Here is a 72089-nt window from a genome sequence, read left to right on the forward strand (position 1 = left end):
TGGAAGGCAAGACAAAGAAGTGAAATGAAAGGAAAGTGAGCAGCCATTGTTTTGTTGTTTGGCAAAGGAGCTTCCCTTCTGAAATAACAAAAACATTTCCATCCTAAAGTGGACAGAATTGAGGGAAAAACATACTTTTGTTGGATCAGGGTAACAAAATCCTTTCCACCAAAAGTAGGATACTCAAATGTATGATGAAATTTTGGCATTGGAGATTGGATCGGCCATTGGATTTAAAGCAAAATGACAGCTCCAATACCCCCATGTCCTTGAAAACCAATTTCACTGCTCACAGCCTATAGTTCACCTTAATAAACACGAAGCACATAAAATATCGTTGGAGTATGGGGGCAAAAACAACCCTAAGAGCATAAGTAGTGTATGCATCAAGATTGCTGTAGGTAGAAGAAACTTAGCTCCCATGCTATGATACCTAAAGAAATCCAAATGATGCATCATTAGCATAGGCCATAGTAAAACCAAGACTAAATATTTACCTCAGGCATTTCTCTCAAAACAGCTTCCTCTCCAGCAGCCTTAGCTCTTAGCAGTCGTGATGGTGATGATGCAGATGCTCCTAAACAAGAAACTTGAATAAATCTCATTATACCTCCATGTTCTTTAGAAATCTGCAGAATTCGAGAAAGATAATGCAGTAAATGAGTGAAAGGAAAAAAGAAACTTCTGACTTGAATTTGTCAGAGAACAGGGTCACAAATGATGAAGACCTAAGATAGTACGACAACATAGGACATATGTTGCTTCCTCAAAATCCACAGCCAGGAGAATCAGAACACCTGCAGTATCATAACCCAACAGCATTATCAGGATTTAACGAGAAGTGCTGAACATACCATAGCAAGTTGTCCGGCCATGGCATGATTCAATTCCTCAAAACTGTAGTTTCTTGTCTCATAATCCCTTCCTGCCAAAGATAGCGCATAATTGAATGAGTAGACTTGCAAACTCTAAGAATTAAAAAGCTCAAAGATATCACAAGTGAAGAGGTTACCAATAAGATTAATAACAACGTTGGCCTTTGCCATTACAGCCTTAATGGAATTCTCATCTCTCGGGTTGTACTTCATTGGTACTATCTGAACAAGTAAAACGAGAAAGTATCAACATTATCAGGAATACCATACACATAATAAACAACATCCTAGAACATGCAACAATAAAACCCATGCTTCAGTCCAGACAGACTTTACATGATGAAAAGCTCTATATTAATTCACCACTCTACCTGACCCAAATCACCCATCAACTTGAGGTGGCGAGGATCATCATCAGAACCTCTGAACGGAACTAAAACTTGAGAGCCCATTTTTGCTGGAGCACAAATCAAGCAGGGAATAAGAATTGCAGACAAAAACTAAAAACACTTCAAGCGAAGAAGTTTTTGATAATAAACTAACACTACAAGCAACTCACCAAGCTGTTGCACAACATATCGACCAAGGAACCCTGTAGCTCCAAACACCGTAGCAACAATTCCACTGCAAAAAATAAAAATTTAATTAACTCTAAAACATCTGCAAAAATTAAACAAACAATGCAGTCTTCTGCAAATAAAACTCATTCTATTTTATGTTTCCTCAGAGATACCGCATTCAATAAGAACGAATACAATTAACAAGAAAACATCTTTCACTGAGATTGTAGAGATGAAAGATACAGAATTACCTGACAGAGGATCTTCCACCAGTGCCCTTGCGAATAAGGTGGCCTACACCTCTGGTTGCCAGAGTAGATCCGTATCGTGGGTGATCAGCTCCATAAACTGCAAATTAATAATAAAATGAAAAATGTCGTCGTAACTTGAAATTAAGAAAGAAAAAACCTAGAAATGCGGAGGATTACGGTGATCGGAAAGCGGGTAAATTGATTTGAAAGAAGATATCGGGGATCGGTGACCTAATCGCCTCGATATGGCCTGCATCCTTCTTCGTTCGAGGGACAGGGAATGGAGTCTGGAAGTTCTGCTAGAGAGAGATGCAGTGGATTGAGGGATTTGGATTTAGGATCTGGATCTGGATTTGCGACCCGGTCCACTTAGATTTACTGTAGCAGTTTGTACTCTTGTAATTGATTGGTATTTTTGTTTCTTTTTCTTTTATTTTAAGGCAATAATACTGTATTCTTACAACAAAAATACGGAATAATTACGTAAGTTGACATTAATTCTTATAGTATAGCCCTACCTCAAAAGCATATTACAAAATATATCTTCTAATACATTAAAAAAAAAAAAAAGTATTCTTCTTTCCTCTTCCAAGGCTTGCATACAAGTGTGTATTTTATTTTCAACGTATAAAAATTCTTCTTCTCTTTCAAGTTGTATGTATAGAGGTTTCGGTTTGTGTATTTTAATTAATAAAAAATAATATTTTACGTGTTTATTCTATTTTTCAGGTTGAAATAAAGTGATTTGGTTATTTTAAGTTTGTTTAAGCTGGTTGTTAAAGAAGCGCATTAATTAAAATAAATATTTTTATGTGTTTGTTTTATTTTTCAAGTGTGTTTAGTATTGTAATAATTTTTGTAGTTGTAATTTAAAAAAATTATTTTATAAAAAATATTTTTAGTTGAGGTTGGTTTAGTATTTATATATATTTGGTTAAAACTGTGGTTAAAACTGAGGTTGAATAAAAAGTAGTTTAATGTATTTGGTTAAAAATACTTTTCAAATTTAGGTTATAAAATAACTAATATATATATATATATATATATATATATTGATGATTTTTAATTTAAATATTATAGATTTAACTACCACTATTACATCATTAAATAAATAATATTTTTTATCAAATATTTTTTATTATTCCATTAACTTATCTACAATTTCATCACATATGAAATTCATCCGATAAGAACTATAGTTTTTATGGTATTTTGAGCATGCAACAAAATCAGGTAAAATATCATCATAAACATAATTGAAATTGTGATCAAATTCCGTAAATGTTACGTCATCATGCGATATCCTTCTAATTTATATAGTGTTATTAAATAATATTAAATACAAGTTTTTTGAGTAAAAAACAATTTAAAAAAAAATTACCAAGTCGGATGTGATCCAATAAACAGTTGAGACATTTTTCACCTGAACGGTGCCAAGTGAGGTTCACCTGGGCACTGTTCACTTCAAGAAGTGAACAGTGCCCTGGTGAATTAATTCACCTGGCATAGACGTAGTCGTGTGAGAAGCAGCTGAGAGTTGCTTTTGACGAACCGGTGGTTTCAACGGGCCCCACATACACAATAATTTAAGTTTTAATGTTACCAAATGCATTGATTACATGGTTTGCTTTAAAAGCTGCTGCAACCGCTTTAAAAGATGACATATATTCCCAGCAAAAACAGATGTACTTACATGATTTAAGATCCGTCCAGCTGGAGTAGAGTCAAAAAAAGACATTGGTGCTCGAAACACACTTGAAAGCATCTTTAAAAACAATTTCTGTGCTGCAGCTAGACCAAATGTAGCAACCAGAACAGCCCTGACAAATATAAACCACGAACTCCCAAAAGCAAGGGCCATATAAACACCAAGAAGGACCATAGGACTCACCCTAGGCTGGCCTCCTTCCATTTGGGGATTTGCCCAGGCCATCCACCAACTGCTAGCTATTTGAAGAAATTGAAATAAACTTTGTGCAAGGATTATGAGTGGAATCAATAAGCCTTTATATGCTGCAGCCATATAGGACAAGTAAACCTTCATGCTGACTCTTCCTCTCACCCTTTCCTCTTCCTGAACAAGCTGCTTTTTCCTTGAACGTTTAGCTTTTTTTTTCTCTGTAATTGCTTTCTGATCTGAAGCCGACGCACTGTCTTGCACTTCTTTCGCCAAACTTTCAACACTACATTCCGACGCATCACATTTTTTATTAAGTATGGCAGACCCATCCAAAGACAAGCTTTCATCTGATAAGTGATTTGGAATATCCATAGCCCCAATTGCTTCATGGTGAGCTGAGACTAAGGTGTTAAAATCAGTTCCTGCTTGCAAAAGATCATCATATTTTCCTGCCTGTATTATGCAGCCTTCCTTGAGAACCTGAGGCAATGATGACAGGCATGAGAGATGAATTTTCTTTGGAATAGAGAACAAAGAAAAAGACCAAAGCATCAAATACTCAGTCTCTGATTTACCTTCTTTAAGGCCCCCCCTCCCCCCAAAAAATGTTAAGCGGGGGTCCTACAAAATGAAGCGAAGCACAAACATGATCTAATATTTTTTTTGAAATGTGCTGTAACATTTTTAGGCAAATAAATGCTAATATTCTACAAAGCGAAGATGCCTGGTTGTAGATGCTTATAAGCTGAAAAGAAAGAATTTATAAAAAAAAAAAAAAAAAAAAAACAAAGAGACTTCCAAAAAAGTAGTCAAGTTCAAAAGGTGAGATGACTATGCGCCAAGGTTAGAATGTCTATCCATTACTCTAATTAAACACAGCCTAATAATATTTAACCCAAGCTTAAATAAAAATTAAGAAAAAAAAATACATTGATCAAGGCAACAAAAGAGGGGCGCCACCTCCTATGCAGTGGGAAATATTCGACTCTCTGGGTTATTACAAGTGATACCTAACTTCACAAGAGTATGTAAAGCAGAAAATCAAGGTAAGGGTTGCCCCTTTACCTTTTTAATTATTTAAAATGATTTGTAATTGTTAGTTTGCATTGAAATTCATATGTGTTGTGTATAATTGCTATCATAAGAAATTATGCTGATAAGGCAACACACACACACACACAACCGCAATGACAGGACCAATAATATATCTTCCTAGGTTAATTATTGCATGAAAAAACATCAAATTAATGTTTTTTTATTTTTTTTATCATTTTGATGTATTGATATCATAATAAAAAAATTATTTTGATACATTTTCAATTGAAAAACACTTCACATCACATTACCAAACACGAGTGTTTGTTTTTACATGTGATCTCTAAAAAGCATCTATATATTAGTTTTAGGTATCCTTCATACCATAACTTATAAGAACAATTGTTTCATTTCATAACAGAAATAATATAATATGTATTGATTTTAACAACTTTCATTAATGTCAAGTCTTAATAAAGCATCAACCGATGTTATAGGAATCTTATAATTATAATCATTTTATAATTTCTTTTCAAGAATTTTGTCCTAACAACTTTATTTTTACTCTATATGTATTAATCAAACATAAAATAATATTAAAGATAAAAGATACTTTTATTAATAATAAATATATTTTGCATGGACAAAATCAGTGTCACACATAACAAATTAATTGGACAAGGGCATATACATTAACAACACACACACAATACATTGAAACCTAAGGAAATGTAGTGTTTTCAATATAGATGCAGACTCTTATCATTAATTTACCTTTACATTTGCTTATAAGATATATGGACAACTCTTTTGCTTTTAGGGTTTATTATAGGGAGTTGGTGAAAGAGAAGATATGCTCTTTTATGGATAGGCTATGCCAACCATTAACTATCAAAATTAAACTTGCGTGCTTTATCATGGCTAGGTCATCCTAACCATTGACTTCCAAAATTAAACCCATTATAAAAAAAAAATATTTTGTTTTTCTCATAATCTCATTAAAAAACTCCATGAAAAGAGAGGATAAAAAATAAATGCTTCAACTCATTGCACATAACCAAGACAACCACCAATACATCATACAAAGTACTTAAACTACACAAGTTTACCTTACAAAAAAAATTCCTAGCACTAGATCCACTTCATATGGTGTATAGTGTAGGAGCCTAATAAATCAGTAAAAAACAATTATTGTAATAGTCTAACAAAAAAACTCAACTATCAAATCAAAGGAAAATTTGTTTAATAAAATTAAGGATCCCCTTACTAATAACTGACTAAGAAGATGGAATGGATGGTCATCCCCTAAAGAAGGACCTAGTTTAAAAGGATGGATTTTGTCTTAAATCATGATCGGATGAGGATTGATTTGTGAAATACTGGTTTTGTTTGATAATGTGGTTTGATTTGCCTTTTAAAATGCTTTTTGCTTGAAAAAACATCAAATTAATGTTTTTATGATCATTTTGATGTGCTGATATGAAAATTAAAAAAATAAAAAAAAATCACTTTAATGTATTTTCAATTGAAAAACACTCCACACCACATTACTAAACACGAGTGTTTGTTTTTGTGTTATACCTAGTTTTCAAAGTGCTTTTTAAATTATTTTTAATTTGAAAAGGTATCAAATTGATGCTTATTGGCTTTTTTTTAATTATTTTGATATGTTGATTTTAAAAATAAAAATATAAAAAATATCATTTTAATATATTTTTATCTAAAATTTTTTTTAAAAAAAATATTCTACACCACATTAATGAACATACTTAATAAATTGAGTTAGGGGTGAGTAAAAAAACCAACAAACCGAGAAAATTGAATCATGAAAAAAATTGATTAAGCCGATTAGAATATTTTTTTAAAAAATAGGTTTGATTCGGTTTCATGAGCTTAAAATAAAAAAACCAAACCGAACTAGTTTAGTTAAAAACAAACAAAATCGAACCAAACCGAAAAGAATCCATTAGAAAGTAAAAAAAAACCCAAAATACAATATAATTTTCAATATTTAATATTAAATTAACCAAACTGAACCAAAATCAAATCGAATCGAACCAAATTGAATCAAAACCTGGTTGATTGGAACTGGTTTTAGTTTTTTATATATATTTTATAAAATTTTAATTTGATTGTTTTTATAGGTAAAAGCTCAACTGAAATAAAAATAATTATTTCTAATTTAGGTCATATATAAAAGTTTATTTTATTTTATTATACCGGCCCCCCCCCCCCCCCCCCCCGCCCGCGTATATATGTGTGTGTATCGCCACCGGCACGACATCTTGCGTTTTAACCAAACCCTATAAATCATCCACGAAACCGGAAAAAAGAAATCTCCGGAGAAACCACGACTATAGTATTAAAGAAAAGAGATGGAAGAGGAGGAAGCAGAAATATACGACGGAGTTAGAGCACAGTTCCCTCTAACATTCGGCAAACAATCAAAATCTCAAACACCTCTCGAACAAATCCATAACACCACTATCCGAAAAGCACCACCCACCTCCGCCGCCAACGCCGAAACCCAATCCTCCTCTTCTAAAGCCTGGCCCGATTCTCTCCGTCCCACACCTAAATCATCCTCCAAACCCACCCCTTCACTTGGACCGCCACCACCGCGGCCTACTGGTTCCAATTCATTCGTCGCCCATGTTTCGATTGGACCTCCTCGACCACAAGCTCGGGGTGTAGACGACGAAGATGATGGGGAAGTTATGGTGGGGCCTCCGAGGCCTCCGCCGGGACTGGCTGCTGCTGCTGCTGATGATGATGATGATGATGAGGAGGAGGAGGAGGAGGAGGATGGTGTGATGATTGGACCACTTCGTCCGCCGGAACCAGCGGATTCGGATGAGGAGGATTTTCTGTATCGGATTCCAACGAGTAATGAGATTGTACTTGGAGGCCACTCTAAGGTAACTCTAGTTATGTTTTGATAAAAAAATGGTGAAATTTTGCTCTTGGGATTTTAATTTGAGTGACTGTTTGTCTGTCAGGTTGTTTCAGCTCTTGCTGTAGATCATACCGGGTCTAGAGTTCTGTCTGGTAGTTATGACTATACAGTTAGAATGTACGATTTTCAAGGGATGAATTCGCGTTTACAATCATTTAGGCAGCTTGAACCATCTGAAGGCCATCAAGTTCGTAATTTGAGCTGGAGTCCTTCCGCAGACCGGTTTTTATGCGTCACTGGTTCTGCTCAAGCTAAGGTATGATTTGTTTATTTCTTCATGTGGGTATCTTTGGTTATTACCATTTGATCGGAACCACGGCAAGGATTGTGGAACTCTCGTTTGTATTTGTTTGTGTCTCAGATATTTGACCGTGATGGGCTTACACTAGGTGAGTTTGTCAAGGGGGATATGTACATTCGTGACTTGAAGAATACAAAGGGTCACATTTCTGGATTGACTTGCGGGGAGTGGCATCCTCAAGCCAAGGAGACAATTCTAACATCATCAGAGGACGGTTCACTACGTATATGGGATGTGAATGATTTCAAAAGTCAAAAGCAGGTTTGCTGTTTTTTCAAGTTGCTCAATTCTGCTACTTGAAATTATGATGAGTTCCATACAACCATTATGTTTTGGGGAACTTGGTTGCACTTCATTTGACAGTCAACGAAGCTGTTTTAGTGGCTCCTAGGATGCTTTTTTGCATGTGCAATGGAGGGTTATAGTGTTTCTGTTTCCATGTGTGCTTATGGGTTACATTAATTGTGATATATTTGAAAGTGTTATTCTCATTCAACTAGGAAATATATGAAAGAAGGTAAACTAACATTGCAGTTGTTCATTTTAACTAGGTCATTAAACCAAAGCTTGCTCGGCCTGGAAGAGTTCCAGTTACCACATGTGCTTGGGATCGTGAAGGAAAGCGCATTGCCGGCGGCATTGGAGATGGTTCTATACAGGTTTGTGTTTCTGAATTGTGGTTGTTGTCTTCTTTTTTTCATTGAACCCTCTTTCACTACAGTTATTTCATTTTCTTGACACACATGTTGCTTAATTTGTATTCACAGATATGGAGCCTTAAGCCTGGATGGGGAAGCAGGCCAGATGTTTTTGTTGAGAAGGGTCATTCAGATGACATCACTTGCCTCAAATTTTCAAGTGATGGACAAATTTTACTCTCAAGAAGCTCTGATTGTTCACTGAAGGTGGTGATGAAATATTCATTTAGAGAGTATTGTGTTTTCACTTCACTAATATATGTTTATTCTCGATACTTATCACACCCTTCTTCATATCTATATTTTCATGTGTTAGGTTTGGGATTTGCGGCAAATGAAAGAGGCCCTTAAAGTCTTTGAGAATCTTCCAAATAACTATGCTCAAACAAATATTGCATTTAGTCCTGATGAGCAGCTTTTCTTGACTGGAACATCTTTTGAAAGGGAGAGCAAAACTGGAGGTGTATTGTGCTTTTACAACCGGGCAAAACTTGAACTTGTTTCAAGAGTTGGTATTTCTCTGACTAGCAGTGTTGTGCAGTGTGCTTGGCATCCAAAGCTAAATCAGGTAACACCAAATGATATATGCTGCTTTATTCTTATTGTCAATATAGGTGGGGGCTTGGATGCACCAAGATATGATATATGCTGCTTTATTCTTATTGTCACTATAAGGTGGTCTTGGATGCACCAAGACATTGCCTGTATGTTTATTTATTTATTTATTCTTGTGAAAATGAGGGATACATTAGTTTTCCTCAACCTAGGAGCATTTGTTTCGTGTAAAATATTTTACAAATGGTATTCTGGTTAAACATTTTACATGGAAAAGATTTTATGATGTTTGGTAGCAATGAAATGAAAAATATGGTGGTGATGGAATTGTGAAAAGAGGATGGTGGTGATGAGTTAGTAGTGTAGAAAGTGACGACAAAAAGAGTGGTGGTGGTATTGGTGTGGTGAAATAGTTGGACAATTGTGAATTGATTGATGTGCGTAAAGAACTTTATGAACTTAAAATATTTTTCAACAAATGAACAAAATTTATAACAAACACAGGAAAATTTAGTAAAATATTTTACGCAAAACACATACCCCCTCAGTAGCACTTTTTTTAATACACATGCCCATCCATACAAACTGAAGCCTTGCCTACTTTGTTTGTTTAAAGATCTTTGCAACAGCTGGAGATAAAAGCCGAGGAGGAACCCACGTACTATATGATCCAACCTTCAGTGAGAGAGGAGCTCTTGTATGTGTTGCATCCGCACCTCGGAAAAAATCTTTGGATGATTTTGAGGTGCAGCCCGTCATTCACAACCCCCATGCACTACCCTTGTTTAGAGATCAGCCAAGCCGAAAGCGTCAGCGAGAGAAAACATTGAAGGATCCCCTTAAGTCCCACAAACCTGAACTTCCAATGACAGGACCAGGTTTTGGTGGAAGAGTTGGTGCTAGTAAAGGAAGCTTATTGACTCAATATCTTCTTAAGGTCATGTTTCCCGTCTAACCATTTTCTCATCGTTATTTAATTCTTAATGAAGCCAGCGGGAAAAACTGACATTTGGATTTCATTACAGCAAGGGGGAATGATCAAGGAGACATGGATGGAGGAAGACCCACGAGAAGCTATATTGAAGTATGCTGATGCTGCGGAAAAAGATCCCAAATACATTGCTCCAGCATATGCGCAAACCCAGCCTGACCCAGTTTTCGCAAAGTCGGATTCCGAGGATGAAGAAAAATGATGCAGAGTATGATGATGTGTTTCATTTGCTACTCATTTCCCTGTAATGGGATTTATAATATTTTTCCTTAGTTGTGACAATGTAATTGATTGGCATGTCTAAGGAAATTCTTTGCGCAGCTTCCATCATTCTATTGATTTTCAATGATTTTTATTTGCATGCAAGGTCAGGTCGGTCTGCCTCTACATCAACCTGAATTTTATTTCAGAAGCTGAAACACTGAAGTGAACATCAATGAATATGCAGAGGTATCGTAATTTCTCTCATGCAATGCTCATGGAAGTGATTCCATGAAATCACAACCTGGCTTCTACAAAATAGGTTTTTCATGGCTTCTACAAGTTTCTAACATAAAAATAGAGACGAAAATGGTGAGAATCCGGAAGAGGATCTGCTTTCTTTGCCCATGGTTATGTATTTTTAGGCTATTTTTGTAGCTTTTGTATCGAATGTTCAAAATATTAGGAATTGGGTGCTTGTGGAGGCATCTGCAAAATCTAAGGCAGTCAAATATGGTTTCAACTAAGGTGATTGAACTTGTAGAGTACTCTGATTCTTGAGCAGTTTATTCGTGTCTACAAGTGACCAATCAGTCTTGTATATTTGCCATAATAGATATTTTTGTAGCCTTTGTATCATATTGCATGTGTCTTCAACCGATACTACAAACAATATCAAGATGTTTCTATATTAAGAAGTTCATTTTTCTGTTTTCCTTGCAACTCTCAGCTAAACATCACCAATTCACGGTTGATGGCTCCAAAAGCCTTCTGTCAGTAACAGCAGTAACCGAGGCCATCATCCTGCATTGCTTAGATTATCATTGTTACCATCTGGAAAGATTGCTCCGGGACTTGGAAATGATCAAGTTAGGAGCTCTCATGCTCAAAGCTCGACAAGCGAGAGCCTGACAGCACGGCAAACAGTTGTGTGTCTACAAAATGCTGCAAAACCCAAAAACCATTGAAAGCCAATTCGAAAATCAAGTCTGCAAATCAGCTTGTGAAAACAAGAATGAACGGAAGTGGACTTTTAAGGGAATGAAAGTCTCCTGAATAAATGATCGGTCCCTGAAGGGAGAGAGAGAGGAAACAGTAAGAACATATGGAAAGTACCATGCTTAAAGAAGTACATGCTCTCAGATCACGTGAGAAAGTCTTAATGGAGGAAGTGATGCGTGGACAAGATTAGAGGTTTTTATCTTCGAGTCAGCAGGTTTGTGCTGTATACCAACCTGCAAGAGAAAAAAGCAGTATCAAAACGTTCTGGATAATTCTATTTTATGGATGGTACTTGTCGTAGCTAGCCCCCAATATCCTATTTTATTTGACTGATTAACTCGAGTTACTACAACGAAGGATTAGATAAAGCACGTTTCACACAAAATGTTCATAGTGGAGGCCACCCCAAGTCCTAACACAAACCATTCCGACCCAATCACACCTATATACATGGAGGCCAGATCAACAGCTCCAAAACAGAGAAGTTGCCGTAAGGTCTTGTCACACCACCTGATTGATTCTTCCTTTGACCGAACCCCTTATTCAATGGCTCCCAGTAAACTAGCATATGATACATCCCAGTCAATGGCCATTGACCGGCAAGTATTTATTCCCAGTAATTTGAAGTTTGTGAGCTCTTCAACTACAAACTGACAAGGATGTCGTTGCATGGAACAAGATTTTTGTGAAGATGGAAGAAAACTCCCTTCAGATTTATCCAAAACTGGCACCGGCCACCAACCACCAGCCCAATGCTTGGCCAACAATAGAACTTTCCACCATCACTTGATACCAGTCTCTATCTTTCAAAAAACTGAAAGGGATATCAAATATGTCCTTTACTCATTTTCATTGAGATCAATTAAATCTAATAAACCTTGTCTACATCCAGCATAATGATTTGGATTTGTAGCAAGTCCATGACAAGCGAATTTACTATCAACTATTATTCATGCATATAAAATATAGCTCCAAGACATAATTTTGAGTGGTAGTTTTTTCATTTTCATGTTTTTGAATTGTTTGGTCATCTCTTTCAAGGCAAATTGCTTAGAACATGATTCCAAACAAATCACTGATTTATTTCCTTGAAATCACAAACAAAAAGGTAATTGGTTATGAATTTCTTCAATTTAACCATTAATTAATTCTAAACTTTGATTTTCTTGCAATTTTATCTCTGATTTCAATCAATTGACTTTGTAAAAATTGAGTTTGGTCCTCTAAAATGTAAATCTTCTTGATTAAGCATAAATTAGACTCCCAAACTTAATTTTTACCAAATAAATCCCTAAAGAAATTAATTTGATCCATTAAAAGTATAATTAAGTCCTTACACCAAATTAATTCTTAAACATAATTTAACTTATAATTCGACCCATGATTAAATCAAATTGACCTATTAAAAATCTAATTAAATCCCTGGATTTAATTTTTTTATACAAATTCATCCAATAATCATTTAATTTAACCTTGAATTTACATTGTCTCTTCAGCCTTAGGTACAATAGGGTATGATTAGTATCCCAATTTTATCCAAAACTCCACCTTGATTCATTTACATATTTGAAACCTTTTCTAGTTTGTTTTTGCCTAGTTGTCGGTCTTTTTGTTATTATTACTTTTATTTTTTATTTTTGAAAAGGAAAAAAAGTAAATTTGGGGGAAGAACCCAAAAATAGGTTATAACACTAACGTTTCTCTAGTAGAAAAAAATTAAATCGTGTGGGGGTTGACTTGATCAACTTAAAAGGTCCAAAGGCAACCTAAAAGATCGCTAAGAACATAGTTTGACTAAAAAAAATCAAAATATCTTTTTTTTTAAAAAAATATTGCGATGACAATTTATTATAGATCGATCTGGGTTAACTTGTTAAATCCATGACTTGGGTCATCATAATAATCTCATATAAAACAAATCAAAATAAATTATGATGCTTAATTCCCAAGCAACCTAATGTTAAAGGATGAAATTAAATAAAAAAAATAACCCAAGTAAACTCGGGTTAACATGCCAAACTTGTGACTTGAGCCATGAGATTGGGATAACTCTATACAAATCAAATCGAAAAAAATTATAAAGTCTTGATTCCCAATAAATTTATTTTAAAAAGATGAAATTAGAAAACAAATCAATTTTAAAAAAGGACACACTAAAACTGTTGAAGTCTTTCGAGGTTAACCAACAAAATGTATGACTCAGGTTATGAGACTGAAATAACCTTATGGAAAACAAACTGAATAAATCATAAATATTAATTTCTAATCAACCAAATGTTGAAGGATGAAATTGAAAAAAAATATCAATTAAAACAAAAAACTTGAGTCAATCAGGTTGACTCGCTAAACTAGCGACATAAGTCATGAGACTAAGATAACCATATAGAAAGTAAGCCGCAACTAATCATGAAACCCAATCTCTAATAAACCACATATTAAATGATAAAATTAGAGGAAAAAACATAGTTTTAATAAAAAAAATCAAAGGCAAAAAATATATTTATTGCAAAAAATAGTGTTTTTTGAGGTGATGCATAGTAAAAGCATAGTTATGAAACCCGGTCCGGGAGTTGACCAGGCTAAGGGGCCGAGTCCCAGGTCACATAAATTGACTTGAGTTAACCCAGGAAAATTAAAAAAAAAAATGTTTGAGGTTTTAATATCCCATATGAAAAAGTTAAGAAATAATCCATGTGGATGTAGATTATATATGTTGTAAATAATGAAGTTTAAAAGATTATTTCAGAAGGTTTTTTAATCCCACTTTTTATGTTCTTTTTTTAAGTTGAAGTATTTAAACCAAAAATATTTCTTATGTCACATTGAAAAAAAAAAACACAAACATAAAGTATATATACCAGTGGGCTTCCAATCCCACACTGAAAAAATAAAAGTCTCGTCTAATATCTATGTAATGAACTTTGATATATATTAGTAACCAGTAAGGAAAGGGTGGCAGGCTCATGTGTATAAGGTTAGGCCGAGCGTTATAAAAACATTTGATTGCCCCCTATGTGAGTGAGGCAATGTCTATGCTCTCTCGACCTTGTCTTTTGCCTTTATTTATAATTTGTTTTTGTCCCTCTTTTAACTAAAACTACAATTTTTTTGTAAATTGTTTTTGTCCTCTCTTTAACTAAAACCACTATTTTGTTTCTCTTTTTTATCCCTCCTTTTGTTACACATAAAGAGATTCATACACAGTTTTAAAAAATGTGATTGATTTAATTTTTCAGAATGTTAAAAAATGTAATTTTTTTTTTCACATGGAAATGTTCATGGACATGCTATAGAAGTTTTTATAAGAAAAATAAAATGTCAATTAGATCAAAGATTAACTTTTTTAGTTTGTTATAAAAATATTGACATAAAAAAATACGGGTCTTTGCTGGGTTTTTTCGAGTCGCAGGTTGGCCAGGCAGGTCAAGTAGAATTCACCGGGCTAATTGCATGCCCGATATTTACCTTCTTCATACCCAGCTAGGACCCCGAGTCACTCGAGTCCTAGGTCAATCCATCAGATTAGGCCGGGTCTGATAACTATGAGTAAAAGTACTCTTTTAGTTTTGTAATAATAATAATAATAATAATAATAATAATTAGTATAAATAAAAATAGAGAAAAAAAAAATAACTAAGTGCAAAATTAAAAGTTCAAAAACCTTTTAACACAAACAAACTAAGCGGCTAAAAACCTGAAACTCTTTTTTCTGATTTGAATGAACAATGATGCTAGCTGTTATTGCTTCTACTTGAAAGTAGTCAATAGTTTCTCCTTTGTCTGAGTGTCTTTAGGATATTGTTTGACTACTGTTCTAAGATAGAAGAGACATAAACAGTGGAGACAAGACAAAAAATAAGACTAAGACAATTATGTTTGGTAGTGATGTATAAAATAAAGTGATTGTCTCTGTATCCTGTTTGTTTATGGTGGACAAAACATAATAAAATATGAAAAAATTTATTTTTCCTTTAATATGTATTGTTACCAAACTTATATATTTTAAAAAATTTGATATTTTTTTACTTTAGTTTATATCAAATGTTGAAATTAATAATTTATAATAATCCTAGTAATAAAACCAGGACTAATTTGACGATTTGATCTAGGGCTTCAATAAGCCCAAGTTTAAGAAAAAATAGAAGAATGATTGACTTACCTTATCTCAATAAAAAACTCAAGTGAACTCAGGTTAAAACATGGGCCAAAAACCCATTAATTGTTTTGAAATAAAAAATAAAAATTTTAGGCTAGCTGAGTTGACCCTCTTGACCCATGACCTGAAACCTTGCCTTGGGTCGATTTCAGAGTCAGATTTTAAAACTAAGATAATAATTATTTTTATCTATATGTTGACTTTAGTTAACTCGTGTTAATCCTCCCAACCTATTACCTGAATCTTGCCTCATTTAACCTCTAAGTCAGGTTTTAAAACTACAATAATAACAACTTTTATTCTTATATTGACCTGGGTCAGCCCGAGTTGACCCACCTGATCCATGGCTAGGTCCCTATCCCGGGTTGACCCCCAAATAAAGTTTTAAAACTATGATAACAATCACTTTTATTTTATGTTGACCCAGGTCAACTCAAGTTGATTCTCCTAACATGTGACCTGGATCGACCATCGAGTTGAGTTTTAAAACTATGATAATAACCACTTTTGTTTTTATGTTAACTCGGGTCAATGGTCAATCCCACTCGTGACCCGGACCTTGCCCCAGATCAACTCCCAAATCGAATTTTAAAATTATTATAATAATTATTTTATTTTTATGTTGATTTGGGTCAACCCAACCCGTGACCCGGGCCTTGACAAGTGACCTGATATTTGCTCTGGATTGACTCCCTAGTTGTGTTTTAAAACTATAATAATAATCATTTTTATTCTTACATGTTTTCGTTAGATAATTTTGAAATTGAGAGTTTTTTACAAGGATATTTTATGAATGAAAAATAATAAATATTGTTTCTAGAGACTTGTCATTTTTGTAACTCATGTTTTAAAAATACAGATATTCACTTTAAAACTGTCTCGGAGACAAATTTATTGTCTTTATTTTTGTCACTTCAGCAAAACACATTTCTGTCTCTATTATCTTTATTTTTTTTAATTCCAAGATAATACTTGTCATCTTTGTAACTCATGTTTTGAAAGTATAGAAATTTATTTCAAAACTGTTTCAAAAACAAATTTATTTTTATATCTTTATTTATGTTTTTTCAATGAAACACATTTATGTATTTAATGTCTTTATTATTTTTTCCCAAGATAATAACCATACACAATTTAAAAGTGGCCAACAAAAAAAAAAAAGGAAAAAAGAAACGAAGAGAGGAATGGAGCGATGGATGGAAGCCGAAACAGAGAGCTAGATTGCTGACCTTGAAGCTACCCATCTCCTCTCAACACTCCACTGTTCTTGAACTTAAAGTACCATTAATTAATATTTTGCTATTGCTATCAGTCCCATCATTGCAATTTCTTAGTGATTCTGAGAGCTCAATCATTTATTCTAATAGAGCTAAAGCCCATGTGAATCTCCTTCTTGGGAAATTACAGTCTAGCTCTTACAGATGGTCAGGAGGGAATTAAGCTCTGGCAAACCAATGTTAAGACACTGTATCGAGCTGCCAAGGCATCTCTGTCATTGAATTTGTTGGTGGAGGCAAAATCTTATAGTGAAAATGGACTGAAGCAAGACCCAAATAACGAAGCACTAAATTTGCCCAGGCAGAAAAATTTACTGAAGATGGAACAGGATAAGCGTGAGGCTGAAGTTTCAGAGGCTAACCTTGGATATTCTTGGGTTTTAGAATGGAAAAAAGCTGCATTTGATACGGATTTATGTAGAGGCTAGCTACCTGACAATATTCTTCTTTACTTCAACTGTTTTCAGGGCCTACTCTACTTTCTTCAACTGAAGGTTGGGAAGGCAATGTTCCAAGAACTTGCTGTGTTGAGGAAACCAGTACTTGATATAAATAAAATTCTTCACTGGCCACTTCTCTTTCTGTTCGTAGAGGTTATGTCCACTCTTCATTGAAGACTTTGTTTGTGAAACTGACGTGTTTTCAGCTCATCTTGCTACTGTTCTTTCTGTATGCAGTGTTCTATCGAAGACTTATAAATCATGACTCTCTTGCTACTGTCCTGTCTGCAGCATAATCCCATGTAACAAGCCTCTACTAATGTGGGTATCCAGGTTCATTTCTCAACATCTTGAAACCCTGTAAATAATAAAATATCAATTTAATTCCTTAATAATATATATATATATATATATATATATATATATATATATTATTTGATGATAATTTAATAAATTTATTCAATTAAGTTCTAACTTAATTTTTCTATCTCTAAAATTATAATTTTATGTTTGAATTACATTCTAACTCTTAATTTTTAAAACTTACTTACAATCAAGTCATACTTGATTAATTATTCCATTTTAATATCCGACCAATGATTTTTATGTGTGTGACTCATTAGATTCTCTAATAAGTTGATCCAAATATAAATCACAATCCTAAATAAAATAAGATTAAATAAATAAATTTAATTAATTTATTATCAATTCAACAATTAATTGATTTACATTTGAAGATCAAGTATAATATCTAGTAACCAGTTATGATCCCTAAATATTAGAAAAATCATAAGTGATTTGACTTAATCTTTTAGTGACTTGTTTCTCAGTATAATTATTATCCATTCATCAACAATGTTTCGATTTAGATATTATAACATAGAGTGTGTTTGCTCTGCTAATTTATATTTGTTCTTAACACAATAGTCATTGATTTTTTTTAATAAAACTCTTTTCAAATCATCTTATATAGTGATTTACATTCAAAATTATTTGAGAACAGATTGAATGTTTTTTTAATTCACCAAGGGTAATTAATTCTCTATTGATTACTCAAACAATTTCACATAGTCATGTAGTTCTAGTTATATTCAATAATTTTCTTTACAGAGCATTTTTATCCCAAAAACTTTTTCTTTACTCTACATTCATTAACAAAATATTTAATGAATATTAAAAATAATTAAACCTTCATTAATAAATTAAATATATTTACATTAACAAAACGAACATCCTATGTAACCAATCCAACAGTAACCACTCTCTTTGGTAAACACATGCTTGCTGGACACTAGAATGTCACTGATGTTTTCAGTGGTTGCTCGGTTGCAGACACATGGGCAGCCATGGTTTGCGGATTTGCTGTAGCTTGGATCCTAATTGGCCTTGACAAGTTGGCTGAGAAATTCCAATATGATGATCCTATGGATGGAGCACAACTTTATAGAGGGTGCGGGGCATGGGGTATCATCTTCACTGCATTGTTTGCAAAGGAAACATATGTCAATGAAATTTACAGTGGGAAACCTGGGAGGCCATATGAACTGCTGATGAGAGCAAGGTGGAAGGCTCTTGGCGGCACACATGGCTCAGATTTTGGTGATCACAGTATGGGTGAGCTGGACAACGGGGACATTGTTCTGGATTCTGCACAAATTCAAGCTTCTGAGGATCGTAGTGGGACGAGGAGATGGCAGGAATGGATTTGACAAGCCATGGTGGATTAGCATGTGCATATTATGATGAACATGACACACAAGGCAAAAAGAAAAAAAAAAAGAAAATCCTTTATGATGATAAAGGTATGTTCTTCGGTTGCTTGATTTAGTTTCAGGAACAGCATTTGTCTTAATTTGTTTGCCTGTGGCATTTTCTCAGCCTTGTACGGTTTAGACTAGAAACCAATGAAATAACTCAAGAAATTTGGATGGACGATGAATTCCTTTGAGAAGATGAGTGCATTGCAATCTAAAATCTGAATTTCATTGTTTAAAATCATTTATTTTCCAGGATATCTCATGTTTGAAATTGTGGAAGTCCCTGGAAATCATCACTGATAAATTTGATAATTTCTGGTGATTGAACACCATCAAGATCCACTCCTCACTCGATCAGCACAAGGCATCAACAGGATGGTTTTAGCAAAGGATCTCAAGAACGGTCACTTTTCTCATCATTGATGTCGCTTGGGATTTTTCCCACAGCAAGTATAGAATAGCAATCCCCCGAAGACATGGCACGGTGGCGCCTACCGATTGCAACAGCTACTTGAACCATTGTACGGAGGAATTGGAATGCTAGTCAGGCTTTCAAGTTTTAACAGCCTAATATTGTTCATCTGCCCAGAGACACAACTAGCCCCGTCAAACCAATGCATGATCAGTGACTTTCCAGCTCCCGCTGCTCGGCTCCATCTTCCTCAGGCAACACCTAGCTGCTGCTTTTTTTATTTATTTTTCTTCGTGATCAGTATGCACATAAGCAAGCCCACCATGGCTTGTCATGTCCTTTCCTGCCATCTCTTCTTCTGCTGCGATCCTCAAAAGCTTCAACTTGTGCAGAATAAAAAGCAGAGCCCCCATTGTGATACACACCCAAGCCACGATCACCAAAATCTGCGCATTATGTGCAGCTAAGAGCCTTGACAGAGGAAGCGAAGAGGAGAATCTGATTTTAATTGTCGTTTTCGGTATCGGAATCAATCAGCCATAAATTAGCTTCCCACCCTAAAAATCTAGATGAACATATACTCCTCTAAACGTGCAAACCCCACTTATCTGTGAGATCGGACAAAAGGCTTCGAGCTGCCCTAAAATGATATGAATCAACATTAATTTTTCATACTTCTCTGAGCGGTGGGAAGCGTTAAAAAATATTTGATACACCGTGTGGTGTTTTCACTGTATTGATCACAAAATAAAAAATTTAAAACTTGAATTTAATAGATTTTTCGTCATTCACATGATTTTGTGATAAATACAGTGGTAATTTCGCATTTTTAAAAGAGATTAATATTTTAGAAATAAATACATAATAAATTTATTTAGTTACCCTTGTAATCATAAAACTCTACACTTGGGTTAAAGGATTTATTTGTCTTTTCATTATGTTTTTTTTTATATAAAATATTATAAGGTTTAGACCAGGACAATTCCATATTATATAAAAATTAATTAATTTTTTTACAGCTAAGTTGTTGGTGAGTGCATAGCTTGGGACATGTTTGCACAATTAATTAAAGCGGTGTGTGCAACAACTTTAAGGGACGAGAATTTTGCAATCACGATGATGTCAAAAGCTCAAGGCATCCCCGTCTAGATAAGGTGGCTTGTGTAGTGTTTTGTGTGGCAGTTTGGTTTCGACAACATTTTTTTCTCTTTTTTGTCATGAAAAATGTGTTGACCAAGAATTTATTATTATTATTATTGTTGTTGTTTTAGGATATCTAATTCAATCCTCTTTTTAATTTTTTTATATGATTTTTATCTTGATATCTTTTGTAAACTTCAAATTTGATTTCGATTTAACCCTTGACTGAAATGTTATTTGCCCTCTTATTTTGTTTTAGTTTTAGATTTGAGCCGTTTTCTTTTCATTTTGGGTTTTTATTTTGATTTCTTTTGTAAATTGTTTTAATATTTTTAATTTCACCCTTGAATCAATGACCCCTTTATTTTTTTTGGGGGTGGGGGGTGGGGGTTGATATGTTAGTTTTCCTATTATTTTGTTTTAGTTTTAAATTTGATTATTTTTCTTTTGATTTTGGTTTTTTTTTTATTTCTTTTATAAAATGTTTGATTTTTTAAAAAATTCACCCTTAAATCAATTAATATTATTTCCCCCCTTATTTTTTTCTCGACATTTGGTCCTCATTATTGTATGTTACTAAGTGTTTTTTTTAGGGGGGGTTGCTTTTGTTAATTTTTTTTAAAATTTTATCCTCTAATATTGAATTAATTAAGAATTGAAGGTCGTGGTTTTCTCCAGTTAGGTTACATTGAACTCATAACCGAGGTAACGGGTTCGAAAGGTTAACCCGGGTATATTAACCTTGTTTCTTTTTTTAATTATTTTTTTTTAATTTTATCTTTCAATACTTTACGTTCTATTTTTTTTCTAGTTTCTTGAAAACTATCACGACCTCATGCATGAGTTGCATGTCAATAAGTGCGTTCAGGTTCACTTGGGTCATTTCTTCCCCTTTTATTTTTGAATTTCTCTGTGACACTCTTAATTGAATTGAAATGTACCTTTGTTGATTTTTTTAACAAATGTATTTTTTTTTATCATAATCACTTTTTTTTCCTTGGTTCGATGCAACTGATGTCGTTATATAAGATCAGCTTATTTGACATGTAACATCCTTTTATCCGGGATAAAACACTAATCACATATCAAATGGAAAACATGATAATTTGTTTTTATAAGTTTTCATATAAAAGTCTATTGAAATTTCTACCAAAATTTCGGCAGAGTCTCCCCTATACCGGGAGGTCCCAAGTTATCGACATTTAACCTGTTTACACTTCTAATATCCCACATCTTATAACTCAATCACGACCCAATCATCCTAGGTCTCAATCGCACGAACATCATCATCATCACAACTACAATATTTATAACATACATTGAACAACAAATATCATTATAGAGGAATAAATGAGATAAACACACATACATGAAACATGATTATATGAATTTTAGAGTTAAGTTCATCTATTCTAGTTTAAATATTAATTATACAAATCAAGTTATATAAATGTTTTAATATTACAAAATACAAGGATATACTTTCTAGAACTAGATAACAAAAAGTGAACAAAAGTTAGGAACTACTCCTGTCGTGCATACGATGGTCCTGAAACAAAATTCATCTTATTAAAACATGAATATCATAATAAATATAGTAACACAAATATCCAATAATTTAATAAGGTAAACATGTATTCATATTCTATCCACTTCTTCCTTTTTGTTTCTATTGGAACTTTTTCTCATGCAACTACTAAAACTGTTTCATCTTCCATTTTTAACTTCCATTCAAGATTCTATGAAATCAACCACAACTATTTTTGCTTAACACATTGTTGATACTAATATCACCGGTATCATCATCACCCCGTGGACGTCGATGCATGACGATCTCCTTACCCGAGATCCTAACATATATTAAATATATGCTAGTCGATGCATGGTAATCCCATTACCCAGGATTCTAACATATACTAAATGTATGCTAGTCCATGCTCCATAGGCATCGATGCATGATGATTCTCTTACCTAGAATCCTAACATATATTAAATGTATGTTAGCCCATGCCACATATCACACTTCTCATATTCTCTATGTCAGTTACTTCCATCACTTAACAATTCACACGAAAGATCATTCACCTTAAAACACACACACACACACACACACACACACACACACACACATATATATATATATATATATATATATATATATATATATATATATATATATATTCAGGATACTATCCGAAATAATAATATCATTAATGTTGATGGAAAAATGATAGGCTCTTAAAAGACTTTTATACATTATCTCTTACACAACATTAATGTTAATGGAAATATGGTAGGTCTTTAGAGGACTTTTATACACCTAAAGGTGTAGAGAGAATAGGAACCAAGATGTAGTTAAGCCCACAATGGTTGAGCTCTTCTCCTAAGCTAAGCCCATGACATTGGGTTTTTCCCTAAGGCTAAGCTCATGAGGGTTGAGCTCTTTCCCAAGGTCGAGCCTAGGCACGTTGCCTGAGATCATGGATTTCTAGGCCTTTGGAGGGGCCGGGGGAGGGGGGGGTAGGCCCATTAAATGTATGTTTATCAGTAGTCCTCCATGTCTTTATGATATTTATATGCAAAGGCTTTTTTTTAAATGCCCGATATGACGAGTTTCCCAAATTTTCTTCATTTGAAAAGAGGGATGTAAACCCCAAGTAATATACTAGAGAGCCCGTGTGTAAAGGAATACACCATTGTTAAAAAGAATATATAAGCATATAGAAGGGAACCATGGAGGAGCCTATACTAAGAAAACTTTTCTAACAAGTGGAGAAACTCATGAAGGAGGAGATTGTACTTAGAAAAATTTCTAAGGGGTGAAAGGGATGGATCCTTATCGATGTCCATACTTAGAAAAATTTCTAAGAGGTGGAGGGCAACCCAATGAGGGTCAGTCTGCACTTAGAAAATTTTCTAACAAGCTAAAAAGAACCCGATGAGGGTGAGCCTTATACTTAGAAAATATTCTAAGAGGCTAAGGGGAACTCATGTTGACGCTCTTACTTCGAAAAATTTCTAAGAGGTAAAGGGGACGGATCCATTTCTAAGCCTATACTTAGAACAATTTCTAAGGGGCAGAGGGGAACTCATGAAAGGTTATGCTATTACACTAGGGAGATCTCTAGCCCATCACCTGAAGAGTGGCTGAGGGAACCCATAACGACACCCATACTTAGAGAAATTTCTAAGAGGCAGAGGGGATGATCCCATGGTAACACCCATAATTAAAAATTTTTCTAAGAGGCGGAAGGTAACCTAAGAAGAGTCAACCTATACTTAGAAAATTTTCTAAGAGGCTAAGAGGAACCCGAGGAAGGTGAGCCTTATACTTGAAAAATTTCTAAGTGATTGGGGGAAACTTAAAGAGGGTGAGCATTATACTTAGAAAACTTCTAAGTGGCTGAGGAGATCCCATGCATATGCACATACTTAGAAAATTCTCTTAGGGGTAAAGAGGACGGGCCCATGTCTACGCCCATACTTAGAAAAATTTCTAAGGGGCGAAGGGAAACCCAAAGAGGGTCGGCTTATACTTATAAAATTTTCTGAGAGGCTAAATGGAACCCGAAGATGGTGAGCCTTATACATGAAAAATTTCTACATGGCTAGGTGGAACCCATAACAACACCTTTACTTAGAAACAATTATAAGGGGCGGGGGGAATGCAAGAAGGGTCATCCTATACTCAGAAAATTTTCTAAGAGGTTGAGAAAAACTCGAGGAGGGTGAGCCTTTATACTTTGAAAATTTCTAAGTGGTTAGGGGGAACCCAAGAAATGTGAGCTTTATACTTAGAAAATATTCTAAAAGGTTGAAGGGAACCCATGTCGATGCCTATAATTAGCAAATTTTCTAAGGGACGAAGGGGATGGATCAATGTTAACATTTATACTTAGAAAAATTTCCAAAGAGCATAGGGAAACCCAAGAAAAGTCAACCTATACTTAGAAAATTTCGTAATAGGTTGACGAGAACTCGAGGAGGGTGAGCCTTGTACTTAGAAAATTTATAAAATGCTGAGGGGAACAAATCCTTTAATGGTCGTAAAATAAGGCTTGTAGCCTCTTAGTTGATGGTGTGAGGCTTGATCACACCCTACACTGAGGGGCAAGTGCGAGAAATATGCAGAAAAATCTTCAATGATTAAAGGTGTCCAAACAAAGTTGGGGGAATGAAAAGGTCTAAAGGGTTTAAGCATTCCACAAAAATAACTAATATGATGATGCTAAAAACCAAATGAAAAAAACAAAGAGAAAAAGTCTAAGCCTAACACTGGGGGGCACGATGGACCATTTTGCAAATTAATTCAAAAGACAAAAAGGTTTGGGAACAAACACTAGTGATCCTTTATCTTGAAATCTCTTAAAAACCTTTTGAGCCTATAAATATCATTTTTCTTCATAACCAAAAAGCTTAAGCTTACGTTACGTGCTCAATCAAGCCTTTTCTGATAAGAGGCAGACAATCTGGATCGGTAGGCAATGTTTCCCTATGTGAGACAATCTCCATTATTCATAATGAATGCTTTAAAGACCGATTCTTTAAAACCCTCAAATTAAAGCTTGAACTATTTTGACCAACAAAATATCACTTCATACTTCTACCAAAAACAGCAAAACAAGACTTTCAAACCTGCCCATGGGAATCACTAGAATTATTTTCAGAACAAGTTTGCTTAAACCAACATCAAAATAATATTTTGTGTTGGAATAACTTTGAAATTCCAAAAATTCTCTATAAAAACAACTTCTTGTAAATAACCAAATCTTTTTTCGCACAACCTCGTCCCCAAAACTTGAATTGAACACTTGAAGACATGATCAGATTGAGGGGCAATCCAACAAACACATAGTATGGCTGGCTCCATGATTCCCTTTCTAAGAAAACAGAAAATATATGGCAGAGCTGATAACTTTTGAGATAAAGCTTTGTAACTATGATGATGCCATACCTTTTCTAAAGGTCAAGATCACAAGATGTAACTCGAGTAAGCAAGAGCAAAAAAGTCATTGAAGCTTACTACAAAGACTCAAACTTTTAAGAAAAGGAAAACTCCATGAAAAGATGGGAACTATATTTCTTAGGTAAGTATATGTGCATATTGATCATAATGCATTACTTTGATCTTTGACAGATTAATGTCTTACTAGCAAATCTCTTTCGAGTGCGCATTTGAGCCCTCATCTATCAGGTAGTGTGTTTTATAACACTGCCTCCTTTCGAGTATGCCTTTAAGCCCTTATCTCTCAGATAGTCTGCCTTCATGCTCTATTTTTTTTCTTTTGAGTGCATCTTTGAGCCCTCATCTTCTTGGTAGTGCGTTTTTTAACACTACCCCTTTTAAGTGCACTTTTAAGCCCTTATCTCTCGGGTAGTGCGTTTTTTAACCCCACCTCATTTCAAGTGTGCCTTTGAGTCCTCAACTCCGGTAGTATGTTTTCTAACCCTACCTCTTTTTGAGTGCTTATTTGAGATCTCATCTCCTAGGTAATGTGTTTTCTAAACTTACCTCCTTACGAGTGTGCCTTTGAGCCCTCGTCCCTCTTTGAGCCCTCATCTCTTAGATAGTGTGCCTTCGAGCCCTGTCGTTTTTCCATTTAAGTGTTCCTTTGAGCTCTCATCTCCTAGATAGTGCACTTTAAGCCCTATCATGTCATCCTTTAAATACATCTTTGGCCAAATCCTTTCGTCAGGTAAGTTGTATTTTCACCCGGGTAGGTCGCCTATTACAATGAGACCATTTTGCAAAATCTTTGCATTTTTCATTTAGACAGGTCGCCCATTACAATGAAACCACTTTGTTAAATCTTTGAATTTTTCACCTGGACAGGTCGCCCCTTACAATGAGACTACTTTGAAAAAATTTCGTATTTTTCACCACTCGAAAAAAATCTTTGCATTTTTTCACTTGGACAAGTCGCCCATTACAATAAGATCATTTTGAAAAAAATCTTTGTATTTTTTCACCTGGAGAGGGCACCCATTACAATGAGACCACTTTGAAAAATATTTGTATTTTTTACTTGGGCAGGTCACCCATTACAATCACTTTGAAAATCTTGCATTTCCCCCCTAAAGAGGTCGCCCATTACAATGAGATCACTTAGAAAAATCTTTGTATTTTTCCACCTGGACAGGTCACCCATTACAATGAAACCACTTTGAAAAATCTTTGTATTTTTTACTTGGACAGATCGTCCATTACAATGAGACCACTTTGAAAAATCTTTGTATTTTGTCACCCATTACAATGAAACCACTTTGAAAAATCTTTGTATTTTTTACTTGGACAGATCGTCCATTACAATGAGATCACTTTGAAAAATCTTTGTATTTTTCACCTAGGCAAGTCACCCATTACAATGAGACCACTTTGAAAAACCCTTTATATTTTTAATTTGGGCAGGTTACCCATGACAATTTGACCATTTCAATATTTTTGAATTTTACCAATAGGCAGATTGTTTGGTACAACTATACCACTTCAAAAAAAAAAAGTCTTTCAATTTTTCACAAATATCATCTTTTTCTTTACAAACCATATCTCATTTTCCTTCAAATGCGCTTTCTAACCGTTATCCAATTAAGAAATATCTCATTTTCCTTCGAGTGCGCTTTTGATCCCTCACTTCAAACATTTTCAGATGGATTGGATATTTCTTAATTTGGTGAATCTATTATCTCTCATTCATTTTTCCTCTTTACAAAGCTTACTATCTAAAGTCTTTTACAAGACTTTCTGTTGTAATCATTATAAAAAGGGGGGCCAACTGTCATAACTCATTTTTGGGTTATTCTCTAAATTCAATTTTTTCCTTTTCAAAATAAAAATAAAATAATAAAATAATAATAGCAAGAAGACTAGCATTTTTGAAAAAGCAAGCTAGGAGGATTTCAAATGTAGAAAAAATCAAGTTGCAATTTTGAACAGAATTAGGAGCTTAATTGTACCCTATTTTACCCAAAATTAGAGAGATAATGCAGATTCAAGCTCAAGTTCAATGATTATTGGACGAATCTGTATAAAACTTAAGTTCAAGGATATAATAAGATTTTTAATAGGCCAATTTGATTTAATCATGGGCCAAATTAAAGTTTAATAATATTTAAGAATTAATTTGGGTCCAGTTGAAGGATTTAATTAGGTGCAAGGACTTAATTATACTTTAAATTGGTCAAACTAATTTTATTAGGGGCTTAATTGGTGAAAAATTAAGTTTGGGGGCCCAATTTACGCTTAATTGAGAATATTGGAATATTAGGAAACCAAACTTAATTTTTACAAAGTCAATTGGTTCAAATCAAGGGTAAAATCATAAGAAAATTAGAGTTTCGGGATCAATTAGGGGTTAAATTGAAGAAATTCATAACCAATGATCATTTTGCAAAAGGCGTCGAACTATGAGGACCCAATTGGCTTAAATAAGGGGTGAAATTGAAGAGATTTAAAAGTTTAATGGTCAATTAAGAGTTAAATTGAAGATATATGAAGCCAAGGAACATTTTATAAAAGGCGCCAAACTATGGAAACCCAATTGGCTAAAATCAGGGGTGAAATTGAAGAGATTTGAAAGTTTAATGGTCAATTAGGGGCTAAATTGTAGAAATCTAAGACCAAGGACCAAAATAAAAAAGACGATGAAATCCAGGGTTAAATTTGAAGTTTTTCAAGGGCAAAATTGCACAAATTGAAAGTGTAAAGCCAATCAGGGGTGTAATTGAGAGAAATCATAAATCAAGGGCATTTAATATTGTTCAACTTCTTATTCATTTTTTCCTGAAAAGACTACTTAGGGTACTACTTTTCAAGGGCATTTAATACTTCATCTCTCCATCAAATTTGATAAAACTTGCACTAAAATAATTGTCTGACATCTTACTACACCTCGGTATGGTCATTTTTGGCCGATTGACACATTGCGGTCGTGGCGCCGGCGCAAAGAGGCCAACTCATGCAGCCTTCAACTGCCAAATTTGATAGTTCATGATGCTCACTTTAAGCCAACAGTTGGAATCATTCGTGGCTAAATCAAGGGCTAAGATTTGACACCATTAAAGACAACATATCCCTCTTTCATTCCTTATAAATATGGGTGGATTTTATGGCTCGAGCATAAAGAAAATCGGGTGCAAAGTTGATAAAAAACCAGTCTCCCTCCCTGCTATGTTTTTTTTCTTTTTGTCGCCAATTCTCTCTCTCTCTCTCTCTCTCTCTCTCTATCGTGATCTCAGCCACTCCAACCTCACCCACGTTGTGACCAACGATGGCTCAACCTCCTCCACCAACTCATTCTCTCACCAGTAACAGTAACAACCGCCGCCACCACCCATTTCTTTCTTTCTGACCCGTTGCGGCCCAACCTGGATGGCCAGGCCGGGTCCAGGCCAATTTATTTTTAATAATATAATATTATATAATAAAAATTAAAACAAAAAAACAAAAAAAATCCAAAGAAATCCAAGGTCATTTCAAATCCGGTATGAAAATACCTGGTTTTCTCCAAAACATTTTATAAAAAAATTCAAAAAATTCTAAATTAATGTCCTCTTTAAAAAAACAAACAAAAAACAAAAATGTTTTGTTTTCGTGCATAACAGTCAAATCCTAAAAGTTTTCTAAGCATATTTTTTATAAGAACAAAAAATAAAATTGCATATTTCTCATGTTTTAAAAATACAAAAATGAATATCATAACTAGTTTATGATTATCCGTTAGGGTTTAGCCAAAATATCAAAAACCTTTAACTAATCATTTTGTTCACTTTATATTTAAGGTGTTAGGATTTAGCTGTAGACTTTAATATTTGAGGGTATAAAATTACATTGTAAAGTATACCCTCAAGTATTAAAGATACAAATGACAAAATAAATGCGATGCTAAAATTTAAACTTTAAAATGGTTAGGATTTAACCCGATAAGGTAGAGATATCCTCACAAAGAGAGATCTACCTTGAACTTTAGACAAGACCAATGTACAGAAAAGCGACCTAGAAAAACAATCAAATAGTAATGCAGCTTACCTTAGATAAGGTGCATTCGGGGTGATGAGTTTTCTCCTTGCACAATCAATCCCTTACTCGGACTCTTACAGACCATAGGTTTCCTAGTAACCATAATACTAGGTGGCGAATTCTGAACCTTATAATCATAGTTTTATGATTATACTCAAAACTCTCTTTTCAACACACACTCTCAAGAGGCAGATGCTGTTGTCGCTCGGCCGATCCACGCACACCCCGTGATAGATGTCACTATCTTCTTTTGAACATTTAGTCTAATAATTATCCTAGTAATCAGTCATATTGATACCACTAGCTCCTTTCAGATAGCTAGTCTAACAAATATCTAGATCATCAGTAACACTGATGCCACTAGCTCCTTTCGATCCTTTTAGACAACTAGTCTAACAAATATTTCGGTCATTAGTAACATTGATGCCAATAGCTCTTTTCGATCATTTAAGATAGCTAGTCTAACAAATATCACGGTCATCAATCATATTGATATCACTAGCTTCTTTCAAAGAGTTAGTCTAACAAATATCTCGGTCATCAGTAATATTGATAGTCTAAATAATATCTTGGTCATCATCCATATTGATGCCACTAGCTCATTTCGAACAGCTAGACTAATAATATCCCAATCATCAGTAACATTGATGCTATTAGCTTCTTTCATACAACTAGTCAAATTAATCTTTCCATGACATATACATTTCAACAAATACTTGTTAATTACATATACAATAAATTCACTTTGTTAATAAACATCTACACTTTATACTTAAATGCATAATCTCATTTCTATATAGCTACTTCACCCCCAAATCAAATATTAATAACTCGACAAGTTAGTTGTGCTGACGTCACTAGTTCCATTCAAGGCGGCTAGTCAAATCAACCCTTTCTTGTTATTAACATTTATATAAATGCATACACATTTAAAGAATTTGCAATTCTAAATGCTTAAGAAATTCTCTAAGTAGGAAAAGGTGTAAGGAACCTACTTGGAGTCTCTGTACGTGTTCCTGCTCCCTGCTCTGCTGTTTTTTAATCTCCAGAACCTCCCATGTACCACCAGGAATTCAATTATAATCAATAATTTAACCAACATAACAACTTCATTTCATTTCTCATTCAACTATTACTTTCAAGCCAATAGCAAGGAAGATCATTAAAATTCTATAGCCTTAAACATTCTCATGTTCTTATTCTTTCTTATAAATTCAGATGTTAAAACCCTCACTCAACAACAATTCTAAGAAAAAAATTAAAATTGTATAATTCTTGTCGATTTAGCCTACAAACCCAGAATACTATTTAGTGTTTTAATCATATTTGCAATTGTAAAACTTGATTTTAATTGTGGTTTGTCTATATGGAAATCTAAGAAATAGATGTACAACTTTCATGAAGAAAGAAACACCCAATTTTCCATTTATAAGCCTAAAACCAATAATTACAGTAGTATAAAAAATTTATCCAATATTATATCAATCTGAAACTTTCTTCAATCTTTAGCTCATACCCAGAGTTATATAACTTTAAATTTATCAAGACCAGTTTCATTTGAAATTTAACATCCATATTTATAACTTTTTAAAATAAACTAACTCTAACATCCATCATTTTTAAATTCAAAATCAATAATCATAATAGCATCTGAAATTTGTCCAAAGTTATGTTAGTTTACACTTTTACCTAGTTTTTAGCTTATATATGGAGTTATATAATTCCAAATTAATTAGCACCAGGTCTATTTGAAAGCTAACATCCATATATACAACTTTTCTACAGAAATTGACTCCAAATTTTATCGTTTTCAAGCTCTAGATTCAACTTTAAACAACATCATCAACAATTTTCAACTTTCCTAACAAATAAAGATTTGGCTAAAAATCAACTTCCTTCCTCATGATTTTTTTTTCTTTTAAACCAATATCATTCATACACATCATAACATATTTCACTAACACCCTAATTCCTCTATTTTTTTTTTTTTACTTTGGCTGAAATGGACATTATGATCATACTAGGTTGTTTTTCACTTTTCTTTCTTATGGATCAATTTAACCCATCACAATTGATTTCAAGAACACACTTTCAACATAATTAAACACGATTTTCCTATCAATTTAATTTAGCCAATCCAAGTCCTCTCATTCCATCATTGGCTAAAACCCCTATTGATGAGAAGCATTGATTTTTCTTCAATTTTTATGTTATTTTCACCATAACCATTAATTACTCAAGCTCAAGAACACATAAATCAATTAAAAGTATCATTTCAAACAATCCATCACTAAACCCTTACTTTTTATAATACCAACATTCATACCCAAGCTCTAAAGCATAATAAAACCTTGATCAATCATGGTAATAAAGCTCCTAACCTCTTGTTAGCAACAAATCAATGAGTATTTTACAAGGAGAGCTTGGGTTTTTCTTCCTCTTTTTTTGTTTCTCTCGTTAGCTCCTAAACTCTTCTTTTCTAAGCTCTAAAAATCCTTGAAAAGGCTTGAATCCTTCATTTAAATCCTTCTACAACCTTATTTAATCACTTAAATGTAACTCTCTTAAGGTTGTTCTCTCATCAAAATAAAAGAGGAAGAACTGAAAATTCATTATTGCTAGAAGTTCTAACTGTTTTAACCTATTTAAAAAGGTGATTTACCTTTATTTATAATTTACTACTCACTTAAGCCTTTGTGTGTTTTTCATGTAAACTATTCGGCTGTCAACCTAAGTTGTGAAACCTTTCCAAATTTGATTGACCCGAAATTCTAATCCATGGTAAGTCAACATGTCAGGAGACTCCATGCAAAATGAAAGCCTAATTTGATGGTTAGATTGAAAGTTGTGCGTGATAAACTAAAATTGGTTTTGCTTCTACTAGTGGTTTTGGTGGTGGCTTTCCTACTAGTAGTTCAACATGTGGTTTTGTAATTACTACAACTATTGGCGATTTTGCTGGGGTTGCTTCTACTAGTTGTAGGTTTACTATTTTGGGCTTATTTGGTGTAAGGTTTGCTAATGTTATTAAAGGTGCTGGATTTGCAAATGCATACTATAATGGTGCTAGTTTTGTAACAACTCTTGCTTCTAGTAGTAGATTTGCTACAACTGGTAGCATATTGGCGAACATTATATTTTCCTCATTTATGGTTAATGTATTCTATGTCTTTTTTTATTTATACTACAATCTTGCACATGTGGTGGATTTAGGGCTTTAGGCAGCTAACAAGGTACTCCATGTTTATGTTAGTTAATGGTAATGATGGAGAGAGTAAATGTTTATCGAAATCTTTTGTGACTATTTATCTGCATTTAGTAGTAGTACTAGTATCTTAGATTTTGATGAGTCTATTTTGACTTTTTTGTTGACTTTTTTTGGTGTGTTATAAAGTGTTGTGAACCTATAAAATTTAGGCTATAAACTGTAATTTTTTAAATAATAGAGGCAAAATAAAAAACTGACTAAACTATAGGATGGTTAGGGTAATTTTCTCAAACAAACTTATTGCACTGTGCAAATTCACTATGTTAGTAAGCTTGTATATATCATAAAAGTTTGATCAATCTTAGTTTTTTTACTACATTTATAGGCTCTCACTATGCCATGAGCCTACATTTTCTTTTAATTGATTTTAAAAAATTTTAGATGATGCAAGTGTGTCTCAAAAAAGTAAAAAACAATAACATAGAGCATAGATCCAACTACGAAAAAAACTAATATAATTTAATTAGATAATAAAAGAATGATAACAACAATAAATGGATCAATTTAAACAAAAAAAAAATATAGGAACCTGTAAAGAAGTTATTAAAATAAAAAAGACGATGAAGTAAATATTCTAGCCAATCAAATGAAAAAGAAAAAAACAACAACAAAAAAAACTAACATGAGCCAACCTAAATGAGCATGTCAAATATGCAAGCCAAGTAATAAGACTATAATAAGCCAACAAAATGCAAAGAAAAAAAATAGTTGAAGTCCAACTCCAAACAAATCCAACGTAGACGGATGAATTTGTTTTAAAAAAATCAATTAAAAAAAGAACAAAAAAAAAAACCAACAAACTAGGCAAGCCAACTAAACTTGACTCGGATCATGCAAATGAGATAACTCAATAGAAGACAAACTGGAAAAGATTATGAAGCTTAATTCTTAAACAACTCAATGTTAAAGGACGAAACAAAAAAATATTAAATTAAAAAAAATGATCCTAAAAAAAACCTAAGTCAACCTAGGCTAACCCACCAAACCCGTAGTCTAAATAATGAGACCGGGATAAACAAATAGAAAGGAAACTAAAGAAAATTATAAAGCCTAATATATAAAAAAATTCTCAATCAATCTAATATTGAAGGATAAAATAAAATAAATAATATATTAATTTAAAAAATTTATCAAAGCAAATTCAACAAGGAACGATAAATAAAAAGAACTAAGATAACCCATATTATTTATCAAATTACTGAAAAAACCAATGCAAAATCAAATAAATAAAAATAACAAAGCTAAATTTATAATTGAATAAATGCTGAATAATAAAATTGAAAAAACATTAGCTCAAAAAAAGAAGAAGCAAACCCGATTGAATTTCCTAAATTTAGGTAGCTCAGTATAATCCACAATCGATGAAATCCCAAACCTGGGCTTGATAAAAAAAACTCAATTCCTAATTAGTATAATGTTGAAAGATGAAATAGAAAAAAATATCAATTAAAAGATTTTCCAAAGTAAAAAAATTAAAATCAAAAGAATGAATATTAAATCTAATAGGAAAAAAAACTAAAGGAGGATAAGATCGTAGAAAAAAAAATCAATTTTAAAAGCCATCTCTAATAAAACAAATTTGGCCTGAGACAATAGCAGATAAATCAAACAAAAGGAACTTCGCTTGAGTCAACCTAGGTTAATTCGAGAAACATGCGACTTAGCACAAGAGATTAAGATAACCCTATCGAAGAATGAAATAAAAAAATTGTAAAAAAAGATCCTAAAAAAACCTAAATCAACCTTGACTAATCATTTAAACCCATGACCTAGGTTTTAAGGCCAGTATTGTTCCATAGAAGGCAAATAAAATAAAAAACAAAATCATGAACCTAAATTCACAATTGATAAAATCCTGACCAATAAAATATCGAGTGATGAAATTGAAAAAGAATAAAGACAAAATTTGACATAAAAATTAAATAAAATAAAATATTGATGGATGAAATTGAAAAATAAATTCAATTAAAAAATAATAAAAAACCAAAAAGAAATAACAATAAAGAAATGGGGACTAGATCTAACAGATAAAATAATAAAAAAAATCAAATTGAAAGAAAAATCAAATTCTATGAATTATTAAAAAAAAAACAAATAGTAATAAAAGGAATAGAGATTAAATCTAAAAGAATAACAAATTGCAGGGCTGCTTTGAAACTTTATAAGGCCTGCCATGGAAATTGATAAGGAGGGAGAAAAAAAGAAGTATGTCACACACATCGTCTAATGATGGAAGGGCCACTATGAAGATTCAAATGTTGCCGCAGAATACTAAGATTGGCCATCGGATGACGTTGCACACGCCATCCATAGATCTCAAACATTGCCACACATGTATGCATGAGCAACACGTGTCATCAACTTTTTAATATTAAATAATATTTTATATCAACTAAAATACCAAATTTCACCTGACCCAACCCACCAATAACAAAAAAATCGTAGTGAAAGACCAAAGAGCTACTAGATGTTAGCTTAAGATAATTTGGATTTAAGGGCAACTAAGTCATTCAACTATGCATTTAAAATGGAAAAGTCACAACAGTCCTATACACCAGTTCAATAATTTTTTATTTATAGGGTATTTTAGTCATTTTATTGTGCAACCATGTAATTATTAAGGGTGAGCAAAAAAACCAACCAATCGATTAAACTAAGAAAACCGACAAAAAATTAACAAAACAAACAAACAAAAAAAAACAGAATGAATTGATTATAAAAAAAAATTAGTTTGGTTCGGTTTTGGTTTCAAAAGTGTGAAACTGATTAAATCAAACCAAACTGAGCTGGTTCATCCATAATTAAACACTATTATAAAAGGCACATAGGTGTAAAAGGTTCTCTTTCTCTCCTCACAAACCCTAACTCCCAAATCTAGTCGTCCCCTTTTCTCCTGCTCTCTCCATCTCCCTACTCCCTCCTCTCTCTCCACCAAAACATCTCCTTCACCAGAAGTCTTGCCAAATCAACTTGAATGGATAGAGACAATAGACATTTTTGGCACCTAATGTTCTCACCATGATCTTCTTGTTATTGCACTTGTTCAGGATTTATAGTTCCACGTAGCATTCATGACCAAGTTAGCCTTGAATTTAAAGTTGCAAAGGTGTCTAATGGCACTTTTTCATGGGATCTTTTTTCATGCAACTAAGATAGTTTTGCTTATTACCATCTTGATTGTCAAATTTATCAACCATAAATTATTGTATTAAGCAAAAACATTGTCATTCCTATTGCCTATTTTGGGTTCTTTTAATTAGTATTTTCTTGTACTTGAATTGATTTTTTACCCAATGCCCAAAATTATTTTATATGTCATATTTTATTATTGCCTGTTTTTCTATGTTCCAAGTTGTGGACCTATCTCTTACAAATATTGTTGGTATTCTCAAGTCCAGATTCACGTTGACGTACCCAATCATGATTTTCTAGGTGAAATGGAGTTTGATATTTTATGAAGGCATCATTTACCGACCACAAGATATACCAATGACTTCAAGTTTTTATTGGGTTTCGGAATATCATACACACAGTAATGATAATAAAACAAAACTATTTAGGAGTCTCTAGGATCTTGTTAGACAGATCTATAATTGTTTAAGAATTTATTACTTAAAGATCTAATCTTCTTCAGCTGTGAATAATTATTTTAAAGGTTGGGTTGTCACAAAACACAAGTCGTCAAATTGTTCGGCCTCCAATGGTAATTCACACGAACCATTAATGAGAAATCTCCTAAATACCTATTTAGGATAGATGGATTGATATGCCTAGATTGCTCTCTATTATATGAGTTACATAGTTTTTTTTTTTTTGTCTAATAGACAACAACAAAAAAGGAGGAATAACTTACTATTTATAAGGAAAATTTGAAAAACCCTATAAATTAGCAAAATTATCAATTTGCCCCTGAATAATATCCATATATTTATTCAGGATAATTTTAGAAATGAATTCAATCAAGTTCTTACTTTATTTTTCCAGGTTTAGAAATATAATTCCTCAAATATATTTTGATAAAGTCATACTTAATTAAATTATCCTAGTTTAATTTCCTGACTAATGATTCTTAATATGTGTGACCCATTATGTTCTTAATATGTTGGCCCGAATATAAATTATAATTATAATTAAATAAATTAAAAATTTTAATTTATTATCAATTCAATAATTGATTAATTTACATTTGAAGATCATGTGCATCATCTAGCAACGTGTCAGAATTCTCCAAATATTAAAAAAGTCATTAGTGGTTTGACTTAATATTTCAGTGATCGGTTTCTTAATATCCTTTCATCAATAATGTTCTGATTTAACATTAAAGCATGAAGTATGTCTGCCATGTTAAATCATATTTGTTCTATACATAATAGTCATTAATCGTTTGAATAAGATTTGAAGCTCTTTTCAAATCTTTTTCCACATTGGCTAAGGATTTCTTAATCAGTATTATTTAAGAACAAATAAAATATTTTCTCCTAATTCACTTAGAATGATGAATCCTTTCTTGATTACTCAAGTACCTTCATACAATTCATGCTATACCCAATATCTGTCCCTTCATTACTTTGATTAAGATAACATGTAATATGATCAAAATATAAAATTATCTATATAAAATAACTTAGTGATGTCAAGTCTAAAAATTACTTATTCAACCGTCACGTGAGTCTTTCTATTGACATATATAATCTCTTCATATGAAATTTTAATGCGGATTAGTTCAGTGTACATGTCTTATGAAAAGTACTGATGTACTAATATATTAGTTCTAGGTATTCATTATACTTCAGCTTATGAGAACAATTACTTTTTTTTATAAAGGAAAAAACATAATATGTATTAGTCTTTACAACTCTAATAAATATTCAGTATTTAAGAGAGCATCAACCAGGAATATTTTAAGAACAATGTTTTGATGCAATAAAAATCTCATAATTATAACTATTTTATAATTTTTTTTTGCAAAGCATTTTTGTCCTATAAACTTTATCTTTACTCTAAATTCATAAATCAAAATATTAGATTCATTAATATAATATTATATAATTATTAAAGATAAATTAAGTTTTTATTAATAATAAATATATAACATTAGCTTTTGCAAAATAAATGAGTTGGCTTGGCTTTGAGCTTGTCTTTAAAATATGCAATAATGTTAATTTGCAAATCAAATCAGAAGAATCACAAAATTTTTAAAAGCCCAAAAAAATAATCATAAAAGCTCAGATAAATTTATGTAGGTTTTAACGTAAACAACCAAACATCAATTAATGTAAACAATCAAATCAAAAATAATTGGTTTGAATCGATTTTTATTTTAATTCTCAAAAGAAAAAAATTAATTTGATTATTTTATTTAAAAGAAAACCAAACGAAAATACTCACTCTTGAAAAAAGAAGAAGAAGTATTTGGAATGAAATTGAAAACTAAAGAAGTCTTGTACAACAACACGACGTCGTAAGCTGAAAACAAAGGAGCGAAGAATAGGAGACGGGTCGTCTCTTGTACTTGACTGGCCTGGTGAGTAACTATACCATAGATAAACGCCGCGCTGGTTCCATCAAGAGCTGATCCAGTTGGTTTTAAGATTACAAAACTAGGAATAGGAATGGCAAGAAAAGTTCCTTCTCTAATATCTCTAGTCATCGAAGCGATCAAAAGAGAAGTAGTGCACGGTAATTTCTTCTTCACGATTTCAATTTTGAATTTTTTGATCTTGCAAAATTGTTGATTTCTTTTATATATATATATATATATATATAAAACAGCAGCCGCCGGAGATGATGATGTTCGACCGGATATATATGACCTCCCGTCTCATTTATTTAATCGTTTGTTGAAAAAATTACCCCCGCTGGCTTTGCACAAATTAGAAACAGATATGTAAGTAAGTGGGTGCGGTGCAGAACAATGCTTATGAAAAAAGGGAAGAAATGTTTTGTTTGATTTGTTTTTTATTTGGGTGGAGCAGGCCTTTTAAGGACTGCAATGATTACGAGGCGCCTTTGAACGATGGTGGGAGAAAGCGTGGGAGGTCGTCAGAATTTCTTTTTATTTGGGTTTTTCCTCTCGTTGCCCCCTCTTAACAGTTCACTGGTGTTTTCTTACAACAGAAATGGAAACTTTGATTCGGCATGGAAGGCGCTGTTTAAGTTGCGCTGGCCTGACCCTTTTCACCCTTCTGAAACACAACTTGACTGGCGACGGATATACTGGCAAACACATTTGCAGAAGTATTGCTACCTATTCTATATATATATATTGCTTGTATTTGGATTCTTCTTCTTCTTATTCTTCTTGTATTAACCGGATAAACAGTTGCCTTGATGAAGCAGCAGAGTTAGCTTTGCTCCCCTCTTTTAATGGATGCATCGGTGAGATGAATGTTTCAGGTAATGAATCATGTTATTTCACGCAAAAAAAAAGAAGAAGAAGAAGAAGAAAAAGATGAGGCAACTAATCAAGAAATTTCAGAAACACATCTGTGATTTTTTTTGTTTTTTTGTTTTGTTTTTAATGTATTTGCATGTGCTTCTAGCTTTGTTAAGTTGAGGAATTTGTTTCATCAAATGCTGTTATGTTCCTTGCAGATGGTATGCTGAAATGTATTGGTTGCGAGGGACATGTAAATCATCCAAATTATTCTAAATTATCATACCACTGCCAACAATTCGGGCACTATGCTAGGTAACATGTATTGCCAATTCTTTGTATTAGGAGAGCTTATGCCTAGCCTCTTTAATTTCTGGAGGAAACCGAGTTGCTTAGTGAACATCTATTCAAATCTGCCATAATGCAGAAAAGCTTGTTTCTTCCTTTGATTTTTGACAATATGCTTATTCCGTCATCAAGGCTTTCATGCAAGTGACCGTTCAATGTGAAACCAAATCGATTTTACTTATCCAATGTAACATGTATTGTGGAGTCTCTTTAATATGTCCATTATGTTTCAAACAATTTAGTTATACTAACATGGTTAGGTTCATTTATATTGTTTTCTCTGTGCAGCTGTTTGAGACTTCAAAATGTGTTCTGTGTTGCAGAAACTTGTGTATGTTCTTATCCCTTGAGTAGAATAGAACCATCAACAACTTTGAATATGTTTCTAGAGTCTCTATGTCTATTATTGTTGTTATTATTATTTTGAATGGATTCATTTTGGCTGGAGTGTGTTTTGGTTTTTGCTGGCCTTCATATATGCTGAAAACCTGAAAGTTGGGTTGTTTAGATAGAATTCTTTTTAAAAGTGATACTATGGGCTTGAGATGTTCTTACCATTGTCCTGACAATCATGGAAGGAGTTTTTGTTTATTCATTTTGTCAAAGCTTTCCTAGGCATGTTTTCATACCAGATCATCTCATCTTTAGATTTGTCATGTTTTGAGGGTTTCCCTAGAAATTAACTAAGAATAGTACAAGCAACCTGAGGTTCAATATAATGATGACATTTGCTTACCTCCTCTGGGCTGAAGTTGCAGGAGGGAGAGAAGATTCAACCCCTAGTATCATTATTGTTTCATATTTTTCTGTCAAGAAGCAATATTAGGCATGTTAGGAAGAAATTTTATTATATTAACCTGTTTCTATGATCTGCATTAAAAGCCACGTCTCACATCGTTAATCTTTCTCAAGACAATGCTTCTGGACAGACTGATAAATACCAAGATGCTAATAACTATTTTGAAACAGGTATTATTAAGGAAGAGCAACTTGCAAAGTTTGATAGTGCAGTGGATCAGATCTGAGAAACATGTATGCTTGCTTCCTTTTTATATGTGCATTAGGATATTATAAGTAGCTAAGAATTCTTGTTATTTTTGAGAGAGAGTGCAAGACCAATAACTTCAGCTATAATTGTAATCAGTTTATATCCACAAAACACCGAAAAGGCACTACAAAGAGAAAAAAATGTAAACAAGCATAGCACTTGACAACTTAACAAATAGTACTGCTCTTGCCATACATGCTACAAATTTTGACTACCACGACAAAGTGAATGGATATGCTTTTCGACAAATTTCCAAGTTATGTATCTGTTGTTTTACACCATAATATGGAATTTAAAAGGAAAGAATTGAACCACTTTGAGAAATATAGATAAAATCATTACCTTATACAAGTCAACCAGGGACGAATATGAGCCTGTCCAACCTAGATTCTTTACCCTGCCTTTGGAAATGCTATAAATACACTCATTCCAAATACTGCTCTGCCACCATAGGAAATGAAAGTAATTTGTGTGTACTAACTTATAATAGTTTCCGAAGAGGTGATAAGATGCTCTTGCGAGAAGAAAAAGTAATCCAATTTTCTCTGACCCTAATGTTAAAAGGATATACATTACTAGTGATCAATTTGTGTCAAGGACAAATTATTTCTCTAAGAAAATGTAATCACCAACCTGTGCAGTGTGCAGCCAACCAAATACTCTAGATCCTGTTGACGTGACTTTCTTGGTACATCTAGAAGCACTTGAATGCTGCTATTTTTTACTTGGATAATAATAATTCAGTCGTTCTGTGAGACCATGTAATTAAATATCAAATTCATGTAACCTATGCTTGAAAATGGGAAATTCTCCTTATCATAATGTAGTCAAGCTCCTCAGACTAATGTTTATTTGTGTTACCCTGTGTCCAAATTCAATGAAGAATGCTGAATTTTGATTATTGTATCAATAGGTTGATGGATTATGCAAACTGTTGATCCAAAACAGTGAAACGTTGACATCACTAGAGTTCATTTACTGCAAGCTTTCACCAACTTTTGTCAGTGCAATATGCGGTTCTTTAAATGTGGTTAATACACACACACATGGAATACAGCACTTCTCAATTAACACATCCAGCTTTCTTGAAATTAATCCAGTTTCCTTACCTCCTGGATTTGTATCATTCCTTTCATCAGGCAGGTATATCCATTCTTCTCAACCTATGCTTTGTTCTTGATCAGCTTCTTACTGTTTTTTCTCTCTGATTTCTTGAGGTTGGTGAGATGCTCATAAACTGTCAAATCTAATGGGCTGTGTTGAGTTATCAGCATGTCTGTACTGAGAGGGTAAATATACTGGACATGTCCCCAGGAAGTCTTGACCTCTTACCTGTAACTCAGCTGCCATATTGTCAAATATTATTTGTCGTATTTTGGTTCCTGTTGTCAGTTTCTTGGTGTATTTCAATATCCAATCAATGCGCACAGTATCACTTCTAGTGTGATTTTTATTTTTCTGGAATGTATTCTGGAATTTTTTTCTGCTGAAACAGCCCCTTACAGCTCGTCCCTGGACTTGCATAGAGAATAAAAGCAGAAAATTATGGTTACTCGTATTACATATTTACATTAACCTATTTACAAATCTCGATGGCTCGGCTCTCGTGTATAAATGTAGTTTGTTCTCCTGGGAAGCTTCCTCTGTTTACTTCAATGATACATGCCCTTACTTGTAAATGTATTTGTTCTCAGGTCTTTGTGTTCTTTGAAATTACATGACAACCATCTAGACGGGAATTTTGCATGGATGCTTTTTAGCGTTCTTCTTGATGCTTCCTCTAGCCTATCCATCCTTGACCTTTCTGACAACAATGTGAGTAATGCATTTCTATTAGATCTATCATACATTTCAAATCCATCTATAATTGCAAAAGATTGATATTTTGAAATAACATTACAGATAGCAGGATGGCTTGGTAATCTCAATGGGAAATCAAAATGCAAAGTTCCATTATCATTAGGAATAGGAAAGTCTTTGCAATCATTACGTGTACTCAATATAAGGTGATATGATCTGCTGTTTCTCATGTTCTTGAACAATATCTTAAACCAAGCTATCCCAATTTTGGCATAACCAGGTCAACTGTTATTTTTGCTCTCCTTCATTCAATTTAGGGCATAGCACTCTGATGATTAATAAGATTGTATGACTGCCTTTTGATTTTCAGACAGTTTTTTACTTTATTAATAAAATTATTGTCTGGTTTAAGGGGAAATGATCTTCGCAAGGATGACGTGGAGAGTCTTAGACGTGCACTTGTTTCCATGCCGAACTTGGAGATCCTGGATATAAGTGACAATCCCATTGAGGATGATGGCATCAGGTTAGATGAATTTTCATTTGTCACATCCACTTTCAATGTAGTAGGCAAAAGTCTCAAAGCTGCAGTTGAACTTTGCAGATGCTTAATCCCATATATTATCGAGGCTCCTGATAGATGCTCTCCCTTGGCTGAGTTGTATTTAGAGAATTGTGAGCTTTCCTGCAGTGGAGCAACTGAACTTTTACATAGCCTTTCAAACTTGAAAAGACCACTAAACTCTCTCTCACTTGCAGATAATGGCCTTGGCAGGTTTGTCTGTTTGGCTCTGGTATAGAAGTAACAATTTATTGTTATGTTTTGTTCTTGAGTTGCATTAACTTTGTAATTACTGTAAACCAGTGATGTAGCAGGACCTCTGCAAAACATTTTGGGCACATCTATTAAAACACTTAATGTTGGAGGCGTTGGACTGGGTTCACTTGGCTTTCGGGAACTAGAGAAAGGATTGATGGCAGAATTGAAGCTTGTTGATATCAATATAAGGTTTGAAATTATTTCTTTATTTTCTTAACTGATATTATGGCTCTTGCCAACAGTATGGATCAACTAATGACTTAGTTGGTACAGCAAAAACCGCGGTGGGTTTGAAACTGCAAGATTTTTGGCAAAGCTCATGTCATTGGCTCCAAACATTATTACCATCAACACAGCATACAATCTCATGCCTTTAGAATCTTTAACAGTTATATGCTCTGCTCTGAAGTTATCTAAAGGTATCTGTCTACTTGAATGATTTTTTATTTATTAATATTGGCTGTTGACTTCCACTTGTGTTTCTTTTGTTGGTATAACATTGGTAGCACATTTTACATTTGAAATCTCGTCATTTTCTGTTGGGAAAATTAAGGTATTATGATATATACAATAAAGTTAGCCAAATTGCAAGTGCTTACAAGTTTCCATGGAAGGTGGCAGTAGTACAAAATGAAATGACTACTCTTGGGCATGGTGCTAATGGCCCGTGATTTCATGTGAACACTTGAATCCTAACCTATATCCAACTTGTTATTACTTAGGTAGTCTTGAGCGTTTGGACTTGACTGGTAATAACTGGGACTATCAGCCAAATCACGCTTCAATGGTTGCTGAATTCCACCATAATGGAAGGCCGATCTTAATTCTTCCATCGTATCTTGCTGTGGATGTTCCCTATGATGACGACCCCTAGATGGTCTGGGTGTATAATAAACAAAGGTAAATGCAGAACTCGTTAAGAGTTGTTGGGATTGCTTTTATGTCAACATGAACATCTGAGCTTAAAGTGTGTTTGATGTAATTCTGTGTAAAGTTTATCTGCGGCTCCTTCAAGAGAAGTGTTTATTTGTTGCTTGTCAGCATTTGTATGTAGCTGATTCTTACCATTGTTTTATATTGATTTGTTTCCGTGGCCATTGTGGGCTTTGAGTCGAGCTTTCTGCGGGCTGAACCAGCATGTTTAACTTGAACTTTTGGGAGACACTGTACCTGTACACTTACCTAGCCAATGGTACTTTATAATAATCCTTGGAGTTTTTATATGCAGCTGATTTTAGAAAATTTTATTTTGTTACTGTGAACTGAAGTCACCTTTTTTCTTTTTTGTTCTTTTTTTTATTATTATTTTTGTGGGTTTGTGATACACCGTGGCTTGAAAATGGTATTTTAAAAATTAGCATTGTTTAGCAAGTTTTATATGACATTTACGCATTGCATTGCGAGTTGCATGTATTATTTGTCTCTTATAAAAATTACGATTCTCTTATAAAAATGTAGAGTTTGTATAAGAATAGTAGAGTTTGATTTATTTTTTAAATTCAAAATTCAAAATAGCTTTTAAAATACCTTAACAATTTTTATTTAAGAGTCACAAATGTTATTTGTTAAATTGTGTTATTTCTCCCCTTTTTTCTTTCTACCAGGTTACTTTTTTTCTTTTAAAAAACTCTTAGCATTCTAATTGATGGTGAACACATAATAATAATAATAATAATAATAATAATAATTTGTTGTTGTTTAGGCCATGTGGCCCAAACCGAAAAAAACAAAAAAAAAAACTGAGTCAAACCGAAAAAATTGAGTCAAACCGAAAAAACTAGTTTTTGTTCTAAAATAACCAAACTGAACTGAATCGAAATCGGTTGGTTTGAACCTGTTTTGATTTTTTTAAAAAAAAAAACGGTTTGGTTATTTTTTTTTGATAAAAAACGAACCAAACAAAAAATGGATTACCCCTAACGATAACATTCTTCTAGTTGTTTATTATTATGTTTAGATTATTTATAATTCTTGTATCTATTTTGCTTTGTAACAAAGACATCACACAATCAAGGTGCGTAGAAATCCCGTCCCATGGTTCCACATGTTTTGATATGAACTATGTATCCATATGTTTTAGATGTTGTGTATTTTGTGTAACAAATATACTAGCTATGAAATGACCATACAACACTTTTGTAAAGGCTTATGCTGATAACTATAATAGAACACAAATGTGGATGTATGAACATGTAAATAAAATGTTATGAATGTATAAATGGGGTATTCACTTTATTGGGATGTTGCATTTTGAAATCATATGAGTCCTTATACTACTGAATGAATTCTATCTTGTTAAACCCTTGAATACTGTCGTGAGAATCATTGACAACGTGATGACATACAAAAAGAAAAATTACCATCAATTTCAGCTTTGAATTATTGGGATATTACAACAATTATGGACTTGCGAATCATTTTTCTTTGCAAGTCCAAATTATTACATTAGACAAGGTCGAAATTTCTTGGTTCTAACCAACCTTACTTGAAATGAGAAAATGTCATCTTTGTTTATTCCTTTCACAATTCATAAAATATATATTCTTTGCAATTTCATTTTGAGCCTTTTATAATCTTTTTTTCGAAAGGAAACCTGAACCTAGATCACACCCCATATTGGGGGTAAGTGACATTTTTTGGTTGAAAAGATGAAGACAATAACAGAGTCAATGGTAAAGGGAATACTAAGAATGAAAGCTCAATGATTGAGAAAGAGTTAAAAGTGAAAAAAACCTAGATTGGAGGGGGGGGGGGGCATCAGGAAAACTTTGAAAAAGCCAAAAGTAGAAATTGCCTGCACTTGAAGGAAAATCAAGTTTTGATGATGGAATTCCATGAAAAGGTTAAAGGTAGGAAAATGCATATAATGTGTAGGAGGGGCAATAGAGATTTTAATTGAGGAAAGGCACAACAAATGCTAAAAGTTGATACCGGGGTCAAGAGTAAAAAACTAAAAACATAAAAAAATAAAAGAAAAAAGAAAGAAGAAAATAATGAACTATGAATATGTTTTTTGATATCTGTGATAAAGCATCATGTGTCTTCAAATGATTAGAAAGATTATCCATCAAAGGAAAAGTTAGAGTTGCTTTATGGTCTTTGTTAAGAGAATATTGATCTTTTAGGTGAAAATAGAATGTGTGGCATGGTTATATGTCATTCTTTTACAAAGATAGTGAAAGAAAAATGAGGAAATGACGAGGCTAATGATTGATAGTGAACTTTGGCCCTTCCTTTGAATTGAAATGTAAGACAACAAAAAATATGGAATATCATAAGATAAATGATGGGCAATGAGCTTTAGTATTCTCTTTAAGTTTGAGATTGACAATAAAAGGAATGACATGGTTATATGCCAATAATTTATAAGAACAAGACTTTTTGAACCATTGATTGAATGAGGTGAAAATTCATATTGAAAAGAATGACATAGTTATTTCCTGTCCAGTTTTAGGAAACAGGACTCATTGATGAAATATATAACATGGTTATATGTCATTTCTTTTACAAAGATAACAAAAGAAAGAGAGTGAAGTGATTAGTTGATGGTGATCCTAGGTCTTTGAAAATCTCAAACACATTTTAAGCCTATGAATTTCCCTTTCTTTCATAGCCATGAACATAGCTTGCATTACGTGCTTTTAAAAACCCTTTATAATCAAGTAAGCGATTTGAATCGATAGGTGATACTCTAAAAACATGTAGAGATTTTCCATAAGGGTCATAACTTCATGAACTAAGCTACTAGTTATAATGCATGTTGATAAAATGGGTGCTCAAAAGAGACTGTAACGCCCCTTACTTTCTTATGCAATTATAGTTACTTTCCTACGATTTGGTATGTAAAAATACAAGTAATTTTTTTATACAGTTCTTATATAAAAATCTATTGAAATTTCCACCGAAATTTCAGTAGTCTTCCTTATACCGGGAGGTCCCAAGTTATCGACATATACCATGTTTACACTTCTAATATCTCACATCTCATAACTCAATCACGACCTAATCGTCTTGGGTTTCAATCCCACAAACAACATCACAACCACAATATTTATAACATACATTGAACAATAAATGTCATTATAGAGAAATAAATGAGATAAACACGCATACATGGAACATGATTATATGAATTTTAGAGTTAAGTTCATCTATTCAAGTTTAAACATCAATTATGCAAATTAAGTTATATAAATGTTTTAATATTTCAAAATACAAGGATATACTTCCTAGAACTAGATAATAAAAAGTGAACAAAAGTTAGGATTTACTCCTGTTGTGTATGCGATGATCCTAAAACAAAATAAATATGATTGAAACATAAATATCACAACACAAATATCCAACAATTTAAAAAGGCAAACATGTATTCATATTCTATTCACTTCTCCCTTTTTATTTCCATTGAAACTCTTTCTCATTCAATTACTAAAACCGTTTCATCTTTCATTTTCAACTCCCGTTCAAGATTCCATAAGATCAACCACAACTATTTTCGCCTAACACATTGTCGATACCAATTTCACCAGTATTATCATTACCTCGTAGGAGTCGATGCGTATCGATCCCCTTACTCGGGTCCCTAACATACACTAAATGTATGCTAGTCGATGCATGGTGATCCCCTTACCCGGGATCCTAATATACACTAAATGTATGCTAGTCAATGTATGGTGATCCCCTTACCCGGGATCCTAACATATACTAAATGTATGTTAGTCCATGACCTATAGGCATCGATGCATGATGATCCCCTTACCCGGGATCCTAACATACACTACATGTATGTTAGTCCATGCCCCAAAGGCATCGATGCATGGTGATCCCATTACCCGAGATCCTAACATACACTAAATGTATGCTAGTTGATACCAATTTCACCCATTAATATCATCATTCTTTGTCCGACTATAATTATCATTACAAATTTTCATTCCGAACATGACTCATTTCTTTTAGAAGCTAAGATGTAATATCACATGTTTCTCAAAGCAAAAGGACCGAATTTTCACACTTAACGTGTCTAAATAGTTGCTTTAGTAACTTTTCGAATCTGCCAGCAGAGGTCACATTCCGACCTCTCCTTAGATTTTTGACTATATTCGGAGTTCCAGGACTCCGTTTCAAGTGAGATTGGTCTCGTTGGAAAGATATGACACGGGGCTACAAGTCCCATGAAGGGAGGAGAACCCAGTTCTACCTTTAAGGCACTCGAAATTATTCGTCAGCAAATCAGACCTACTACCCTATAGGGTCTATTTTGACCTAGTCTCGGTTGGTGACCCATAACTGGAGTTCTATAGCTCTAAATTGAGTAAGACCAATTTTATTAGTTATTAAACATCCAAAACTACAATTACTATGAAGGAAACTGATCCTAATTCGCTCATTGTAATGACCCGGCTTTTTCAAGGCCAAAATCACTGGAATTTTTTTTTAATCGTCAGGTTTGTGGATGTTTTTTCACCATATGATTCTTCAAATTTATCATTGCATTCTGTTCATTAACAAGGCACAATCTATGTAGGATAATGTAAATCAACATTCCCATGGAACGAATTCTCAATTTACGTGCCCATAATATTATATTTCTATACTCATAGGTTTACATTACATCATATCAACATACTCATAAATTCACATTCTTGTTCTAATCTCGTTATCATCACGAGTTCATACAAGAGTGTCGAACAACAAGTTACACAACTAGTACTTTCATTATCCTGACCTCATGTAATTTCACAACACGACATCATCATTAGATGAATACCTTATATGTATATTCATACACATCATATCAACTTGTTTGTATATTCACCTTTTGTGTTCCATTTCAATTTTTCATTACTAGTCTTTACCAAAAGGGGTCAGACGACTAATTTAGTGATTAACACGTCCGTTCATGCAGAACTCATATCACCCATAACATGCGAATATATAGTTCTTTTCAAAATGTGTGAGTCGCGAAATGAATTTCCTTACGCATCATGTTGGTATGATGTCTCTGTTACAACACAAGATAATTTCAAGCATTATAGGCAATTTAAGAAACATAATAAAGCAATATTAACATTACATTTCATTCATGGACCAAAAGATCATAATTCTTTCATTTATCCTTACTTATGTAAATACCATCGTTAATAATTCATCAATTATCGAGGCTAATTACAATACTCAAACTCGATAATTCATCTCGGATACCGTTAGCCGAACTAATGTTATTCTCTGTTTAAAGCATAACAATTATAGTTCTTTCATATACTTAGTATATACAAAATATAGTATACATGAACGTATCGGTTCTTAAAACTAACTCATAACACTCAAATCCGACTATCCTTTTAGGATGCCATTAGCCGAAGCCAATTGTTTATTCATCATGGTCATCCCTCTAGGATGTTATTGGCCAAAACTAGTCATTTACTCATCCTGGTCATCACTTAGGGTGCCATTAACCATAGCTAATCATTTGTTCATCCCGGTCATCCACTTAGGATGTTATTAGCCGAAGCTAGTCATTTATTCATCTCGATTATCCAGTTAGGATGCCATTTACTAAAGCTAATAATTTATTCATCCTAGTCATCCACTTAGGGTGCCATTAGCTGAAGCTACTCATTTTTTTTCATCCCGCCCATCCACTTTGGATGCCATTTGCTGAAGCTAATCAATCACTTGTCCTGGTCATTCATTTGGATGATATCAGTCGAAGCTAATCAATCATTTGTTCTAGTCATCCATTCGAATGCCATTAGCCAAAGCTAATCATTATGATTTCAAACAACCATTATAAGTATAACATATCCAAATATCAACTTCATCCAACGGTGAAATTTTCAGAAACTTGGGTTTAACCAAACTGACCTAAAACTTGCAGACCTATTGTGCAAGAAGCATAACTTCTGTTTGGAGAGTTTATTTCTAATCTCCACTGTTCAGAATCTAGAAAGCATTAGGACGAACAACACATCCAAATTATAGCCCAATCCAACAGTGGATGAAGGAGAAAATAATCAACAACTAAGGCTGTTTAGCAGTGTATTTTCCTAGAAATTTTCCTCCTGCAATATCTCTCAACCGGAGACTGATATAGAAGATTGATCCAGTGAAAATGTACAAGACATGGAGGAAAACATCATATCCAAATATCGTTGTGATCCAACGGTGGAAGGTGGAGTTATAGTTGTCAGAGTTTTTGCCATCAATATGTCTTCTCTCAAGCCTCTCTCTAAACTCTCTAAACCACCCAAATCTCTCTTTTATCACTTATTGACTCTTTTAAACCACTCTAGGTTAACATTTTGTTGTAGATTTCATCAAGGAATGAGAAGAAAAGATTAAAGAACCCTAACCCATTTAATGCTCTTGCATGTCACCACAAGAGAGAAAGTATAATGGTATTTATAGTGTTATCTTCTTGTTAATTGCACCTTTATCCCCACCCCTTTATATTACTTGTACATAAACCCCTAACCTTCTCTTATTTGAACATTGACCTCTCTTGATCTTACGTATTCATTTTGTCCCCATAAATGTTTCTTTCTAACAATTTAGTGTTATATTCATTTTTCATTTCATTAATTTCACCATTTTTATCTTGATTTGGATTTCTTTAATTTAATCTAACCCATTTTACTATCGGTTAAATTTCTCATATTTTAATAACCCAGAAAATTTATAACCAAGGGTTTACACGCCTCCTCATAAAATTTTGTCCTTGAAATTTAAGATTCATACCAATCTATGAAACAATTTCTGGATTCTTTTTCATCATTTAGGACTCTCGTATCCAAGTTTCTTTTGCAATTTGAGAACTCTTCCATAATTTGTTTTTCTATAGGAACTGTCTTATTCCCTAATTCCTTTATATGTTGATCAAAATCCCCACTAGTGGCGCACTTCCATAGTCAAATCATCTAGGATCTCAATAGGAACTTATGGCAACACCTATGTGGAATCTAACTCAAATTCCACCCTAATCTTAATACATTAATCTTACATGCCATATATATTCAGGAAAATTAAACCATCAACTTAATTATTATTATTGTAAATGTTTTGGCCATATACATAGAAATTCAAAGCAACCCAATCTCAACCTTTCAAATTAATCTCCACACATGTTCATCAACTTCCCACACTAGCTTTCAACAAATCATTTTGGTTACCAATTCATCTACCCTATATAATCATTGGTTAAACATTTTGTCACTACTTCAATCACTAACTAACTTACCTCTCCCAAGTATCGTATCCACCTCATGCATACAATTTGCATTTAATTATTCCTTACTTAGATATTTTACACTTCAACGACATATCAATAATGGTTCAACTATCACCATTCAATGTATCTTTATTTCTTCATTTAACACCAGGCACACATTCTATTTTAAACCGTCCTTCCTTAAGGGGGGTGTGTGTGTGTGTGTGTGTGTAAATTCATTTTCTCAAAACATAACAATGATCCCTCACATTATTAATCATTACAATGAAATTTACACATTACTTTCTTCATCATTTCATATAATTTATATAATTTCCAATACATAACTTAAACTCAAAATGTAAACTATAACATCTCCCACTTCTTCCCAATATAAAGGGGTATGGCACTTTCGGTCATACAATTTTGCATTCTATTCACTTTTCATTTCATTAATTTCACAATTTTTATCTTGATTTGGGTTTCTTTAATTTAATTTAACCCATTTTGCTACCGGTTAAATTTCTTATATTTTAATAACCCAGAAAAATTATAACCGGAGGTTTACAGAGACAATCTTTCTTGATAGAGCCTCGAGTCTTGACTCAAGCCTCTTTGTAAACCTCCAGGCAAAAATAGATAAATATGGGTTAAATAGGGTAGCTATCAATTGAAAAATGATAAATTAGGAAGAAAATCTTATGAATTTATGATAATTATGAATAGGAATCTCCAAAGAATTAGTCTAAGACCTAAGATGATTTAAGTAAAATTATATGGTATGTGAAATTCAGATTTTTGGCATCAAATTTCCAACTGTCCAGTTTTACAATATTGAACGTATCTCCTAATTCGATTGTTGGATCGGGCTGAACTTTTACTTGGGGTCTTAAGACATAATGGTTTACCTTGGGTTAACATTTGAGAGTGATTAGAGTTCAAAAAGGTCTTGAAAATAAAAAACAATGTCGAGTCAGTGCAATAAACTCAAATTTAGAAGGGATAAGTTGGGGTATAATAGTAATTGATCTATAAAACCTAATGTCACTATGCTTAATGCTACTGTTCAAGTGGAACAACAACTAAAAAGAGAGAAAGAGGCTTCTTTCTTGCCTCTCTTAAAAAAATAACTTAAGAAATCTTTTCAAATTGTGAGATTGAAGCTTACAAATGGGTTTGTGAGGAGAGAAACACTTTTAGGTTGAAATTAAGAAGCTTGGTTGGAGAAGAGGAACTTAAGGGTCAAGTATGGGTGATGAAAATGAAGAAAAATTAAAGAAGAAATTGGTAAGAAGTCTTCAATTTGAACTCGAAATTGTTGATAAAAGTGTTCTTCCTTAGTTTTCCTCCTTGATTTCAAAGTTAGTAAAGGATAATTGAACAAACCCCCAATGTTGTGATTCTAGGGTTCTTGAAAATGTGTAGGAAATTAGAGTTTCTTTGAATATAGAGTAATGATAATAGATGTTGTGATGCATAAAAACATGTAGTGTGCTTGTCAAATTTATCTCTTATGTAATTAAAATTTTGATAGTCTTACTAACAACTTCTAATCAAAATTATAACTTAAAAACAATATAATTTGGAGTTGGTGTTCTTATAAAGGTTGTAGGTATGGATGTTATCTTGTAAATGGAACTATTCTTGATTTATTTGGAGTCGTATAACTCCAAATATGAGAAAAAACACTGCGTAAAGGTCCAGACCGACATAGTACTGGACAGATTCTGGGTGCTATTGTACTTGTTAATTTTGAGCCTTAAAACGATGTCATTTGGAGCTGGTGTCCCTATACAAGTCATAGGTATCGATGTTATCTTTCAAATGGAAGTAGTCGCGACTTATATGGAGTTGTATAACTCCATATATGAGCAAAACACTGAGTAAAGGTTAATACCGATATAGTACTGGATAAATTTTGGGTGCTACTATAATTATTAATTGTGAGCCTTAAAACGATGTACTTTGGAGCTGGTAACCTTAAAAAAAAAATTATAGGTATGGATGTTATCTTTCAAATGGAACTAGTCTTGACTTATTTGGAGTTGCATAACTCCAACCATGAGAAAAACACTGAGTAAAGGTCCAAACTAGTATAGTACTGGATAGATTTGGTGTTGTGTCCTCACGAAAGTTATAGCCCTATGTATTAGCTTTCCATATAGACAAACCATGCTAAAAAAAAAAGTTCTGAAACTTTAGTTACAATTAAAACACCAAACAGTGTTCGAGGCTAGGTGGACTAAACCAACTAGGACTAATCAAGCTCTAATCTTTACTTGGAATTTTTGTTGATTAAAGGTTCTAACACTTGGAATGATGTAGTAAAAATTTTGATGAAATGAACACTTAATGTTAATACCCATGTTTTGGCCTATAGAAATTTAGATGGGAGAATCCTCGAGAATGTACATGTTGAACTTGATTGTTTACTACTTGACAACATTATGAAGAACTTGATGAGGTTATAGAAAAGAATATGATCATTGAACATATTTAGTAGTACTTCATAATTGGAATGCGTAGAACACCTTATACCACACGATAATGAATGATGTTACCACATGAAGAACATAAAAATATGCTTGTTAAGGGAATGGCATAGGCTTCGACCACCTTAAGAGAGGACAACAAAGAAAAACCCTCATTAAGATAGTAATGAGTGATGGTTCCTCTTTAACAATGTTTGATGAATGTGTGATATTGTCATGGAATAAAAGCATTACATGTTTCCTTTGCTTCATAAACTTTGGAAGTGCATTTGGTTGTGGTTTATGTCCAAAACTAGGTTAAAGTATGGTTTTTAGGAGGAAAACTTGGTATTGACCTTATGCATGAATTTAGGGAAAAGAAATGTTAGAATGACTTAGTTTTCGTTGATGATTTTCAGTGTCAGAATGACTTAGTTTCCGTTGATGGTTTTTAGTGTCATAATGACTTAGTTTTTCACTAAGAATTTTCAATGTCATAATGCTTTAGTTTCGTTGATGATTTTCAAAGTCAAAATGACTTAGTTTTTCATTAACAATTTTCAGTGTTAGAATGACTTAGTTTTTGTTGATGATTTTCAGTGTCAGAATGACTTAGCTTTTGCTAACAATTTTCAATGTCAAAATAACTCAGTTTTTTTGAAAATTTCAGTGTCATAATGGTATAATTTTTGTAGATGACCTTCATTAAAATTAGAGACGAATGTCTTGTTACAAAATTATCATTGTTCAATTATACAAACATGAGAGATGTTTGTATGAATGTATATGTGTTCTGGTATATGTGTGGAAATGGTCTTTGACATTATCTAAATAAAAATATACTAAGTCATGGTCATTTTGTGTATTAGGAGGCGTGACCAGGATCAGATTTTGAACCGGGTAAGGACACACTATGAGAGGGGCAGGTAGGTGGTTTCCACCTTTAACTAATTATTATTAAATCCTTGAAGTATTTATACATAATGTTGCTACTCGATTTGAATCGATTAAAATTACTCATGAAACGCAATGAATAATGATGTGATTAGCTTCGACTAATGGTATCCATATTGGATAACCAAAATTAAATGATGTGATTAACTTCAATTAATGGGTATTCATATTGAATAACCAGGATTAATTGACGAGATTAGCTCTGGCTAATGATATCCATATTGGATAAGCAGGATTCATTCATGAGATTAACTTTGGCTAATGGTATTCATATTGGATAACCATGATTGATTAATGAGATTAGCTTCGGCTAATGGTATCCATGTTAGGTATCCAGAAATGAGTGATAAAATTAGCTTTGGCTAATAAAATCCATGTTGGATGGTCGAGAATAAGGATTGAAGATTAACTTTGGCTAATGATATCTATGTTGGATAGCTAGGAGTAAATGATAAGGTTAACTCTGGTTAATAGGGTCTATGCTAGGATTATCGGTAATGAGTGTTGTGAACCATCTCAAAAAGTGTTTATTAATACGATAAAATAAAGAGTACGGTGTGTTATTCACAATCAAAATTAATGTTTAAAGAACCATATACAAAATTGATCATGGTTAGGAATGAATAGTTATGCATGGAAGAATCCTATATGTATAAGGATTTCTAAACCATAATACATGTCATCAGTTGTTTGTTGAACATAGCTCAAATAAAATAATGTAGTATAAGGTTGTATGAAGATGTGGAGTAAAATATTAAAGATAGCTCGGTAGGAAGATATAAATAGCCGAATTTGTTGGCAATCAAATGGGTTTGCTAGAATTATTGGCATACATGAGGGGATGACCGGATTATTCTTAGTGGCTATAGTATCGGCGACTAAGGATGAGATAAAAGTGATACTTAGTGGCTGTAATGTCGGTGACTAAGGGTAAGAAAGGAACAATACTTAATTACCGCAATATCAGTTACTAAGGACAAGATATAAATTGATGGTTGACGATTAATTACCAATATCTATGAATATGACAACTTTTGATGTTTAATTGCCCAAAAGAATGATGACCTAGGAAGCAAAGTACGATTTGGTTAATTATAAAATGATGATGTAGATTCTCCTTTCCCTATGCTTCTATTTAAGTTGACAAGTCATTTAAATTAAATTATAGGCAACAAAAGTTACTTCATATTTATCCCTAATAAAAAGATATGTGGTTGTCTTGTTTTGAATAGAGACCATCGTATTGTTGTTTTCAATTAGTAGAAACCATGGTGTTGTTGTTTCCTAATAATGGAAATTATTGAAACTATCCTCGATTGTATAATGGAAACCATTGGGTAAGACCATTAATTGATGCTTAAAAATGCATATGACAGGGGAGTTGATTGGCAACTTAAGACATAATACCGTTTGATGTCAAAGTAAATGTTAATGGGGTGATAATGTAACAAACCATTGTGATACCTAGAAAATAGAAAATATGGTAATGTTACAAACAAATTATGTTAAGCAGTGATGGTGATGAGTAAACATAGAATTAATAGATGTGGTTACTTCAAAGATTGTACCCAAGGAAATTGGTAACTAAGAAAATAAAATATTAATTATTGATTGGGGAATCAAAAATTAAGAAAATGAGTTGCTACGTGGTGACGTATACTCGGCAACCTTAGATTTGAATGTATTACATAATTCATCGTAAAGGCAATATAAAAAATGACAAATATGAACTTAGACGTCATATCAGCTAATGTGTAATTCAATATGTATATATGTAATCAATGCTAAAAGAATTCTGGATAAGCATATTGTTCTATTTCCTTATGAAAAACCATGTATATGTATTTTATAGCTAGATATAAATTTGTAATGTTATTTTAGTTGCAATGATGAGCATGAATATTGTCATATGAGTTGAGGTATTATTGAATTTAAGTTGAATGTTTTGAGTAGAATTATCAAAAGTGCTAATTGACATAATGATTCCTTTCCCTCATAAAAATAATCATGAGCATAAGTCTTATTGATGACTACTAACTCTTATAATGCGATATATGTTGCAAATCTATAACACAAAGTGGGCCAACATTGATTGTGTCGTTTCACTATTTATAATTTTGTTATGTATTTATTTTTATGTACTATGAATACTTAAAATTGTGTTAATAACTTCACCTTGAAATAATCTAAATGGTATGATTGTATTTCTAGCATTTGGTTATTGCATCTCTTTTGTTGTGTGTGTGTGTGTGTATTCATCACACATATGTTTTAAGTAAATGGAAAATAAAAACAATATAAGATGAATTGTGAGAAGCGATGTGAAAGAATCAAATGGAGAAACAATTGAATTGGTGGGGGGCTGAAGACTACTACGTATATGTAATACAATTATTTGATATTGTGTTGCCTAAGAGGATAACAAAAGAACTGAGAAAATGTATAAGTTATAGGGAAAACTCTGTTGTAAATTTAGTAAACCAAAGAATCAATAATGGGATGTATTGTTAGACAGATTGCACACAAAAAAAATTACCCTATTATACTCAAACAAGATAATTAGAAATATGAAAGTTACATGGAAATTTCAGGTTGTTACACTCTTGCTATTGAAATCTATAAATTATCACCTCATCATGTACCATCAAATGACATACCCAAAATGAGATATTAAAATTGGCACAAAGAGCCAAACAAACTATTTTAATCTTATAATAGGTTAATTTCTGTTTTCAAAATATAAAATAATGAAATGAGTGCATGTATTAAATGAAGTGTGTTAAATCTTTGACCAAAGAAGCTTAATTTTCAAAATTGATATCTCTTTAATTTCATTTCAACAATTAGACTTGAATGAACATGATTCTTGAAATATACAATTTGATTTTGAAACAAAAAGTTATCAACTGAGTTTGCAAAGTCTTAGATAGAAATGAAATTGACACTTCTTAATCGTCCTTGAAAAGTTAAGTAGTCAGGGGTAAAGCAGTGTTATGCTAATATAACTAGTACTACTGATTAATATTTAAAAGTGCATTGTTATTAAAGCTTTATATCATCATATTGTACTTTTAGTATCATCAAATTCCCTAACTTAAGCATGTTTTTATAATAACAAGCTTAATAAAATAAATAGCTTTAATTTATGATAAATGCTCATTTTAAATGCAGGTATATCTCACAATTCAAAAGATTAATTGATGTGATTGACTATTGAAAGTGAAAAGACAAAGAAAGGGTTAAGGTCAGAGAAGAGATGCTGGATCAAACTAAAACACCATTAAGTCATTTGATCATATCTGGAGTTGTGGACCTTGGATGTATGTTTGGTTTATTAATCTGAAAAGTTAAGACATAGGCCTACAACTTTCATGAAGAGTGAAAAATCCAAATCTATCGTTTTCAAATTCAAAGCTTAGCCACAAAAGAGAAGTCAGAATCTGTACAGCAATCCAGCCCAAACACTGCTAAGAAGTTTACCCATAGCTGAAGTTTTAGAAGGCAAATTGAAGTACAATTTGGTGAGTGGAAAGATAAGACAATGTCCAACAACTTTAATAAGGACCACCTGCTCAAGTTCTGATGTTATCAATGACATTTCATCCAGACAAAAGCTTAAGGGTTATCCACCACGTCCACAAGAAGCACTTCTTAGTATTTTATACATATTTTGAGCTTTAGTGATCCAAATGCTCTAAAATGTTTTGGGTGGAAAGAGTAGATGATTTCCAACAACTTTCATGAAGAACACTTTGTCAAATTCTGATTGTATCAATGTCATTTCATCCAGCCAAAATTCTTGAGTGTTGTTGTCCACCAAGTCCACTAAATCAATAGTTGGCCACTACTTCAATAATCAATTACCAAATGAATAGTTCTGAATTTTAGCCTATAAAAGGAGGCATTTGCCATTCATTTAGAAATCTTGATTTTTAGATCAAGATCATTTTCTTGCTTTCTCTCTTTGTAATGTTCAAGTTTTATTTCCTGTTTTATTTCATTAATCTCTTGTTTATGCTTTTCATTTCTTTTACTACTCTTAGTTAACTTATATCATAATTATGTTCTTATCTTGTTTATTTATGTTCTTTTTCTTCATTATGTCTAGCTAAGTTAATTATGTCAAGGTGAAAAGGTTTCACTAATGGTGTTAGAATATGTATAATATAAACTCAATATGAACTTCAATGTTTATATCCAAGAAAGTTTGTTATTAATATGCCTTATATTTTTATCTTATATTTTTTAATACCTTACTTGTTAAATGATTAATCTAAATTTGTTTTGTGTAACACTTGGTATAATAAATGATTGATCCTTCATAGTCTTCGGCCGACATCGTTGTTATGAGAGGAACTTGATTTGTTGTTAACATAAGTTAGCATCATGAATTCCTGACAATATTTAAAAGTATGGTGTTACTAAAATAAGATAATTAATATGATCATTTTAAAAATTTATAATGAACTATTAAGGATAAATCATCCAATTGGAACCTCCTTTGTGTGTGGTTTCCAGTTAAATAATAAAAAGAGTTTATACTATACTTATTTTTAATATCATTAGTGGATCCTCTAATCTTAACAATTGTTTTTATCATTGTTTAATCCTTGTATTAATCTCACATCTCAAAGATCTCTTTAAGTCTTTGTTAAATTATATATATTATTTATAATTTATATAGTTGACCTCCCTATGGATCGACCCTAGTCTTGCCGGGTTATTTATTACTTTGACATTCTTGCATTTAGGATAAGACATCAACTCTTTGATCGTGTCAACTATACTTGTTGATAAATTGAATTTGAATACTAAAAAACCTTATAGATCTTATAAGTTTTGGTTGTTAAATAAGTGTAGGGAAATAAGGGTGAACAAACAAGTTTTGTTCTCCTTTTTTTATTAGGAGGTATAATAATAAGATTTTGTGTGATTTTGTTCCTATGCATATAAGACATTTACTTTTAGGGAGACCATGGTAGTTTGATAGGAAGGCTATACATGATAGGTTTAAGAATAGGTATTCATTTACAAAAGATGAAAAATTTATCACCTTTGCATCATTATCACCAAAACAAGTTTACGAGGATTATTTAAGATTAAAAAAGAGACTGAGGTTGAGATGATTGAAAAAAAAAAGGTGGTTGAGAGGAGCAAGAAGAAAGAGGTGAACGAGAGGAGAAAAAAAAGAGGGGGCATATGAGAAGAAAAGAAAAGAGGATGTCAAGAGAAAAATAAAGAAGCAAGTGATTTTTTATGGAAAAAGAGAGTGATATCAAGAGTGTTTTTATACTAACCAGCCTATGTCTGAACTTTTATACAAATAGGCATGTTTTAATACTAATTATCTAGATCAATCTCTTTCTAATATTGTTGTTTCTTTGTTACGGGAATATGAAGTTGTATTTCCTAATTACGCTCCAAGTGATTTACAGTCAATCAGAGGAATATAATATCAAATTGATCTTATGCCTAAAACTCCAATTCCTAACCAAACAACTTATAAAAATAACGTAAATAAAATAAAAAAAGCTTTAATGGAAAGTTGAGGAGCTGATGGTTAAAGGTATATTAGGGAGAGCATGAGTCCATGTTTATTACTAATGCTTCTTTTACTAGGAAAAGATGAGTCTTAAAGATATGTGTGGATTGTCGGGCTATCAACAATATTATGGTAAAGTATAGACATCCAGTTTTTAGGCTAGATGACATGTTAGATGAATTGCATGGTTCATTTATCCTTACAAAAAATGATTTGAAAAGTGGTTACAATCAAATTAGAATGAAAGAAGGTGATGAATGAAAAACTACTTTTAAGATTAAACATGAGCTATATGAATGGTTAGTTATGTTATTTGATCTTACTAATTCACCAAACATATTTATAAGATTGATGAACCATGTATTGCATGCATTTATAAACAGGTTTGTGGTAGGTCATGTTAATGATATCTTGGTTTATAGTAAGAGTTTAAAAGAGCAGGTCGAGAATTGGCATTGTGTGCTTCAAGTTTTGATAGAGGAAACGTTGTATGCTAATCTTAAAAAATATATTTTTTGCATGGATTTTTTTTTTGGTTATGTTGTTAGTGAAAAGGTATAGAATTGGTGAAGAAACTTCTTGAGAGTGTTCAGCTGCAAATAGAAAAGAAGATTAAGCAATATTCATCTAAAGCCAACAAGAGTTGTAGATGTGTTATCTTTGAACCTAATGATTGGGTTTAGGTGTATATAAAAAAGGAAATATTTTTAGCTCATATATGATCTAAGTTGCAGCCAAAAAGGGATGGTTCATTTCAAGTTCTTGAATGGGTCAACAACAATGCATATAAGTTAGATCTTCCAGGTGAGTATAATGTTAGTGCTACATTCAATGTTTCTAATCATTTTTTTTTTTTATGTAGGTGACAATTCGAGATTAAATTTTTTAAGGAGAGGGGGGATGATGAGAATCAACAAGAACCACCACGAGATTCATTGTATGTTTTGTAACAGCCCGGCACAACCTGCCATATATTGTCCATTTTGGGCCTTAACGCCCTCACGGTTTTGTTCCTGGTGACGTGAGCTCATTTCTGAGCCTGACGCCCCAAAACGTGTATGACAAGTTGGCAACCATCACTCTTAATAAAGCTAGCTACCACACCATTCCCTCACCCGCCGATGTGGGATATTACAATCCACCCCCCTTAAGGAGCCTGACAACCCCGTCGGCACAACCGGACAGCCAATGAGGTCGGCTCTGATACCAAATGTAACAGTCTGGCCCAACCTGCCATATATTATCCGCTTTGGGCCTTACCACCCTCACGATTTTGTTCCTGGTGACGCGAGCTCACTTCTAAGCCTGATGCCCCAAAACACGTATGACAAGTTGGCAACCAGCACTCTTAATAAGGCCAGCTACCACACCACTCCCTCACCCACCGATGCAGGATATTACATGTTTTGATTGGACCAATTACAAGGATAAAAGCCAAGAGGATCAATTAGGCATTTAAGAGGTTGATTTGAGATGTTTGGGTCGAGCAGGTTTTGAGAATTCTTTTTAATGTGGCGTCAAACATGAAGTTGAGTTCAAAGAAAGATAAATCATTTATCAATATGAACCAAGTAAGAGATATGGTGGTTTAACATGTACCAGAGCTTGGCTACACAACTTTATATTAATGGTCATAGTTTTCACTTTGACTGTTAGATCGGGCTGAATTTTTTTAAAAAAAAATTAAAGACCTTATGTCTTATAGGGTTAACATTTTGTTGCAGTTAGGCACAATAAAGGCCTTTAGATATGGTCCAAAAGTTTCTATGTGGATTTGACTTTATTAATTAAGACTTGAGCTTTTTTATTTTATTTTAAAGTACTCTTGAACAAATTTATATTTGGGTTTTAATCCCACCCCAATATTTTAGTAGGATTTATTTTATTGAACTATAAATACTTTTTGGTTTGCAAGTTATGATAACTTATCGATCATTTAAAAATAAAACTTGTGTGTGAAAGTTTTCTCTTACTCATGGTTCTTCATAAAACTTTCAGAACTTATAAAGCATTTCTTCTTTATGGTGTTCATCCTTATACCTTTGGTCTTTTGTTTGTTATTATCAATAAGTCAAGGTTTACATCCAATAACAATGTTTCTTTGATTCAAGAAATCACTAGGTCAAGTTTTTTTAAAACTTGATTTTAGATTTTAATTCAAAATAAATTGTGTTCAATCTTGATTGTGGATTCTAGGGTTTTTACTTTCTAGGTTCGCAACAGATTCAGATAATGTTGTTTTCGTCTTTAAAATCATTAAATAAAAAACACAAATTCCTATTGTTATAATTAAAATTTATTAGTTATTCCTTTTTAGAGAATAATAGTCTTCGTGATCTCATATATAATTATATTTGAAGCTTGTTTTACTTTTAAATTTCACAAGTTAAATGCTTATAAATCTAAAATTTTAATAAGTATCCTCAGTTTCATGTAAAATATTTGACTTGCAAATATGAGCATGATAAATAAACTATTATCCATTAGAATCATATATTAAAACTTTAATGAAAAACTTATAAAATATCATACAAAGTCTTATAATAAAGTATCTCATGAGCCATGACTCAGCTGAACTCATTGCCTAGAAAACTACAAGTCTACCCTTCATCTATTAGATAGACTTTAATTACACCTATTCTTATTTTAACCTATAAAAAATATGATATCTCACCCTTTGTCAATGAGATGTTGTTTTCTTAATGCAACTAGATTAAATCTATTAATACCGTTAAAAGAAACTAAAAGAAAATGGGGTTTTACATGTCATTATTTATAGCATTTTGGTATGTAAATTCCCTTTTCTTGGGCACTCAAGTTTTTATTTTTTTTCAATTTGATCCTTTAATGTTATGTCTTTTTGTCCATTATTTTGGGTTCTTTTTAGGTTGCATACTATCGTGCTTATGAGCAAAAAAAAAAATAATTTATTCCATGATGATGGTGTGTCAATTTTGTATTACAAGATTTATAATTGTTATGGAAAACCAAACTAAAATAACAAAAACCAAAATTAAAATTCACAAAAACTAATAACATGTTTCTCATGTGTATTGTTCAATAGAGTGAAAATTTACATTTTTTTCCCTCAATTTTAAAATTTTATAATATTGGTCCTTTTTCTTGGATTATTTGCTTAGGTCCCAAACTTTGTTTTTCTTATGTATTACTCCTTTGATCTTGAAAGAGGAGATAGAAAGCTCTCAAGTGGCTGGTTATCGAAAACCAATGCTTTGATTTAATTATATGATAATTAAAATAGACACACATAAAAAAAATTGAATAAAATTTAAGAAAAAAAATATCATAAAGCGCTATATAAAAAAGTGCTTGCTAATATTGAAAAAATAATTTATAATCTTATTCAAAGATAAAATAATAATTGAATGATATTTATTAAATGACATCCCAAATACATTGTTAATTAATTAATTTTAATTAATTTCAATTAAAACTAAAGATCCATTAGGCTCGGGTTTCAAATTAAATCGGGTTAGAGCTGATATTATGTTGCCTAGTTGACCTAGTGAATTCAAACTCAGTCGACTTGTTCAAAGCCTTGTTTGACTTAAGAAAGAAACATTTTGGGACGATGTCATTTTACCTTATTGTTTTATAAATATTAAGACCAGCACAATTTGGATCAAACCAGGTCAGCCTAGTTAACTTGTAAAAATCTTGACCCGAGTCATTAATTTGTTTGGGTTTAGTAAAAATTTTAATGTTTATTTTTATTTAATTATACGATATTAGAATAGGCATTTGCAAGGAAGCTACCAAATAAAATTAAAAAAAATCCATTATGGCCCGTAAAGAAAGAGTGTTTATTAATATTATAAGAAGAATGCTATAATTTTATTCAAAAATAAATGTTAACTAATTTATTTTAATTCATTTCAATTTAAATTGAAGAGAAAATTTAAAGAACAAAAGAAGGCATGACTGGGCATAGGTGGGCCAATGTGCCTTGGCGTTTCCTTTTTTTTTTATCTTTTATTTTTTTACCTAGCTCAAGTTGTCTTTAAAAAAAAAACATATGACACATCGTCTAATTGCTAAAGTGATTGAAGTTCAGGCTAAGGTTTTTTTGCTCGAAAACTATTTTCAACTTATTTCCATCTAAAAATACCGAATAAACACCCTTATAATCTCAATAAACAAATCTTTCAAATCAAAACTCTCTTAAATTGGTCCAAAAGCACAAGATCAAACTGGATTTAAAAAAAAAACACATTTTTCCATCCCGATCTACTTTTTTTCGACAAGATAAAGGGTAAAAAAAACATTTCAATAAAACTCTTCTTGTCAAATAAAACATGTTAACACTAAGAACAGCCTTTTTATTGTCAAAATATACTCAACCAACAACTTTCTCTCTCGTTCACCATTTCTAATGAATTTCTCTTTTCTTTCTCAAATATAAAGACTAAAAAATAAATAAAAAATTTTTTTGAATCAAAATTAAAATTTCAAAAACTAAAAAGATCTAAAACAATGCCAACTCAAAATATAAGAGCTAAATATAACTATTTCACGTGAGCTCTCAACAAGCCACCCTAGTTTTTTATTCTTTGTTTGATTCTTACTCTCTTAATTTATCTTATTACTACAAATTAAAACTACATCCTAATTAAATTGACCCACCATCCAACTTTAATATCTTGTCAAAACTACTTTCACAAATAGAAAGAAAAGAAAGTACCGACAACAAAAAAATAAAAACACTTGAGACAAAAAACAATTGATGATCGAAATGGGAAATAAATTCACTATTAACAGTGAACCGTGAGATAATCGCTACAATGCGCATGAGCTTTTTTTTCAGAAATGTAATAAGCTACCACCACTACCAGCTCCTTTTGCTATATTTTGTCACCACCTGTACTCCTAAAGATATAGTAGCATGGCAGCGCTGCCTAAATTTGAACTCCCATTGATCCCAAAATCAGGATTTAAGGATCAAAGTGGATATACCGTGGGGGCTTTGCTTCCATCTCACATTGATATAGGAGAAGTGGATTTTAGTTGCTTAGTACACTATGGGACTGCTAGAAACCAAGTGGCTCTTTTTGGTGAGAGTGTAACATCCATAACTGCTGTTGAAATAAAGGGGTTTGGATGCCTTTGATAAATTCAAGGTAGACATCTTATCAGCACTTCATTCACACGTGGACAACCTTCTATTTAGAGTCTAAGAAAAAACAACTTGACTTGCAATAAACAATCCAAAAACACAAGAGCACAACAACGAGAATGTCATCACATGTAAAGCCCTTCAGGCACCCCTTCTTTCTTTTTGAACATCACCTTTTCCTTAGCCTTCTTGAAGTCAGTATGTGTCACCTGCAGGGCAGAATTTTGTAATCAGAACCAATATGCACGTACCTAGAAACAGGCACATCTTTGAGAACCACCTTATAAGCACATTAGAAAATTAAGTCCCTCGCAATGAAAGCCAGAAACCCGTATCAAAACTTACAAGAAAAGGAGAGTTTCACCACAAACAAATGTGAAAGCAATCCAAACAACATCAAGAGATCCGTTAAAGGTTCTAGTTGGTCCAGTGACAGGACTTGGAACCAAAAGGTTCAATGTCCAGGTTAGTAAAGTAAATGTTAAGCAACAAAAAGAGAATATATTTCATACTAGATGTCATATAAAAAATAAAGTATGTAGTATGATTATTGATAATGTTTTCATCTCATTCTTAGTATGGAGATATCAGGACGAGGTTTTGTGTGATGTTGTTCCTATGCATGTTGCACACCAATTGTTCGGAAGACCTTGACAATTTGATAGAAAGGTCAAGTATGGTGGTTTTAAAAATAGATATACACTAGAAAAGGATGAGAAAACATAAACGCTTGCACTATTGTAACCTAGACAAATGTATGAACATCAGTTGAATATGAAGAAAACAGAAGAAGCCGGACAAGCCTTGTTCCAAAATAATAGTGATGATGTGAGGCTGAGTGAAAATAAAGTGAGTCACGAGTGTGGAACACCATGGAGTAAAGTTTTGGCCATTAAAGTCAAATTTGAAGGCTTCAACCAAAATAAAAATAAAAGGAAAGTCGAGTGTAGAGAGAAAATAAGTGGAGAGAAGAAAGAACATGTGAGAAAAGAAATGTAGTAAAAGTGGAGAAATACCTTAATTTGTATGCAAAACAAAATGATCTTACACATGTTTATTTTTCTGATGTGCCTATGATTTTACTCTTATATAAGGAGGCATACTTTAACACTAATAAACTTGATTCAAGTGTTACTAGTGTTGGTGTTTCTTTGTTACAAGAATTTGAAAATGTATTTCCTAATAAAATTCCATGTGGATTGTCACCTATAAGAGAAATGGAACATCAAATTGACCTAGCACTAGGTTCGGCTATTCCTAATAGATCAACCTATAAAAGTAATCCTGAGAAAACAAAGAAGTTTTAAAAGCATATGGAGAAGTAAATGCCAAAGGGGTACATTCACAAAAGCGGTACATTCACAAAAGCATGAGTCCATGTGTTGTTCTCATACTTTTAGTACCTAAGAAAGATGGTACTTGGAGAAAGTGTGTTGATTAAAATTAGGTTCAATTCTGTTAGCAGATTACGAAAGCTTTAATCCTATTTAAATTAGTTGTGCCATTTTTGTATTTATCTTTTAATTATTATTATTAGGTCTTTTAGAGATATTAGAACCTTTATTTCAATTTGGGGTCATTAGATTATTATTATTTATTAGGTTTATCCATATATATTAGGGATATCCTATTAGGCTTAAAATTCTTTCTAGTATAAATACTCTTTTGTATAGACTTTTTGAAAGGAAAAAAAACTATTTTTAATAAAGAAATTGGCATTCTTGTTATTTTTTATGAAGTTAAGTGATTCTCATACTAAGTTCTTGATTGAACTTGCAAACTCTTCAAATAATTAATCAACTTCGTTATGATTTTATACTACTCGTTCATGTCTTTTATAGGAGCAGGATGGAGGTGATCATTGCATATAACTTTGGTTCTCCAAAAAAAAATTTTGTTAGGTCAAGTTGCAAACCATTCAAATTTAATTTTAATATATCTTGAGAGGTGTCTGCATAAAAATCTTTGTCAGCCTGAGACTAGAGAAAGCACTAGGATTGGATTGGAAGGTTTTTTTTTTTTTTTGGTTCATAAGGAGCCCCAGAGGACCATTTGGCAACACAGTGGGGGATTTACCTTCCCCGCTACATAATAACATAGGAAACTAGAGTCACTAGGATTTGAAACTGTTTCACTTGAGAATGCTCTGGATGCAGTACCACTAGGATTTGAAACTGTTTCACTTGAGAATGCCATGGATGCAGTACCGCGACACTATGCCAGCTTGTGAGGAGGTTGTTAATATTGCTAGTCCAAGTCTTATTAGATGATTTGACCATATATCTCAAATAGGAGAAGCTACAAGCCCACTGCCCAACAGATGGCATACAAACTCCATCAGAGACTGCTTCTCAATTGGGCAATGGGATGAAGCTTTGACTAGACTTCTATTAGGGAAAAATCTAAAACTAGACAAGAGAAAACCAAAAATTCTCACCGACAAGGAAATCAAAATACACTACTCACCTTCATGCGTCGCTCTCGTAATGCAAGTAACCCAGCTTCAGTACATATTGCCTTTATATCTGCTCCCGAGAACTCATCCTTGGTCATAACAAACTCTTCTAAGTTAACATCATCAGCCAATGTCATCCTTGCTGTGTGTATCTACAATCCACATATTGAGATTAATTGTATGAGGGAGCTTGACAGATTCAATGATGAAAAACACAAAGCAGTGAGGCATAAGATCACAAATAAATCATATGGAATGATCTCCAATACATTGCTTCCAATAATCAAGCCATGCGTACCTGGAAAATACGCCTCCTTGTTTTGATATCAGGAAGGGGGAATTCAATCTTTCTATCAATTCGACCAGGTCGAAGCAAAGCAGGATCAAGGGTTTCAATGCGGTTGGTCGCCAGAATCACTTTGACATCTCCTCTTGAATCAAAACCATCTAACTGGTTCAGTAGTTCCAACATGGTCCTCTGAATTTCACGTTCACCACCTGAATGGGCATCATACCTGTAAGACATTACATCAGAAACATTTCAAATTACATCAGTTATAACATAGAAATTCTATTTCTTCCATATTTATGAGTAATCTGTAAATTTTACTAACTCACCTCTTTGTACCAATAGCATCAATTTCATCAATGAAGACAATAGATGGAGAGAGATCATCAGCAACTCTGAAAAGTTCCCTCACTAGTTTTGGGCCATCTCCCAAGTACTTTTGAATCAATTCACTTCCAACAACACGCAAGAAAGTTGCTGATGTTGAATTAGCCACTGCCTGGAAAACAACCGAGGCTTACAAAGCCAGTCTAAGTTCACTCCACTTACATAAAATCATAATGCCATACCATTACAGAGAAAATAGTGAGAAAAAAGACATTTTTCCCAATTTTGATTAGATAGCTATATGTCATCTAAAAATCATATAAATGTGCAGCAGCAATACAATATAGCAACCCCAGTAAGGCACACAAACCATCCAAATTCTTTTGTATGCTTAAAAGCATAAGAAAAAGAAATTTATTCATGTCTTATGAAAAATACCTGGAAATTCAGAGTACAATCCTAAGTCAATAATTTTGGAAAAACAATCTCTTTGGTCAAATCATGGAAAGACACAAAATTATGTGATGAAAGTTAAACTTAGAAATTTATAGGTTTAAAAACAGTCAATTGCAATTACTTTTTACATGGGCTTTCAAGAAGAGACACAGCAACAAAAGCCAACTATAAAGCTCATGTTGGATTCAGTGTCAGATCAAAGATGATATCTTGAATTGCAACAATCCAATTAGAAAAATATTTCGAGTGCACACCTTTGCAAGCAAGGTCTTGCCAGTCCCAGGCTCTCCATACAATATAACCCCCTTAGGAGGCTTAATACCAATATCTTCATATAATTCAGGATGAGTCAGTGGAAGCTCAACTGCTTCTTTGATTTCCTGTATTTGGGCATCTAGACCACCTATGTCAGCATAAGATTCTAATGGAGCCTTGTCAACCTTCATCACAGATACCATTGGATCAACTTCATCTTGAAGAAGCCCAACAACAGATAGAACCTGTCATGTAGTCACAAAGCATATAAGTTATTATCAAAACCATTTTCCTAAATGAGATATTGTTAAGAACTATATCAATTGACATGAAAACTATAATAAGGCAACAAATTAGATTACAATTTCTTTAAAGAAAACATGCATAGTTGGGTATGAGACAAATAGCAGAACCCATAAGGCAAGCAGCTAGGCTACATCTAGCCTATAATAACATACTCTACAAGAACCTTTAAAACCACATTGCATACATGGTGAAATCTTTCATATTCTAAGTTTTCCAGACTATAATTGAAACTAGTAATGAATGATGGAAATTCTTCTATGACATCATCTTGCATTACGTTATACCAGACTTAAAACTATAGCTTAGAAGAACATGCATAAGCAAAGATTAATAGTATCAGATCAATGCTGCGTGGAGGGTTAACAATAATGTTGTACATATCCATAATGAACTTTTAAATCAATTAAAAGATCATAGTAAAGGTATATAATAAAGCTGTTTCCACAAGGTAAAAATCACAGTGATCATACTCGGTTCTATTCATTACTTCTCACAAAAAACATTCCAAGTTCACAACAGCACTTAAAGATGCAGCAGGCAAGGCTCTACTCCTCAATTCAATTCAAATACCATACAACACAAAACCATTACCAATCCAAACCTAGATCATTACTTTCTTACAACACCTTAAACCAACGTAACTAGTTACTAGCTTATGATAAAGTTCGTATTAATCATGTCCAAAACCTAAACAACTCATGAAACGAAACCCCTCATTTCAAACATACAACCATAATTTGAAACTTTGCAACAAAAATAACACTCGAAACTAGTAAATAATACTCAAAACCCTTAAAAGGTACAAACTTTGAAAAACCCAAATTACCTTATTATGCATCAAGATAGCACAACCAGGCTCAAGCTGATCCTTATCAACAAAAGACAAAATCCCGACATAATACTCAGGTCCAACTGACGACGAAACAATAGCATGATTCTCATCAATCAACTCCTCCAAACTTCCGACACTCATAGGTGAGCCTCTCAAATCGTCAACCTTGGATCTATCCTCTTCCACTTTCTCTTCTTGTGGCTTCAATCTCTCTTGATTTGCCACAAACTCCTCTTCCATCAACAAATAATCCTTAATTCGCTCCAGTTTTAGCAGTCTCAGTTTACACTTTGTAAGAGGCGTCACCGTAGGCAGCCGTGCAGCCGCCTCTGGGCCTTTCTGCTTCCGCTGCTTGCGGCCCACGCGCACTGGTGGAGCCGCCGGCTCGAATTTCTTGTCTTTCTTGTCGCTTCCATCTTGTTTTCTGTCTCCTGGGAGTTGCCGATTCAGACCGCCCGATGGTCCTTGACCCATGTTTCGATTTGGTTGATTTTGCAAGACAGTTTTTAATAAGAGTTAGGCTTTGAGAGCAATTCAAGTTCCCTCCGTGCTGGAAAGAGAAGCAAGGTTGGGGTTCAACTATATCTACGAGCGTGTTTGACAATGTGGTTGCAAGTGCTTTTTAAATATTTTTTTATACTAAAATATATAATAATAATGTTTTTTATTTTTTAAAAATAATTTTTAACATCAGCACATCAAAACGATCCAAAACGTATAAACTATATTAAATTTTAACAAAAAAAAATTCAAATTTTTTGAGAACACAGCCGCAGCCGCGTTCTCAAACGTGCCCTATATTGATCGTGTTTCATAACGGTCAATATCAAAAAAAAATAAATATAAAAAAAATTAAAAGTATAGAAAGTATCTTAAGTATTTTAGGTCTGGTATATGTAAGCATGTCAAATTCATGTTAGTAATTTGAATCTTAATTATTAGATGCAAGTAAACATAGGTCTAAGATAATTTTTGAAATTTAAAAATAATATCAAAATATCTCTTATGATTACAGAAAATTACACAAAAAACAGAGTGAAAGAACAAAAATATTCTCATAAGCAAAGCTTTTTTTTTCTTTTCCAAGACTAAAAATGTATTTTAACTATTTAACAGTTTATGAAATGTCAAAAAAACCCTAGGCAATAGGTCTTAATTTTATTAATCTTATGGTAAAATAGTATTTTTACCATGCAAATAATTGTGAAAAAGACTATTATTATACCCATGTTGATACGTTTAACAACTAATGAACCTATAAAAAATATTGAAATACTCTTACAACTAGAGCTTCAATTTTTCAACCAAATGGTAAAATAATAATTTAATTTTTTATAAAAAAAACAACAATAGCATCATCCTAAGCTTTCAAAGCTTGGAAAATCCATTATGCAAGTCTATAGTAGTCACAAAGCATATAAGTTATTATCAAAATTAATTTAATAATATAAGAAATTGATTATTCATTTTATTAAATTTAATAATTTTAATTAATTTAATAATATATTAAAAAAATTAACAATACATAAAACAAAAAAATAACAATAATTAATTATAAAAACTTAGTTGACAATATCATACTTGGTAGAAGAAAAAAAAAACTTCATTAGAGATTTGTCGTTGCTCCGTCATGGGCATCACTCCATAATTAGAAAAACTCACTTAGACGATTCTAA

General features: G+C 32.8%; 4 protein-coding genes and 1 pseudogene across 7 annotated transcripts in view; 3 read left to right on the top strand and 2 right to left on the bottom strand.

Annotated features, from left to right (window-relative positions):
- The window catches only part of LOC133682615 (NADH dehydrogenase [ubiquinone] 1 alpha subcomplex subunit 9, mitochondrial-like), a 4797-nt gene extending 2733 nt beyond the window's left edge, over positions 1-2064 (bottom strand). Inside the window, exons 1-7 of the mRNA XM_062106034.1 lie at positions 1864-2064; positions 1687-1783; positions 1435-1499; positions 1247-1332; positions 1013-1097; positions 855-925; positions 498-629 (exon numbers count right to left, since the gene is read on the bottom strand). Coding sequence (XP_061962018.1) covers positions 498-629; positions 855-925; positions 1013-1097; positions 1247-1332; positions 1435-1499; positions 1687-1783; positions 1864-1942 — 615 coding nt within the window. The 5' untranslated portion in view covers positions 1943-2064. The remainder of the gene's footprint in view (positions 1-497; positions 630-854; positions 926-1012; positions 1098-1246; positions 1333-1434; positions 1500-1686; positions 1784-1863) is intronic.
- Positions 2065-6875: 4811 nt separating this feature from the next.
- Positions 6876-10962, top strand: LOC133682632 (uncharacterized). Of its 2 annotated transcripts, none has more exons than XM_062106058.1 (9): positions 6876-7539; positions 7621-7833; positions 7939-8139; positions 8430-8537; positions 8646-8783; positions 8893-9144; positions 9748-10068; positions 10157-10330; positions 10490-10962. In XM_062106058.1, exons 1-8 carry the CDS (start codon positions 6997-6999, stop codon positions 10322-10324), a joined length of 1944 nt encoding a protein of 647 aa, XP_061962042.1. In that variant the 5' UTR covers positions 6876-6996; the 3' UTR covers positions 10325-10330; positions 10490-10962. The 2 variants fall into 2 exon arrangements, with proteins under 2 accessions (XP_061962042.1, XP_061962041.1); XM_062106057.1 differs by having other exon boundaries at positions 10495-10962.
- A 5703-nt stretch (positions 10963-16665) lies between these two features.
- LOC133682900 (uncharacterized) lies at positions 16666-19096 on the top strand (annotated as a pseudogene).
- Positions 19097-38311: 19215 nt separating this feature from the next.
- On the top strand, positions 38312-44406 carry LOC133682737 (uncharacterized). 3 transcript variants are annotated; one of them, XM_062106241.1, is made up of 16 exons: positions 38312-38470; positions 38564-38678; positions 38767-38829; positions 38909-39028; positions 39114-39187; positions 39386-39482; positions 39804-39846; positions 40485-40547; positions 41477-41706; positions 42258-42378; positions 42466-42569; positions 42776-42889; positions 42968-43138; positions 43229-43372; positions 43448-43602; positions 43906-44406. In XM_062106241.1, exons 1-16 carry the CDS (start codon positions 38404-38406, stop codon positions 44055-44057), a joined length of 1833 nt encoding a protein of 610 aa, XP_061962225.1. In that variant the 5' UTR covers positions 38312-38403; the 3' UTR covers positions 44058-44406. The 3 variants fall into 3 exon arrangements, with proteins under 3 accessions (XP_061962225.1, XP_061962227.1, XP_061962226.1); XM_062106243.1 differs by having other exon boundaries at positions 43457-43602; XM_062106242.1 differs by having other exon boundaries at positions 38316-38470; positions 38567-38678.
- Positions 44407-65458: 21052 nt separating this feature from the next.
- Positions 65459-70996, bottom strand: LOC133682605 (26S proteasome regulatory subunit 4 homolog A-like). The gene is made up of 6 exons (XM_062106018.1): positions 70408-70996; positions 69275-69520; positions 68567-68736; positions 68247-68463; positions 67960-68100; positions 65459-65702 (listed from the first exon to the last, which is right to left on the bottom strand). Exons 1-6 carry the CDS (start codon positions 70885-70887, stop codon positions 65619-65621), a joined length of 1338 nt encoding a protein of 445 aa, XP_061962002.1. The 5' UTR covers positions 70888-70996; the 3' UTR covers positions 65459-65618.
- Positions 70997-72089: the final 1093 nt, after the last annotated feature.

The sequence above is a fragment of the Populus nigra genome, chromosome 2, assembly GCF_951802175.1.
Source record: "Populus nigra chromosome 2, ddPopNigr1.1, whole genome shotgun sequence".
In the NCBI taxonomy this organism is placed as follows: domain Eukaryota; kingdom Viridiplantae; phylum Streptophyta; class Magnoliopsida; order Malpighiales; family Salicaceae; genus Populus; species Populus nigra.

Excerpts from the sequence above, each read along its gene's own strand:
- LOC133682632 (XM_062106058.1), top strand. The coding sequence starts at position 6,997 with ATGGAAGAGGAGGAAGCAGAAATATACGACGGAGTTAGAGCACAGTTC. Across the intron at positions 7,540-7,620 it reads TACTTGGAGGCCACTCTAAG|GTTGTTTCAGCTCTTGCTGT; the intron begins GTAACTCTAGTT and ends TTTGTCTGTCAG. Across the intron at positions 10,069-10,156 it reads TGACTCAATATCTTCTTAAG|CAAGGGGGAATGATCAAGGA; the intron begins GTCATGTTTCCC and ends ATTTCATTACAG.
- LOC133682737 (XM_062106241.1), top strand. The coding sequence starts at position 38,404 with ATGGCAAGAAAAGTTCCTTCTCTAATATCTCTAGTCATCGAAGCGATC. Across the intron at positions 38,471-38,563 it reads CAAAAGAGAAGTAGTGCACG|CAGCCGCCGGAGATGATGAT; the intron begins GTAATTTCTTCT and ends TATATAAAACAG. Across the intron at positions 38,679-38,766 it reads CACAAATTAGAAACAGATAT|GCCTTTTAAGGACTGCAATG; the intron begins GTAAGTAAGTGG and ends TGGGTGGAGCAG.
- LOC133682605 (XM_062106018.1), bottom strand. The coding sequence starts at position 70,887 with ATGGGTCAAGGACCATCGGGCGGTCTGAATCGGCAACTCCCAGGAGAC. Across the intron at positions 68,464-68,566 it reads GATGCTATTGGTACAAAGAG|GTATGATGCCCATTCAGGTG; the intron begins GTGAGTTAGTAA and ends AATGTCTTACAG. Across the intron at positions 68,101-68,246 it reads CAAGGAGGCGTATTTTCCAG|ATACACACAGCAAGGATGAC; the intron begins GTACGCATGGCT and ends TGTGGATTGTAG.